The sequence below is a fragment of the Acinonyx jubatus genome, chromosome A2 (assembly GCF_027475565.1).
Source record: "Acinonyx jubatus isolate Ajub_Pintada_27869175 chromosome A2, VMU_Ajub_asm_v1.0, whole genome shotgun sequence".
Taxonomy (NCBI): domain Eukaryota; kingdom Metazoa; phylum Chordata; class Mammalia; order Carnivora; family Felidae; genus Acinonyx; species Acinonyx jubatus.
Window position 1 is genome coordinate 163,267,311 of NC_069383.1, and position 68,738 is coordinate 163,336,048.

General features: G+C 59.5%; 2 protein-coding genes and 1 long non-coding RNA gene across 5 annotated transcripts; 1 reads left to right on the forward strand and 2 right to left on the reverse strand.

Moving 5' to 3' along the window:
* Window positions 1-1,416: 1,416 nt before the first annotated feature.
* GNA15 (G protein subunit alpha 15) lies at window positions 1,417-23,112 on the reverse strand. 3 transcript variants are annotated; one of them, XM_027049151.2, is made up of 7 exons: window positions 22,555-23,087; window positions 15,845-16,029; window positions 11,143-11,297; window positions 8,938-9,066; window positions 6,522-6,651; window positions 5,279-5,432; window positions 1,417-2,324 (listed from the first exon to the last, which is right to left on the reverse strand). In XM_027049151.2, exons 1-7 carry the CDS (start codon window positions 23,072-23,074, stop codon window positions 2,098-2,100), a joined length of 1,500 nt encoding a protein of 499 aa, XP_026904952.2. In that variant the 5' UTR covers window positions 23,075-23,087; the 3' UTR covers window positions 1,417-2,097. The 3 variants fall into 3 exon arrangements, with proteins under 3 accessions (XP_026904952.2, XP_053076113.1, XP_053076112.1); XM_053220138.1 differs by lacking the exon at window positions 1,417-2,324 and adding an exon at window positions 2,357-3,350 and having other exon boundaries at window positions 22,555-23,099; XM_053220137.1 differs by lacking the exon at window positions 1,417-2,324 and adding an exon at window positions 3,414-3,979 and having other exon boundaries at window positions 22,555-23,112.
* A 4,748-nt stretch (window positions 23,113-27,860) lies between these two features.
* On the forward strand, window positions 27,861-30,357 carry LOC128314657 (uncharacterized). The gene is made up of 3 exons (XR_008296513.1): window positions 27,861-28,743; window positions 28,859-29,082; window positions 29,831-30,357. It is a non-coding gene; the product is annotated as an uncharacterized LOC128314657 (long non-coding RNA).
* Window positions 30,358-33,285: 2,928 nt separating this feature from the next.
* GNA11 (G protein subunit alpha 11) lies at window positions 33,286-53,072 on the reverse strand. Its single transcript, XM_027049105.2, has 7 exons — window positions 52,873-53,072; window positions 41,299-41,483; window positions 38,235-38,389; window positions 37,730-37,858; window positions 34,965-35,094; window positions 34,737-34,890; window positions 33,286-33,739 (listed from the first exon to the last, which is right to left on the reverse strand). Exons 1-7 carry the CDS (start codon window positions 53,006-53,008, stop codon window positions 33,549-33,551), a joined length of 1,080 nt encoding a protein of 359 aa, XP_026904906.1. The 5' UTR covers window positions 53,009-53,072; the 3' UTR covers window positions 33,286-33,548.
* Between the last annotated feature and the right edge of the window lie 15,666 nt (window positions 53,073-68,738).

Sequence of the window (68,738 nt, forward strand, 5' to 3'; positions counted from 1 at the left end):
AGCGGTGTCACACCAGTCTTCCTGCTACGATGAGGGGCAAGTGGCCCTTTGCCTCTGTGGTCCTGCCCCCTGAAGCCCGCCAGCTCAGCCTAATCTCGAGGAAAGCGCCAGGCAAACCTCCACCGAGGGACGATCCCCGAAATACCTGCAGGGAGATCTGGAGTCCTCGCCCCCGATAGCTGGGCACGTGACCTCATTGTGACCTCACGTGACCACACTTCCTCATCGGAAATAGGGTCTTTGCAGGTGTAATCAAGTTGAGGGGAGGTCATTAGGGTGGGCCCCCATTCAGTACGACCGCTGTCCCCTCTGAGGGGGGAAAACGTGGACACACACGGGAGAAGGGGCCACATGAAGAGAGGCGGAGATACAGGAGGGACTGAGCCAAGGCCAAGGGGCGCCTGGAGCCCCCAGAAGCTGGAAGATGCGGGAAGGGAAGGATCCAGCCCTGGGGTCTTTGGAGGGAGAGAGCCCTGCCACACCTTGACGTCTGCCCTCTAGCACTGAGAGTAAAAATCTGCCATGAAGTCACAAAGTGTGTGGCACTTTATTTTGTGGTCCCGGGAAACCAAGGCAATCCCTGCCCAGCGTGCTTGAAACCTGCCAAGCTCATCAAAATCAAGCCAGGGGCTTCTATCTGTCTGCCAGATGCGATGCTCCCCGATTCACGAATGTCTGAATAAAACCAAGTTCTTTAAAATTACCAAACAAACATGGGCAACTCAGTCGGTTGAGCGCCCGACCCTTGATTTCAGCTCAGCTCGGGATCTCACGGTCGTGAGATTGAGCCCCGCATCAGGCTTCACCGACAGTGTGGAGCCTGCGTAAGATTCTCTCTCCCTCTGCCCCTCTCCCCTCCCCCCTGTCTAAAATAAAATTAAAAATCAGAAAAATTTTAAAGTACCATCTTAACATAAGATGCGAACAGTAGGGGACACGGAGTGTGGTTTCGTAAGGCAACTCTGTACTCTCTTCACAATTTTTCTGTCAATGGGACTATCCCGAAACATGAAGTTTATATGTTTAAAAGGAAAAGAAAAAAAGTGTTGGATGAATCACTTTCTCGGCCCTGCCATCTCGCAGGCTGGAGCCTTCCTCAGATGATTCCGTGTCTCTGTGCCTCGGTTTCCTCATCGGAAAGCAGAGGTGGGCGGGCTTGTGACCCGCCCGGCCCTGAGGATGGTGGGAGACCGCGGTCCCGGGTAAGTGGAGCCCTCGACGTCTGAACCTTCACCTTCATCCGAGGTGGGTGGGGGCCCCTGGAATTTTGGGGTGACAACACAGGGTGGGCTTACACGTCCCACACGTCCACACGATCGCTTCCCTCCTGCTCCGTGGTGCCACCCCGCCTGGGACAGGCGCCCCGAGAAGGGGCCGCGCAGTGATAAACAGGACGACCCTAAGAAACCACAGGTGTCCAGAATGTCGTTTCTTTAATGTCCTGCGAGGGGCGCCACAGAAGGGGAGGGAATAAATACAGAAGGGATGTTGCGGTGCGCCCGGCCCCCAGCCTGGGAAGCGGGGGGATGCCTGTGGGCCTCAGGTTCCCTCGTCTGTAAACAGGGCAGGACACCCTGTGAGCCTCAGATCGTGAAAGGGACAGCGTTTTCCGGGGCGCTTTTCCAGCCGGGGACAGGAAGTCCCCGCGCTACCCAGGCCTCAGCGGGTCGGTGCCGCTTCCTGTCCGCCAGGGGGCGCCAGAGTCCGGTCCCTCGATGGAAGGCCCACTCCCCCATCACCGGGCTGGGGCAGCACCTCCGCGGAGGTCCCGGCCTCTGCCCAGGAGAGATCCTACATCCTCTGCTCGCCCCACTTTTCCCCCCACCCTGGCATCCCAAGTGGCCCTTGCCCTCCCATTCCGAGGAGGTAAACTGAGTCAAGGGGGGGGGGGGCAAACCCAGGGGCTGTCCTAGTGAGGGGCAGAGACAGGAGGGGGACGACGACCCGCCGCCGTCAACCTCTGACTCACTCACAGCCCTTCGGCCACCTGGACCTGGGGCCGAGCGACAAGCGGCATCTGGGCTCCCTGAGCACCGGTCCGCCCGCAGGTCCCGCCTGCCACGCGCGGGTCTGAGCCCGGGGGCAGCAGGGCCTGGCTCACAGCAGGTTGATCTCGTCCAGGTAGCGGGCCAGGACCGAGTCCCGCACGTCCTTGAAGACCTTGCGGATGTTCTGCGTGTCCGTGGCGCACGTGTAGTGGCTGAAGAGTCGCCGGGAGCGCGGACCCTTCCTGCTCCCGTCGGCGCTGTCCACGCAGCTGGAGTACATTCTAGTGTACATGTCCAGGATGAACTTCTTGGCTGCCTCCACGTCCTGCTTCGGGCCTGGGGGAGGGGAGGGGGGGGATGGGCAGTCAGGGCACGGGGCTCATGGGGCAGGAGGGAGAGTCTCCTGGGTCAAGGAGGGGATCTGGAGACCCTGCTCCATGCATGCACATCAACGGGGCTGCAGGCGCCCCAGGAACCAGGCGCCATGGTGCAGGCCGGCGCCATCTTTGGTTTTTCTAGAGGGTCACGTGACTATCAGGTCCAGCCAATGGGATCATCGAGGATGGACTCAGGTGAGTCACATGACCTGGAATGGACCAATAAGACTTGGCCCTGGGACTTTAGGCAGAACTGTGTTAAAGAAGGAAACCCTCTCACTTGGCTGGGCTTGCAGCTAAGGGGATAGGAGCCTAGAGCTGCAGACAAAGACATTCCTGAGAGGTGCAGAGGGGTAAACCGAGGCCAAGAGAAGGGGAGGGGTGGCCACCCTGGTGAGGCACCTGCCATGCTCAGTCTCTCTCTCTCTCTCTCTCTCTCTCCCAAGCACAATGTGGGCAAGGGCTTCTAGAACCCAAGCCCTCGTTCTCCTACTTACTCGTTGGGTTGCCTTATATGTTAGTCCATGTTAGCGCTGTGAGCCTCAGTTTCCCCGTTTGTAAAATGGGGATCCTAACAGTCCCAAGCCTCCCAGAGTTGTGAGGATTCAATGCAATCATGTGGAGGGCTCTGTGTTCCATAATCAGAAGGTTCTTCTGATTCTTCCAGACAGGCAGGGTACCCAGTGGTTAAGGCTGGTGGCGCCGGATCCAGACAGCCTGGGTTCGAATCCTGCCTCTGCCACTCGCTGGCCGTGTGACTTTTGGCAAGTGGTTGCCCCTCTCTGTACCTCAGTTTCCCCACCTCTAAAGCGGTGAGGAGGAAGAGCTCCACTGCACAGGACTTTTTAACGAGGATCAAATGAGTCCATACGTGAGGGCGCCTCCAGCAATGTTAGATACTTTAGCCGCTGTTATAATCACAAACGTTATTCAGTACAGAACAGGCAAGGACTGACACCCGGAAGTCGGCAGAGTACTGCAGCCCCTTTGGCTGGGAGAAAAAGGTGAGTCATGAGCGTTTCCTTTGACATGAAGGAAAACAGTCCCTCAAAACTATCCACTTTATCCCCCTCCCCCGACTCTCCAGACCACGTTCCCATTCCCAAGGCCGCCCAGCTGGGAAGAGAACAAGGGGCGTCCGCCATGCTGGGACAAGTTGCCATCTGTCTCTCGGGCCCCTAAGTCTTCTGGGGATGATTGGCTAAGATTGGCCTCGTGGGCTGCGAGACCTGACAAGGCCAAGCGTCACGCCCGTGGTGATGTCACCGGGCTTAAGACCTTCATCTGCCACGTTGCTTGCGTACTGGGGCGAACAGTGTTTCCCCAAATCCACGTCCCCCGAGAACCCCAGAATATGACCAAGTCACCTCATTTGGAAATAAGGTCTTTTCAGATGTAATTGGTTAGCTTGAAATGGGGTCACACTGGATTGGGGGGGGCCCTACAGCCAATGACTGGCGTCTTTATAAGAAGAGGAACGACACAGAGAGAGAGAGAGGCCATGTGACAACAGAGGCAGATTGGAGGGATGTATCCATATGTCCAGGGACACCGAGGATTGCAGGTAACGCCAGAAACTAAGAGACACCAGGGACAGATCGGACCTCAGAGCCTCTGGAAAAAACCCACCCCGGCTTCATTTCAGACTTCTGGTCGCCTTAACTGATGGGGATCCACGTCTGTTGTTTTCAGCCTCCTAGTTTGCGGTGCCAGGAGACGAAGCCAGCTCGTCCCCAGGACAGCTGCCATCACTCCCCCCTCCCCGCCTTTACGTGTGTGCCATTCGGCCACCAAGACGAGAGTCTGTTTGTCCCCTTTTGAGTGGGAGCTGGCCTGACTGATTGGCTTGAGCCATAGAATGAGGCGGCTGTGACCATCCGGGACCTCTGAGGCCACCACGTCGGGAGCAGAGGCTTCCCCCCACCCCCCAGCCCCCCCGGGCTGACGTCTGGCTACCCTGAGACAGCCATGCTGCGTCCTCGCAGTGGCCCTAGGCGGAAAGTGCTAGCCAATACACCCCTTCCCGGGACCCTCCGAAACCCCACCTCCCCTCTGCGGGATACACTGACCTGTGCCCGACTCCCCCGTAATCCTCTCTAGGTGGCCAGGCCCTCGCCCCTCCGTCTGCGCTGACGGCTCGCCCCTGAACCTGCTCAGCGAGGTCGTCCTGTCCCGATTCACGCGCAATTGCCGAGACGCTGCACAAACCTGTTAGCTACAAGCACCGCAGGAAAGAGGGCTGCTGTATCTGTGAAAACGTTGTGTCCTGGAAGGACTTGTTCAAAGGTCAGGCACCTATTTCCTTGGTGTTCTGCTAACCGAGGGGGCGCCTGTGTGGCTCAGTCGGTTGGGCGACCGACTTCAACTCAAGTCATGATTTTGCAGCTCGTAAGTTCGAGCCCCACCTCGGGCCCCCCACTTTCAGTGTGGAGCCCTCTTTGGATCCTCTGTCTCCCTCTCTCTCTGCCTCTCTCTGCTCTCTCTCTCTCTCTTAAAAGTAACAATTAAAAAAATTATTCTGCTATCTGATTAGACATAGATGCAGTGACTATGAAAGACTCAAAAAAAGAAGTCTCAAAAACCCAGGCAGAGTCTGGAAAAGGTTGGCACCTTCCAGGTGTGGCTCATGACGATGAACTTGACAGCAGACCATGTGCAGAGAATCTGTAACACCTGCGTCTTTAGAACCCCTGCTTGAAGCAGGTGCTTCGGGAATGATGGCTGCCATCCTCCCCCCCCCCCACACACACACAGAGGGGGAAACTGAGGTTCACGGCTTGGGTCTGGAAGTCAGGTCTGTCTGGTCCCGTTTGAACCTCCACTGACTCCAGCTGGGGCAGGGTCTGGACCAGCATCTCTCCTGGGAGCTGCTCGTTGGAGCTGAAGGGCTTAGAGAGTTCTAGAACCACTCACCCTGGAAACTGGGGAAGTAGGTAGCCAAGTGGGAGGTGGAGATCTTCTCTTCTAGGATGTCAGTTTTGTTGAGGAAGAGGATGACGGACGTGCTTTTGAACCAGGGCAGTTCCAGGATAGTGCCGAACAGGGCCAGGCTCTCCTTCATCCGGTTCTGTTCGGGGGGAACAGGCAGACCACGGCTCCAACACGATGGCCGCCTTGGTCCAGACACGAGCCCTCCCCCACGTGGAGAGGGGGCTGCCAGCCTACTGTCCGGGAGCTCAGGGCTCCCCGATTCCTGGCTGGGTCGGAGGGGGTGGCCCACGCTTTTGTGTGGCCCGTACTGCTCCGACTAGTGTCCCCAAGTTGATGCCCCTCTGGAGCCGCAGAATGGGACCATATTTGGGAATAGGGTCTTTGAAGATGCAATTAGTTAAGAAGAGGTCCTTCTAGATTGTCGCGTCTGGTGGCAGGTGTCCTTTTAAAGAGGGGACGTTTGGACCCAGATACGTGGGGAAAAGTCCATGGGACCACAGGAGGCGGAGATGGGCAACGGGTGCACAGAACAAGGGACACCAAGGATGGCCAGTGACCCCCAGAAGCGGAGAGCGCCTGGGACGGTCTCCCCCGCAGGCTCAGGAGGACCGAGCCTGGCCAACGTGCGGATCCGGGGTGTGTGGCCTCGGGCGCTGGGAGAAAAGTCTCCGTGGCTCCGGCCCCCTGGGTTGTGGTACTTTGTTAGGACAGCCCAGCAAACTAGGACACCTCGTGTGGCTGCCTTGGAGCAAACTCTGTGGCAGAACGACCTCAAATTCATACTGTTTGATTCGGTCTGAAAGTCAGGACGATAGCATCTGACCCCTGGATCCCCAAACTGTCCGTGTGGAACCGTAACCCCTAAAAGCCCCGAGGTCGGAAATGGGCCGGGTCTTAATTAGGAGGAGAGCTCACAAAAGAGTGTTGTCCAGCCTTTCGGAATAAAAGCAGGACACTGCCCCTGAGGCCATGACCCATTTTCCCAGGCCAGCTGCCTTGCGCTTCCTGGGGGGGCTGCGTCCAGGGGCTCCGGCGTCCCTTTGTGTGCGTGTGTGTATCTGTGTCTCGGGGCGCAGCGCTCTGACCACGGAAGAGTGGGGGGCGGGATTCAGAGCCACGCCAGACACACCCGGACCCCATCAAGCGCGGCCATGGGCTGTCCTGCTCGGCTGCACGCCTGGAGGCCAGCAGGAGGCGGTGCCCCCGCGCCCACGGTGGACCTCACCTCTTGGTTGTTCTCCTCCAGACACTGGTCATACTCGCTGAGCGAGGCCAGGTAGATGAGGGCAATCACGTTCTCAAAGCAGTGGATCCACTTCTTCCGTTCCGACCTCTGGCCCCCGACGTCCACGATCCTGCCAGGAGCCAGCCCGGGTCAGAACTCAGACCCAATCAGGGCCCCGTGACACGGCACCCCAGACAGCTGGGACACGTCAAGCCAGAATCGGGGCCAGCTCCTGGGCCAACGCCCCTTGTGCGTTAATTGCCTTTCACCCACCCCGCAAGGTGGGTGTTACTATTTTGCCCATTTACACACAAGGAAACTGAGGCACGGGAGGGGGACATTTTGCCGGGCTTCTGCCCTGGGCTGCCTGATTTCTGCCCCCGTGTTAGAGGACAGAGGGTCAGACACATCCAGAGTCTGCCCTGGTTCTGGCTGGCTGGGGGGGTGGGGGGGGTGGGTGGGGCGGGGGGGCAAAGCGCAGAAGAGCTCCAGAACTCAGTTTCCCCATCTGTGAAATGCAGCCACACGGTCCTGGCTAGACAACGCCATCCCCTCGGTGTGTGGCCCGGGGCAAAAGCCCAGCCTCCACCCCCCCACACACACCACAACAAAGCCTGAGCCCTCCCGCCTTCCTGTTCTCTCTCTAAGAAATGTGGGTCACTGATAACAAGCCCTGCATCATTTCCCCGGGGATGGGACTGTTACACAGGCAGCCAACAGGAAATGCCAGAAGTCTCAGAGCAAGAAGGGACTTGCCCCTTTGCATGGACGGGAAGCCAAGGCTAGCGCCTGTGGCTCCTGATCCGACAGACCAACCAACCCCTCTTGTGCCTCTTCAGACCCCCTCCAACTCCCGAGCGGGATAGGGGTGCAGTGGCTACAAGTGGGGCTTAGCGGACTGAGATATATGTGGGGTAGGTTACTTGCCAGCCTCCCATCTCCTAATCGGATCCCTCTGATCCTTTACCCCACTGATTAGCTCTCTCCTCACCTAGGAACACTCTAGGGTTCTCACTTAAAAGTCAGCACCTCAGCCCAGCCTTTCCTGTGACTTCCCCAACCTCTACCTTCATTCCTAAACTTTTACAATCTATCCACCCGTCTATCCATCCGTCCGTCCGTCCACCCATCCAACCATTGAACCAACCATCCATCCAACCACCCACATACTCTTCCGTCCATCCACCCACCTGTCCACCCACCCTCCACACACCTATACATACATACACTCACCCATCCATCCACTCATTTATCCTTCCATCTTTCCAACTCTCCTCCCACATTCACTAACTTCCACTCTGATCTTGAGCTGATCATCACTAGCAAAGCAGGGGAATCAAACTCAGCCCCTAGCCTTGTGGGGCTCTCCGTCAGGGGAGGAGACTGATGGCAAACAGATAAATTATGAGCCTTCCTGGTGAGGACTATTGCAAAGGCCAGAGGAGCACGTTTGGGGTATCAATTCAGGACAGTGTGAGACTCAGTATGGGTGAGGTGAGCACAACCCCTGTGTCCAGTCCTCACCCCGCACCCTCCACAGCTCCCTGCCATCAGCCCACAGACACGGAGCTTGTTAAGGTCACTGATGACCCTCTAAATGCCAATCCCAGAAGTCGCTTTTCCCGGCGTACTCTTCCCGACCTCACCTTTAGTCTTCGACGCTGGCCGTCACTCTGCCTGGACCCCTTGCTGCGCTGGCCACTCACACCTCTGCCTTCCAGCTCAGGCCTGTGTGTGTCTAGCCACCTCCCAGATGCCCCAGATCCCTCAGACTCAACGTGCCCCAAAGGACATCATTGTCTAGTCTAACACCCCCACGCTGCCACCACCACCGTGACCCGACATTTACCCCATCACCCAGATTCTCTGATCCTTGGGCTCATCTGGTCCTGCCCATTCTACGTCGGAAACAATTTTTGCTCCATCCCTCATTTCCATCCCCGCGACCACTGCCCTGGCCCTTACCAGCGCTTCCTGCCTGGATCATGGCTCCCACCCACTCCTGAGTCCCCTGACCTCCAGCCTCACCCCATCGGGGGGATCACCCTCTGAGCTTCCCCAGGCCCAAATCGATCCCTCTGGAAAACCGCTGACCACACAGTCTCTGTCTCCTCCTACCCAGCAGCCCTTCGAGTTATCCGACTGAACTCCTATTCAACCTTCAATGCCCCAATACCAATGTCCCCTCCTTCAGGAAGACCTGCCCTCCTGGACCTCTGGTGGCCTCATTCCGGGCTCTTCCAGGTCCCACACCTGACTGCATGGGGTCTCCAGGTGTCTAGATCCAGCTCAGCCTCCTTCAGCCTGGAAGCCGCTTGAGGACTGGTACTGGGAAACTCCTATTCATCCTTCAGGGCCCCAGTTCCTTTGCCCCCTCCTACAGGAAGCTTTCCCCAGCTCCGGGCCTTGGGCTCACCGCAGGTTGGTCTTCTGCACGGAGAAGCAGTACTCATTGATGCCGGTGGTGGGCATGCGGCTCCGGAGCACGTCCTGTGCCGTGGGGATGTAGTCCTCTTCAGTGATGCGCTCCAGGTGGGACAGGTAGCTGTGGAGTGAGGAGCCCTGAGGCCTAGTCTCTCAGCCTCCCTTTGTTTCTCAGACCCCCCTCCAAAGCCCAGAGACGACCCTGTGGGGGGAGGGGAGCTGCTGGGGAGGGGCCGGACCTCCGGGTCTGCAGGTGGCCCGGGAGCATCACCCTGAGGCTGAGGGAGCACGGGGCGAAGCAGCCTCACCCTCAGAACAGCAGGACTTCAAGGACAGCGTGAACTCAAGAACAGTGTCACCGGGGGAGGGGTGTCACCTTGGGAGAGCTGTCACCCCCAGGAGGGGCACTGTCCCAAGAAAAGTGATGGCCTGGGAACAGGCTGCAGGTGTCAAATCGCCCTCAATGCCCAGCATCGTGCCCAGGGGGTGTCACTGCGTGGTGATGAGCACTGTCCCCCCAGGAACGACGTCACCCCAGGAGCTGTGTCTCCCCAGGAACGACGTCACCCCAGGAGCTGTGTCTCCCCCGGAACGACGTCACCCTAGGAGCTGTGTCCCCCCAGGAACGTCACCCCAGGAGCTGTGTCTCCCCAGGAACGACGTCACCCCAGGAGCTGTGTCTCCCCCGGAACGACGTCACCCTAGGAGCTGTGTCCCCCCAGGAACGTCACCCCAGGAGCTGTGTCCCCCCAGGAACGACGTCACCCCAGGAGCTGTGTCTCCCCCGGAACGACGTCACCCTAGGAGCTGTGTCCCCCCAGGAACGTCACCCCAGGAGCTGTGTCTCCCCAGGAACGACGTCACCCCAGGAGCTGTGTCTCCCCCGGAACGACGTCACCCTAGGAGCTGTGTCCCCCCAGGAACGTCACCCCAGGAGCTGTGTCTCCCCAGGAACGATGTCACCCCAGGAGCTGTGTCCCCCCAGGAATGACGTCACCCCAGGAGCTGTGTCTCCCCAGGAACGACGTCACCCCAGGAGCTGTGTCCCCCCAGGAACGACGTCACCCCAGGAGCTGTGTCTCCCCAGGAACGACGTCACCCCAGGAGCTGTGTCTCCCCCGGAACGACGTCACCCTAGGAGCTGTGTCCCCCCAGGAACGTCACCCCAGGAGCTGTGTCCCCCCAGGAACGACATCACCCCAGGAGCTGTGTCTCCCCCGGAACGACGTCACCCTAGGAGCTGTGTCCCCCCAGGAACGTCACCCCAGGAGCTGTGTCTCCCCAGGAACAATGTCACCCCAGGAGCTGTGTCCCCCCAGGAACGATGTCACCCTAGGAGCTGTGTCCCCCCAGGAACGACGTCACCCCAGGAGCTGTGTCCCCCCAGGAACGACGTCACCCCAGGAGCTGTGTCTCCCCCGGAACGACGTCACCCTAGGAGCTGTGTCCCCCCAGGAACGTCACCCCAGGAGCTGTGTCTCCCCAGGAACAATGTCACCCCAGGAGCTGTGTCCCCCCAGGAACGACGTCACCCTAGGAGCTGTGTCCCCCCAGGAACGACGTCACCCCAGGAGCTGTGTCCCCCCAGGAATGACGTCACCCCAGGAGCTGTGTCTCCCCCGGAACGACGTCACCCTAGGAGCTGTGTCCCCCCAGGAACGTCACCCCAGGAGCTGTGTCCCCCCAGGAACGACGTCACCCCAGGAGCTGTGTCTCCCCCGGAACGACGTCACCCTAGGAGCTGTGTCCCCCCAGGAACGTCACCCCAGGAGCTGTGTCCCCCCAGGAACGACGTCACCCCAGGAGCTGTGTCTCCCCCGGAACGACGTCACCCTAGGAGCTGTGTCCCCCCAGGAACGTCACCCCAGGAGCTGTGTCTCCCCAGGAACGACGTCACCCTAGGAGCTGTGTCCCCCCAGGAGCGACGTCACCCTAGGAGCTGTGTCCCCCCAGGAACGACGTCACCCTAGGAGCTGTGTCCCCCCAGGAGCGACGTCACCCTAGGAGCTGTGTCCCCCCAGGAACGACGTCACCCCAGGAGCTGTGTCCCCCCAGGAACGACGTCACCCGGGAGCAAGACCATCCACAGCACCTCCCACAGTGGGAGCCAACCAGCCTGGGCCCCTTCTGTCCCGGGACGAGTTCGCCACCGGCTGCATGTGGGCCCCACACCTGCCGCCCCGAGCCCCGCACTCACTACACGGCCGAATCCAGCAGGTGAAACTCCCGGCGACGCTCATAACAGGCCCGGATGCCGGCGTCCCTCCACAGCCACTGCATGGCCACGGCACAGCGCTTCTCGAAAGTGGTCACTTTGTAGGGGTCCTGGCTCATGACCAGACTGGCGTGGTGCTGGGGAGGGAGGGACAGGGCGAGTCAGACATCCCCGCGAGCCACTGTGCCCCTCTGCGACGGAACCCCGCCCCCACACCGCAGTTCCTAGCCCCCTCCCCCCCCCCCCCCGCCTCGCCTCCGCTCCTTCCTTCGCGCCCACCTTTGTCCCCAGATGGAGGGCAGAGGGGCAGCAGAGAGGGCACGTGCAGGGACATCAGTTCTGCATCTTTGACGCTCATGAGGCAAGTCGCTACAGGTGCCCTCACGACAGACAGGTAGCGTGGTGAAACAATGCGTGCAGGTCCCGCGGGGAGGTTGAGGCACACGCAGCCGGAGCCGTGCGCCCGCCGGCCCCTCGTGCTGCCCCTTCCCTGCCTCCACCCGTCCTCCTTTCCTTCCAGCGGGGATGGCGGCTCAGACTTCTGCGTTGGCCTGTGCACGTGCGTGCGTGTGTCCATGTGGGCACATGCGTGTATGCTCGTGGGGGTGTGTGTGTGCCTCTGTGCCTGGGAGTGTGACAACGAGGGCCACCACTTCTACTGAGGTCCTCGCCAGGGCCACCCAAGAGGGAAAGGAAACGAAAGGCGTCAGGTTTGGAAAGGAGTATGTCACACGGTGGTTACTCGCCGAGAGCATGACTGCAGGTAGTCCAACACAGTCTAGCGATGAGCTGTCAGAATAAGCTAGTTACCTTGGCGAGATCAACAGACACACATCCGATGTGTGGCTATATATTAACCACTAACTGGTGGACGTTTTCAAGAATTTAAATCCCATTTACAGTAGCAAAAAAAAAAAAGATATCAAATAAATAGGAATAAATCTAACAACACACGTGAAATCTCTCCATGCTGAAATATACAAACATCACGAAGAAAAAAATTGTTTACTAAATGTTTATTTGTGCGAGCGGGCGCACGCGTGCGAGCGGAGGAGGGGTGGGGGGGGGGGGAGAGATGATCCAAAGTAGGCTCTGCGGGGCACCTGGGTGGCTCAGTCGGTTAAGCACCCAGCTCTTGATTTCACCTCAGGTCATGATCTCACGGTCTGTGAGTTCGATACCCGCATCGGGCTCTGTGCTGGCAGCATGGAGCCTGCTTGGGATTCTCTCTCTCCCTCTCTCTCTGTCTCTGCCCCTCCCCTGCTCATGCTCTCTAAATAAAGAAAGAAAAAAAGAAAACATTAAAAAACAACAACAACAAAGGGGGCTCTGCACTGTCAGCACAGAGCCCGACACAGGGCTCGAACTCATGAACCTTGAGATCGTGACCTGAGTCAAAGTCGCACGTTTAACCGACTGAGCCACCCAGACGTCCCGCTAAGGAAAAAATGTAAAGGATCTAAATAATTGGAAGGCTATGCTGTGTCCATGGATTGAAAGACTCAGCATTTTTAAGCTGCCAGTACTCTCCCCAAATTAATCTACAGATTCCATGCAATTCTACCAAAATCCCAGAAAGGCGTGTATGCGCGTAAACACTGACAAGATAATTCTAAACTTAATGTAGAAATGCAAAAGGGCCCGGAGCAGCCGACACCATTCTGGAGGACAAAGTGGAAGGATTTCCACTCACAGGCTCCGAGACTATGTATTAGGAAGCTACAATCACTAACATGAAATGATGTTCGCTCAAAGGCAGAGAAATTGACCAACAGAACAGAACAGCGCGCGTTAACAGATCCAGGCACATCTGAACGCCCGATTGATCACAAAGACGAGACTGTGGTATGGTGGGGAAAATGTTAAGGGGCACTGCCACCATTGAATATCTGCACCAGGAGGATAAAAAAAGGAAAGAAACGTGATCACACCCTACACAGAAATCAATTCCAGGTACAATGTAAATCTAAATCTGAAACAATAAAGCTCCACTTAAAAGACAGCAATAGAGGGGCACCTGGGGGGCTCAGTCGGTTGAGCATCCTACTCTTGGTTTCAGCTCAGGTCATGATCTCCCGGCTCGTGGGTTCGAGCCCCGCGTCCAGCTCCATGCTGACAGCACAGAGCCTGCTTGGGATTCTCTCTCTCTCTCCCTCTCTCTCTGCCCCTCCCCTGCTCCCATGAGCATGCTTTCTCTCTCCCGCTTTCTCAAGAATAAATAAATAAAGCTTTAAAAAACAAGTAAGTAAAAAAAGTTAAAGATAGCGATAGAGAATTTCATCATGACCTTGAGGGGGAAAAACATCTCTTAAGCTGGCTACCAAAAACAAACAAACAAACACAAAAAGCAAAAATCCAACAACACACCAGTAAGCAGAAGACTGACATACTGCACTTCATTAAAATTAAGAGCTATTCATTCGGACACTGTGAAAACAATGAAGATGCAAGGTATGGATGGGGAGAAAATATTTACAAAATACACAACAAAGTGCTCTCCTCCAGAACATACAAAGAATCTGCTATAAATCAGTAAGAAAAAAAAAAGGCAAAAACAAAGCCAAAAACAAAAATGGGCGAAAGATTTGAACAGTTGTTTCACAAAATGGAATATCCAAATGTCCGACAAACCTGTGAAGAGGTATGCAGCCTCCTTCTTAATCAGGGAAATGCAAATCAGAACCACAATGAAATACTTCCAAGAACCCATCAGGATGGCTAAAACGAGCCGACAACATCTAGTGTTGGCAAGGATGAGTGGCAACTGAACTCTTCATGTACTGCTGGCAGGAGTGTGAAATAGTCAAGTGCTTGGAGACGGTCTGGTGTCTCCTCCTAATCTAATCTACTTTATGATCCAAATCTACTTCTACATAGATAGCCAACAGAGACGTGTAGGTCTTCATGAAACACATATGATAGAAATGAACAAACCACAACTATGCCCCCAAAGATGGAAGAAGTACAGACATACTGAGCAGTGTCAGAAGCCAGACATGCGAGAACGTTCTGTATAATTCCATGTATGAGAAGTTCAAAACTAGGCAACCCCAATATAGCTGCTGGTTACTCCTGGGGGGTAGTGATTTGGGGAAGGAGCCTCTGGGGACACGTTCTGCTTCTCGTCCTGGGCAGCGATTACACACGTGCACTTACATTGTGATGGCTTCACTGAGCTTGTGAACTGGCTTCTTCAGCACGTGGGTTATATCTCAGTTAGAACCGCTATTCTAGGGGCACCTGGGTGGCTCAGTCAGTTAAGCATCCGACTTTGGCTCAGGTCATGATCTCACGGTTTGTGAGTTCGAGCCCCGTGTCAGGCTCTGTGCTGACAGTTCAGATTCTGTGTCTCCCGCTATCTGCTCCTCCCCTGCTTGTGCTCTGTCTGTCTGTCTGTCTCTCTCTCTCTCAAAAATAAATAAATATTTTTTAAAAACCCACAAGTGCTGGTGAGGCTGTGGAGAAATTGGAGCCCTCGTGTGCTGTTGGGGGGAATGCAAACAAGTGTGGAGGGTCCTGAAAAAAATTAAAATAGAACTACCCTATGATCCAGCAATTCGACTTCTGAGCGTTTACCCGAAAGAATTGAAATCAGGATCTTGAAAAGATACTAACATCCTGTGTTCACTGCAACACGAGTCACAATAGCCAAGGTGTAGACACAACCTAAATGTCCATCAAGAGAATGTGGTGCATGTGCACACACACACACACACACACACACACGGCTATTGCTGAGCCTTAAAAAAAGAAGGGGAATCCACAATAGGTAACGACATGAATGAATCTGGGGGACATCACGTTAAGTGAAATAAGCCAGGCACAGAAGGACGAATACTGCATGACCCCACTTGCGTGAGGCTTCTAGAAAAAGCAAACTCATGGACACGGACAGCGGCATGGGGCTGGGGCAGGGAGATCTGGGGGTCTGCCACTCGAGGCCATGACCTTCTAGTTCCTCAGGAGGACCACGTGCGAGAGGCCTGCTGGGAACCGTACTGCACTGTGCTCCCCACCATTTGTGACGAGGGTGGAGAGCGTGGGAAGTGTTCCTGTGACATGTGCACACGGAGCTGCCCGCCCCGAAGCCGGACTCTGTCGCTGGTCGATGGTATTAACATTGCTACAGCAAAGCGGGTGCTGGTTCGGGACCCCCCACCCAGGCCACCCCTGTCATCGCAGGGCCCAGAGGACAGCACGAGAGGGGAGCTGATGCCAAGTTGCCTGGAATGCACGGAAACTCCTGGGGTAGAGTTAACAAGACCTGGGGACCCAAGAAACACGGCCCTGTCCCAGGTGTCCAAAGGGACATGGACTTGAACGGAGGGTTCTATGAGACACGGCCCAGACCTGTGGTTCTGAGGGGACATAGTCTTGATCTGGAGGGTCCAAGGGGACATGGTCCCACCAGGGTGGGGGTGTCTGAGGGGACGCGGCCCTGACAGGGTGGCAGTTTCTGAGGGGACTCGGCCTGAGAGGGTGGGGGAGTCTGAGGGGACGCGGTCCTGCCCCGGAAGTTGTGAGGGGGAAGATGTGTTGGGCTTTGGGGTCAGAGGGCACGCATCCTGCCCCGGGGGTCCTAGTGGACACAGCCTGGGCCCGGGGGTCGGAAGGGACGGGCCCCACCCCCAGTGCCACAGGCCCACCAGCACGCGGCCCCGGCCCGAGCCCCCCGCTCTCTCACCCTGCTCTCGGGCCCGCTGAACGGAATCTGCAGCCAGTCCATGGCCTCGATCATGGCCTGCATGGACACGAAGATGTTCTGGTAGATGAGGGGCCGGAAGCCCTTGCGCTCCTCCTCCGAGTAGCCCGCCCCGTGGATGATGCGCATCTGCTTGATGAACGTGCTCTTCCCGCTCTCGCCGGGGCCTGTGGGGGGGGGGGGGAGGGGTCACCTCAGTCCCCGGGGCTCCCGCCACCCACCACCCCGGCCTCCGGGGCTCCAACCCCGCTCTGGAACCCTGGGCGAGCGCCTTCCCCTTGCGTGCCTCAGTTTCCCCTGCTGTCAGAGCCTGCCTGCGAGGGTAAACGAGCGCCCCGTAAGAGGCCCCTGGTGGGGGGGGGGGGGTCAGCCAACCAGGGCGCGAGGGGCCAGCCGGCCGGCAGCCTGTGTCCGCGTGCCCAGCAGGTTTTCAGTTTGTACGACAGCTTCCACGGCTCAAATAATTTCTGTCCTTGTGGTTTTGACATTTTTAAACGATTGAAAGGAATTAAAAAAAAAAAAAAACACGAGTATTTCATCACATGTGGAGCTGGTATGGAATTCCTGTTTCGGCGTCCCTAAATAAAGTTTTATTGGCACACAGTCACGGCCATTTGTGTCCCCACGGCCTCTGGCTGTTTGCTCGCTCGGGCAGCAGAAGCGGGCAGTCCGAGAGGGTCTGGCCCGCGGGGCTGAAAATACTGAGGAACAGCAAAAAGGCTGTTTGGCTGGAGCAGAGTGGGGGGGGGGGGAGGCCAGGTGGTGCGGGGGGCTGGGGGACACACGGAGGACTCGGGCTTTCACCCCAGGGAGGTGGGAGCCCTGGAAGGCTATGGGGAGTGGGGCACCCGACCCAGGTCCTCGAAGTGTTCTGCGGTGGCCGCTGCAGGGAGGACAGACTGCGGGGGCGAAGGCAGGGGCAGAGCGTCCAGGGTGGAGGTCTAGGTGAGTGACGACGGGGGCTGGACCCGGTGGAAAGAAGACATTCGAGAGATATTTGGGAGACGGACTGAGAAGGCTTCGCTGATGGACCAGAGCGGGGAGAGGGGTCCTTGCAGGGCCATCTACACGATTCATGGGGCCAAGTGGACGCCGGGGCCCTTCTGAGCCCAGGGCACTGCGGGACTGCCCGGGTCCCACGCCCAGAAAAGCCAGCCCTGGGCTTGCGACGATAACACTTAGATCTTCGGTAGTCCCGGTCTGGAAGCTCAGAGAGGAAGGCTCGACTCCCTGCTGCCTGAGCCCTGGCGTGTGTGTGTGTGTGTGTATGTGTGTGCGCCTCCGTTTTCCCATCTGTAAAATGGTGTGATAGCCAGGCAGGAGGGGTGGGACCGGGAGGCTCCTCCCACAGCTCCCTGCCCCGCCCAGCTCCTGGGGGACCCTGGCATGGGGTCCTTCCCAGCACAGGAGGGGGGACTGGAAGGAGGAACAGGAAGCAGCAGGAAAGGAAGGGGTGGAGCCCAGAAAGAGGAAACAGTCGGAGGGAGCAGAGTGGGGGTGGAGGAGGCGGAGAGAGGGTGCCCCCCCAGGAGCTCGGTGTCCCCACATATCTGTGGGCAACAAAGGGCAGGCCTGGGGTGACACCAGGTGTGGTTAAGGCCACTGGACTCGAGGTCCAAGAACATGAGTTGCTCTGCGGCACCTGGTGGCTCAGTCGGTTAAGCGTCCGAGTCTCGGTTTCAGCTCAGGTCACGATCTCGTGGTTCGTGGGTTCGAGCCCCGCGTCAGGCTCTGCGCTGACATCGCGGAGCCTGCTTGGGACTCTCTCCCTTCCCCGCCCCCTCTCTGCCCCTCCCCTGCTCCCACACTCTCTCTCTCAAAATCAATAAGTCAACTTACAAAAAAAAAAAAAAAAAAAAGGAGCGAGAGGGAGGGAGATGGAGAAGAGAGGAAATATGGTAAAACACCAATGTTTGCAGAAGAACCGGGCCCAACTTTTCAGTGGGTCTGAAAGCATTTCAAACTGAAAAGTTAACCGAGGGGAAGAGCCTGACATGTGATGCGAGATGCTGAATGGGAAACTGGAACAGAAAAAGGGCCCCCCCGCAGAGAACCGGCCACATCCCAGGCCCGGAGCGCCGCTCACGGAACGCAGTCGTGAGGTTCCGAGGGAGCTCTCCCACGGTGACAGGTGCACCGGGGTCATACGAGGTGTTAACACAGGGGAGGCCGTTTAGTAGACGGGAACTGTCTGTTCTGTCTTTGCCACTTTTCCGTACATCTAAAATTATTCCGAAATAAAAAGTTTCCCCCCCAAAAACACCCAAAACACCCCCACGCCCCGGGTCCACAGCCTGAAAGTCTCCAACACGGAGCCATATGTGTCTGAGATCACCTGACAGAAGGACGGCTCTTGGCCCACTCTTCATATGGGGAAACTGAGTCCCAGATCGGCTGATGGGCTTGCCTTGGGCCAACGCAGCCGGTTAAGGGGCCAAGCTGGGACTCACACCTCGTTCTGTCCAAGTGCAGAGCTCATGGGTTAGCGGTATTAAACCAGAAAGTTCCCCATATCCATAGTCACCGCGAGCTTGATTTAACTCTTGGTGTCTGGGCCAAAATACCCCGTGCCTGTCCTCAGCCAACACCCCCCGCCCCCAAAGAGTCCCACCGGTTTGCTATTTGCAAAAGACACCTGGGAATCAGAGAGGTGGGGTGATTTTCCCGGGGTCCCACAGCGAGCAGAGAAGCAGGGGAGTAAACTCGAGCCCTGGTGGGTCCTTCACTGACAAAATGGGCTCCGGCCAGCCTGCCGGGTCAGGCGCCATCAGAGTATCGGACAATGAACGTCATGTCAACGTCACGCGTCCACAGACACTCGGGAGCCGGACAGGTCCTGCGGGGGCTGCGGGAAGGGGGACTGAGACGAGCGCAGGGGACCACACCCTCTGACCTCCTTCCCGGTAGCCTTTCAACTCTCAGACCTCGGGTCTCCCCCAGACATGTGGGGACCCATCAAAGGTCACACAGAGCAACGGCTGACTTGCGAGGCACTGATTTTCTTCTCCCCTGTGTCGTTAAAGGAAAAACAAAAAAATCCTGGTCGCCACCACAGCATGGATTTTGTGACTCATGACTGGGTCACAACCTAAAGTCTGAAAACTCCACTGGGTGGAACCCTCTCTTTGCAGCCCGTGACTGTCCTGAAGCCACGGAGGATTCTGGAACCTCTCCAGCCCCAGGTTCCTGGTCTGCTGCGGGAAAGTCCGCAAATGGGGCTGGGGGCTGCAGGGACAGCTCTTCCCACCTGGTGGGCCAGAGGGGTAGGGCCTGCTTCCTCCTGGGGGTGGAGAGGAAGGGGAACCTGGCGGCTGCTTCCACGGCGGAAGGCCACCCCAGACCTCTGATGCTCCAGGAGACGGGGCCACGGGGACATGCTGGAGGGCAAGAAGCTCAGCTTCTAGGTCCAGCTCTGGCTCAGACTGGCTGCCAACCCCAGACCAATCCCATCACCTCCCTGGGCCTCAGTTTCCCCATCTGTCACGGGGGTGCTGTGGCTTTTCTCTCCAGAGGCACATTCACAGGGAGGTCAAATGCATGGGCTCCGGAACCAGAATTCTAGGTTCCGATCCTGGCTGTGTGACCTTGGTCAAATCGCTTCGCCTCTCTGGGCCTCAGTTTCCCACCTGGGGACAGGAGCGGTATCCACCTCAAGCTCTGTGGACAGAGCTGGCTCCTTTAATGGCTTCATTCTGACGTTCCCCCCCCCCCCCCCCCACCATTCTCCAACACGCCAATCGCTTCCTGTCAGGGACAGACTCCCGGCCCCTCAGCCTGCTTCCTCAAAAAGACCAGCCACCTCCAGGAAAAAATAACTTTTGGTTTCAATTCCTGTTTTCAAGAAGGGAGAGAGGTGTGGAAGCAGCCCTTGGGGCTGGGGGGTAGGGGGGCGGTCAAAACCACAGTCCACAGCGCGGTCCACAGGGCCACCATCAGCGCTTGGGAACATGAACAACCTCTCTGCCCCCACCGCACGCCAGCAGAAGGGGCTTCCTGGTGTGGGGAGGGCTGGGCAGTGGTCAGCGTGGCGTGGCACCGGGGACCTTCCCAGCTCTGGAAGATGCGGTGCAGCTCCAGGGAAGTCGCCCCAGAGACAGGATTCCTTCATTCGCTTATTCATTCATAAAGTATGCTCTGGGCATCTGTTCTCTGTCAGGTTCACTATGCCCCCTGGGCCGGATGCTGGGGACAGAGGCACGAACAAGAAAGACACGGTCCCCACCTCCGTGTAACTGGAGAGACAGACAGGAAAGAACAAGTTAAACAAATCTACAGACGGTCAGCACGTGCCCTGAAGAAAGGAGGAAGGAGAAGGATGGGCCGCCTTTGTGGTCAGGGAATCCAGGAAGACTTCTCTGCGGAGGTGACACACGAGTTGTGTTGCCTTGAGTGACAGCACCGGCCGCACGGAGGCGTGGGTGATGCCGAGAGCCACCGGCAGAGAGAACAGCAAGTGGAAAGGCCCTGAGGTTCGGATACACAAACTCGAGGTGTGCAAGGAAAGGTCGCCAGCATCGGTAAACCTCCGTGCCGGGTGGATCGAGAGGAAGCGAGCAGACAAACAGAATGAAAGATGGACGCTTCACGTGTCCGTCGGGACGAGGGAGTGGGGCACACGATTGATTCCCATACCTTCGACAGCTTCGAAGAAAGGGACAAGTTCTTTGACAGACATCGATAACCAAAACTGACGCAAGAAGAAACAGATAGCCTAAGTAGCCCTAATAATAATATTATTAAAAGGGGATCAATACCACATCATATATCATACACCCTCTTCCTGTAATAGCCTACCTAGTCTGAAGATGTCAAATAGAGATAGCAATTACAGTAATTAAATTCTTTAATTAAAAAAAAATATTTTATTTATTTTTGAGAGACAGCATGCAAGCAGGGGAGGGGCAGAGAGAGAGGGGGACAGAGGATCCAAAGCAGGCTCTACACTGACAGCCGAGAGCCCGATGTGGGGCTTGAACTCATGAACCACGAGATCGTGACCTGAGCTGAAGTCAGACGCTCAACTGACTGAGCCACCCAGGCGCCCCAAGTAATTTAATTCTTTTTTTTTTTTAATTTTTTAATGTTTCTTATTTTTTTTAAATTTTTTTTTCAACGTTTTTTTATTTATTTTTGGGACAGAGAGAGACAGAGCATGAATGGGGGAGGGGCAGAGAGAGAGGGAGACACAGAATCGGAAACAGGCTCCAGGCTCCGAGCCATCAGCCCAGAGCCTGATGCGGGGCTTGAACTCACAGACTGCGAGATCGTGACCTGGCTGAAGTCGGACGCTTAACCGACTGCGCCACCCAGGTGCCCCAATGTTTACTTATTTTTTGAGAGACAGGGAGAGACAGAGCATGAGCAGGGGAGGGGCAGAGAGAGAGGGAGACACAGAATCCAAAGCAGGCTCCGGGCTCCGAGCGGTCAGCACGGGGCCTGACGCCGAAGTTGGACGCTTAACCGACTGAGCCACCCAGGCGTCCCAAGTAATTAAATTTTTAATTAAAACCTTCCAGGCTCAGACAGCCTCACTGACGATTTTACCGAAGCTTCAGGAAAATGAAATAATTGAAAAAAGCAAAGAAGGCAAGGGCCTGTGCCAAAGGATCGCAGGAGGAAGTTGCAGGAGTTGGGGTCTGAGGGGCCAGCCACGGGGCCATCGGCTGGACTTGAGACCGTCCCCATGCCAGGTTCCTTGGAAAACTAAATGGGGGGGGGGGATGTCTTTTCCATAAAAGACTAGAGTCAGGAGGGCCCTAATTAAGGTGCAATCTTGGGGGCCCCAGGCTTCTACACCCTCCTCTCCACTCCCCAGGGCCCCCCTACCTCGGAGCCAGGGAAGAGTGAGGCCGCCATACGGATGGCCGGCCTCCTGGCCCAGGGCAGGCAGATGTGACTTCCGGACACCTGAGACCTTCCCTGGTGTCCCCCCCCCCCCCCCCCAGGGTTCAGGATGTCCCGGGAGCCCCTCTGAGGCTGGCCTCCGGAGGGGAGGCCCGCAGGGCCCCAGGGGTGGAGGGAGTGGACACGCGTTGGGGACAAGACTCTGCGCTTTGGGAGGCCACAATCTTGGAGCCTTACAACCCGCCGCCCCCGTCACTCTTCCCTTCCACCCTAGTTTATTTTCCTCCTCACTCTTCTTGCCGCCGGAAATTCTCTCTCTGCTTATTGGCTTCTGGGCCGTCTGTCTCCCTGTCGGCAAGATGAGGTCCCCGGAGGCAGGGACATCGCCCATCTCCCTGGCCGCGGCGCCCGCCCGGAGAGTTACTCCATACTTCTCGAATGAATGAATCCGTGAGCCAGTGGGTCACAGCCCGCGGGCAATGCCCGGGCCCAGGGACTCCGCGGCGAGCCCGCCAGAGCAGGCGGGGGCCAGGCCCTCCCCGGCCGGCGTGGGGCAGACAGACAGGGGGCAGGGCCCTCGGCGGACGACCGGGAGGCCCCGGGGCGGGCTGCACGCCTGGGCTCATCGCCCCCTTCCCCTGAGCCAGGGCAGAGGCCGGCAGGGCACGCGGGGCCTGCCCCCCCCACCCCCCCCTGCACAGGCCCCTCCCGACCGCCTGCTGCCCACACCTCGGGGCGAGGACCTGGTCTCTCTGGGCCTTAGACTTCTCGCCCCCAAGTGGGTCAGGCTCTCCCGGCCCCGTGGGGTCCCCGGCGGCGTCCCGTGCGCACCCCACCCGCCCGCTCACCCAGAAGTAGCAGCTTCAGCTCCCCGCGGTCCCTCTTCTTCTGCTCCAGCAGGATCCTGTTGATGTCCTGGTCGATCCGGGCCGCCGCCTTCTCATCCTCGGTCAGGCAGCAGGGGCAGCAGCACCAGGTCAGCGAGCGGGCCATGGTGGGGGCCTCAGCGGGCACCAGGCGGCATGGCCCCGCCCCGGGGAGGGCTCCCCGCCCGGACGGCCGTCGGGCGTACCGGGGCCGCGCACCCTTCTTGGGGGGTCTCCCCTGGGGACGCCGACTCCCGGGCCTCGAGCGCCCGGCACCCGGCTCGGCGAGGCCTGGGTGTCCGGCGGGCGGCTGGGGGCGGGAGGAGGCGCCCAGGAAGGCGCGGAGGCTCAGGGCTCCCCGCCCATCTCCAGACCCGGCCTGCCCTGCCAAACTGGTTGAGGGCGGGTGCCCCCCGGGGAGGGCGGGGTGCTGGGAGGAAAGGCCCAACCACAGGGTGCAGTGAGCGTCCCCGCAGCGCCCCACCGGGCCCTCCTTCCTCATTCTGGAGAACGGGCGGACTCCATCCTCCCGGGGCCTCTGACGCCGCCTCCAGGCGGGCCCCAGGCGCACCCCTTCTTCCCCTCCGCGGAGCCGGTGAGGGGAGGTCGAGAGGTCGTCGCAAGGCCAATAAGGATCTTTTCCAAAAACGGGCGGAAGCCAGGGGGCTCCCGTGGAGGGGCCGTCTCAGGTGCACGTCGCCCCGACTCCCCGTGATCCCCAATGGGCAGATGCAAACCTGAGGCACAGGGCCAGGAAGTGAGTTGCCCGGGCGCCGGGCGGAAGAACAAGACAGGGCCTGGAGTCTGCTGTCGCCCACAGGGCCCCAGGCTCTCAACGCTGACCAGGCGGCTTCCTTCTTCCTGCGGACGAGGACTGAGTGCCCACTGTGTGCCAGGGACAGTGCCGAGCACAGCAGGGGGCAAAGTGACAATACTAAGCCTAACATTCTAGATGGAGACGCAGATAAGGAAATACCTGGTTAACATTCAAGGCTGTTGGATGACGGTACATTCCGAGCAAAAAAGAGAGCAGAGCAGGGGGTAGGGCACGCTGGGTGCTTGGGTTGGGGCTTTAAATAGGGGTCAAGGAAGGTCACCAGGAGGGGGAGTCGGACAGGCACCCTAGGCACAGGGGGACCTTGAGGGTCGAACATGCCATTCAGGGACTTTCCCGACAAGGCCATGGGGCCACCTGCCCCTGCCCCCTGGGCCCCCGGGACCCTAGAAATAGGACGGTGACACATGGCTGCTTTCTGGATGGGCACTCACAGCCAAAGGGGACGTCTTGGGTTGTCTCCAACCCAGCAGATCTTTGCCCTGTTTGACGGTCCCGCTTTGAGAGGTTCTAGAAGGCTCTAGAAAGTTCTGGAAAACCCCTCCCGCTGGAGATACACATAATTCGGGACACCTCTCGGATGGCACCAGCAAGGCTCAGAGAGGGTGAGTGATGTGCCTGGGGTCACACAGCAGCAACCGTCAGCCCTCCCCCACGGCAAGACTGGCAAGACCCGCAAGACCCGTGTGGTTTTCTTTGCTGTTGATTCATAACGAACAGCAGATGGGAAGTTGGATAAGGGCCCCCGTTGGGTCACTGGGGCTGGCAGGCGCTGCCCTGCTCACCACCCCACCCCCACCCACAACCGGATGGCTGTGAGGAGAGGTGCTCCCCAAAGCCGGAGGCCTGAGCGACTGTCCACCCTCCGGGCAGATGAAAAGCAGAAATAGGTCTGAGCCACGCAGAGCCGGGGGACAGCAGAACAGAAATAACCAGCTTGGCAAAAACCCGGAGGCCAGGCTGAGTCACAGACCCGGGTCCAGATGCGGGCACCAGGCCCAGGACCCTGAGGGTCACCAGGCCCCCAGCATGCCACGACGGGACCCAGGCGTCATGGGGTCTAGCTTAACGTCTTCTGTGGCTCCCGCTCACTGGCCTCGGAACAAACGGCCGGGGTCCTCGATCCCCCCCAGGGGCCCGGCCTCCGTGAGTTTCTCCGGCTTCAAAATAAATCTCCTTTTCAGTTCCCTTAACTTCTCCCCTCCCCCCACCCCGTGCCAGGCGCCAGCGGGAATCTGTCACGTTTTAGTTCATTCGGGAATAGCAGGGCGAGCTCTTGCATATTTTTAAGACACACACACACACATACACACACCGCGTAAAGCATGAATATATAACCCAATAAATTCTTGTGAAACTTGCATCCACTTGGTCTGAACCCAGGTGAAGACTGAAGATGTCACCAGCCCCAGGAGGTGCCAACGGTCCCCAGTGCTCTCACTCCTACGGTGTCTCTATGTTTGGGGAGTAATTTTTGGTAATAAGATTTATCTTGTCTTTCTTTCTTTCTTTCTTTCTTTCTTTCTTTCTTTCTTTCTCTCTCTTTTGAAGAGAGAAAGGGCACAAGTGAGCGAGGGGCAGAGAGAGAGAGGGAGAGAGAGAGAGAGAGAGAAATTCCACACAGGCTCTGCATTGTCAATGCAGAGCCCAAAGCGGGGCTTGAACTCCTGAACAGTGAGATCATGACCTGAGCCAAAGTCGGATGCTTAACTGCACTGAGCCACCCAGGCGCCCCCAGACTTATCTTGGTTTTCATTCTGAAATGTACCTGGCGTCGTGTTCACTTTCTTTGGTGTGCGGTTCTGGGATTTTGACAAAGGCACACAGCCATGTAAATTATCACCCGAACAGAGGACGGAATGTGCTCCCACCACCTAGAAATACTCCCTCCAGGGACTCCTTCGTCGTCAGACCCTCGCCTCGTCCCCAGTCCCCGGAAACCACTGATCTTTGTTGGTATGATTTCTAAAGTACTTTTCTGGAGGTCGCACAAATGAATGCTGTATTAGGTAGCTTTTCAGACTGGCTTCTTTCACGGAGCATTTGAGATCTGTCCTCTGCAAGCTGGGGGTGCACCGGGGACCTGTTCCTTCCGGCTGCTGAGCGGTTGTGGGGCCCCACACGGCAGTGCTCATCCACAGAACACACGGGGGTTGTTTCTAGGGTGCAGTGATCATGAACAGTGCTGCCGCACACGCACGTGTTCGGGGTTCGGACGAACATCCGTGTTCATTTCTCGGGGAGAAATTTCTAGCAGGGGGATCTCCGGGCCAGGGTAACTGTTTGGCTTTGTGAGGAACTGCGATCGGTTTCCCAAGTGGCCACCCCAGTCTGCATCCCCCCCCCCCACGCCACCCCCCACCCACCGATGAATGAGGTCCAATTGCTCCGTATCGTCTCCAGCACTTAGCATTGTCTGTATTTTTAGTATTAGCCATTTTCAGACGTGTGTGTCTCCTTATGGATTTCATCTGTGTCTCCCTGAGGGACCAGTGGCATTGAACACTCTCGTGTGTGTCCACGCGACATCGGTGCGTGCTTCTTGGTGAAGCGGCCGTCCTTTCAGTGCCTTGTTTTCTTATGACCGTGTTTTGAAAATTCGTTGGGCAGGCTGGGCGCAAGTCCTTTATTGCGCGGGTGGTTTGCAAATGCTTTTCCCCCAGCCCGTAGGTCGGGTTTCCGTCCCCTTAATTGTGTCTTCCCTGGAGCAGAAGTTTTAAATTTCGATGATGGTTCAATGAATCAAAAATTTTTTTAACTTTATGGATTATGTCTTCGGTGTTTTATCTGAGAACTGTTTGGCAAACCCGAGGAGGTGGAGATGTTCTCTGATCTTCTCTTCTGGGAGTTTTATTGTTTTACATGTTACATTTAGAGCTACGACCACGCGGAGTTCTTTCTTGTATGAAAGTAGATGTTCTTCCCCTCCTCCCCCTCCTCCTCCTTCTCCTCCCCCTCCCCTTCTTCCCCCACCCTCTCTTTCTCCCTCCTCCTCTTCCTCCTTCTTCTCCTCCCCCCTCCTCCTCCTTTCTCCCTCCTCCTCCCCTTCCCTTCCTCCTCTCTCTCCTCTTCCCCTCCCCCTCCTGCTTTTCCTCCTCCTTCTCCTTCTTCCTCTATATGTGAATGTCCAGTTGTCCCAGCATCATTTGTTAAAAAGACTGTCATCTCTCGGGGAGCCTGGGTGGCTGGGTCGGTTAAGCGTCCGACTCTTGATGTCGGCTCAGGTCGTGATCTCAAGGTCCATGAGTTCGAGCCCCATGCCAGGCCCTGTGCTGACAGCTCGGAGCCTGGAGCCTGCTTCGGATTCTGTGTCTCCCTCTCTCTCTGTCCCTCCCTCACTCATGCTCTGTCTCTCTCACCCTCAAAAATGAGTAAATGTTAAAAAAAAACACTTTTTTTAAGAAAAACAAAAGAACGGATGTGCGATATTCACCCAAAGGAATGCTGCGGCCACAGCTGGCGGTGAGGATTGACGACCCACAAGGACACGCAGCACTCTGTGTCCCACAGATGTGACACTGAGTGATAGATAGAAATGACTCACCACAGTTCATCTTGCACAGCTCTCCTCAGATAAAGTTCACAAATGGAGAAAAGGAAACACAAATTTTAGGGTAGCTTAATTGAGCTGTACATTTGTAAAGAAAAGCAAGGAAGCTGAATTTAAATAAGTAAATTTAAAAAAACTAACTTGAATTTAAATAAATTTAAAAACCTGACTTGAATTTAAAGACATAACTTTAGGGGCGGCTGGGTGGCTCAATGGGTTAAGCATTGACTTCAGCTCAGGTCACGATCTCATGGTTGGGGGGTTTGAGCCCCACATCGATGTCTCTGCTGTCAGCACAGAGCCTGGGGTCCCCCTCTCTCTGCCCCTCCCCTGCTCACTCGCTCGCTCTCTCAAAAACAAACAGGAAAAAATTAAAGTGTTAGTTTCTTTAAAAAAAAATAAATACATTTTTAGAAACTGTTATGTAAATAAGTAAATTTTAAAGACCTAGCTTAAATTTAAATATAATAAAAAAAAAAAAAAAGCAAGGAAGCAAAGAGGGACATTACATAAGAGAATCAATTCACAGAGGACATGGCCACCGGAGCGTGTATGCACGAGGCACAGAAAAGCAAAATATGAAAGGCCTGAAAGGAAAAATCCGCAGATCCACAAATCTGCTCCCAAACGTTGACACCCCTCTCTCCGTAATCAGTAGAATAAGCGGGCAGAGTCTTAGCAAGAATATAGAAGATCTAAACACCACCATCGACCGCATAGACTCGGATCAATATGGTGATGTGATTTTTGATAAATACAATGACAATTCAGTCGAGAGATGGCAGTCTTTTCATTTATTTATTTTATTATATATATATATATACATTTTTTTTTTTTTTTGAGAGAGAGAGAGAGAGAGAGAGAGATCACGAGCGGGGGGATGGGCAGAAAGGGAGAGACGACGCCCGGATCATGACCTGAGCAGAGATCAAGAGTCAGCCGTTCAACGGACTGAGCCACCCAGGCGCCCCAACGCTTATCTAGTTTAAGCAGGCATATAATTTTGCGTTCGTTTCAGATGTACAACGTGACGATCGGATATTTGTGCCCATCGTGAAACCATCACACGAGGGGTCTCGTTAGGGGACATTTTGTTTTCCCGGGATGAAGGCTTCTAAGATCCCCTCTCATCCACGTTCACCTGTGCGGTACAGTGTCACTAACCACGGTCCCCAGGCCGCGCTAGCCACCCTGGACCGCTGACGGGCGCCCGGTTAAATTTCAGCCTGGGGCTGCAGCGAGCGGGGCAGCGGTGGACATGTGGCCCAGGCCGCTGGTGACCGTAGGGGCGACCTTGCGCGGAGAGAAACCTAACTGGGGAACGGTGGCTTAGAAGGGGTTTCCCAGGGACTGGCTTTGGCCACGGCGCATGCGCCACGGAGCTGCGTCCGTTCCTTCCCGTCTCCTATTTCCTGAACGGCACGCGCCTTGCCGCGTCTCTGGTTTTACAAGCGTCCTTTGTGCCTAACAAGAATACGATCTGTACATCGTTCCCAAGTACCTCCCAGTCCTCGGCTGCCGGGAGTACTGGCCGCTGAGGGCCACGGCTGTCCCCGCCGGCCCTTGGCCACACCTCAGGTCCTGCCCAGCCCCCGGCAAAGGCCCGAAGTCAGTGCTGGGATAACCAAGTTTTTAACTGATCATTTCTTTGGAGAAGACGAGAAAGTTCTTCCTGCCGCGGTTTCACTGCTAGTTTTATATCCAGGCGAATGGCAAGCACGATCCAGGCACTTGCGTACCTGTGTTCACAGCGGCATCATTCACAGCCCCAGGTTGCCGTCGACAGGTCAGTGGGGCAGGCTTCGTGGGCGTAGCAACCCGGTTCTGCAGGTTTTCCGTCTTGAAATTCCCCTATTTTTTTTTTTTTTTTTTTTAAACAAAGATCGTGTGTTTTCATTTAGTTCGTGTCCGCGCCTCGCTGGACCGGCCGCGGCTGGCGCCCATGGCTGGCGAGCGCTGGCCTACCGTCAGGGCAAGGAACTGGCCACTCCGTGCCTTGGTTTCCCCATGAGAGGAGGAGGAGAGGCCCTCGCGCGGAAAAACGCGCGTCGGAGCCTGCCGGTGTGCGGGAAGGCCGGAGAGCTCGAGAGCGGCACCTGCTGGACGCGGCGGGCATGACGTCCAGGTGCGCCGGCTGCGTCGCGGGGCCTTCTCCTCCCCGCCTCACTTCCTGGATCCTGCCCCCTCCTCTGCCCCCACCTGGTGCAGCCCCCATCACGCCCGCGGGGACCAGAGCAGTCCCCTCCGCCGTGGATCCCCGGCTCGGGCCTTCATCCCTCCAAGTCCGTCCTCCCCATGGCGGCCATCGGAGGGCGCCCGTGAGCACCCGAGTCAGGTCTGGCCCTCCTCAGCCCGCAGCCCTCCGGGACTCCCACCTCTCTGGCGGGAAAGCCCTAGTCCTCCTGAGGCTCTCAAGGCCCTGCAGACCTGCCCCTGCCCCTTCCTGCCCTCCCCTCGTCCTCCCTCTCTCCCCCTCACCCACTCTGCTGCAGCCACGCGGGCCTTCTCACTGTTCCTCCGACATGTGAGCCCAGTGCTGCCCCAGGACGTTTGCACGGGCTGTGCCCCGTGCCTGGGGTGCCCTCCTCTCACGTCATCATTGTTCCCATCCGGCTTCCCTGCTGTGTCTGGTGCCACAGCCTCCAAAGCCTATCCCACTGATGAGCAAGTGCGGAAAGCTGGAGGAGGCCGTGCAGAGACTGAACGCCTTGGACGCGGCCGGTGGGAGTGTGAAACGGGGCGGCCGCTGTGGAAACGGGTTGGTGGTTCTTCAAAAAGCTAAATGTAGAACTACCGTGATCTGGCGATTGCTGGTGCGGTCTGTAGTCACTAGAACGGAAAGCAGGCTCTCAGCCTGATGTTTGCACACACAGGTCCCCTTCAGCATGATTCCCAGTCACTGAGACGTGGAAATAACCCGAGTGTCCACCGAAGAAAGTGGCTCATCCATAAAATGATCGTCCAGCCTCAGCGAGGAAGGACGTCCTGCCGCCTGCCACCACGTGGATGGACCCGGAGGACACTGCACAGTGACAGGAGCCAGACACAGAAGGACACGTCCTGCGTGATCCCACTCACAGGGCGTCCCCATAAGAGTCCCGTCCACAGAGGCAGAGAGTGGATGGTGGGAGCCAGGGGTGGGGAGTCCGTGCTTCATGGGGACAGGGTCTCAGTCTGGGGAGATGGAAAGTTCTGGAGACGGATGGAGGGTGGGTGCACGACAGTGTGTGTTTGATGCCACTGGACAGCTCAGCGGTTAAGCGTCCAACTTCGGCTCAGATCTTGATCTTGTGGTCCGTGAGCTCGAGCCCCAAGTCCGGCTCTGTGCAGACAGCTCAGAGCCTCGATCAAGCCTGCTTCGGATTCTGTGTCGCGCTCTCTGCCCCTCCCCACTCATGCTCTCTCAAAAAATGAATAAACATCAAAAAAAAAAAATTTTTTTTTAAATAGTTACGTTTAAGTAGGCTCTATGCCCAGTGCAGAGCCCAGTGCCAGGCTTGAACTCATGATCCGCAGACCCAGACCTGAGCTGAGATTAAGAGTCAGATGCTTAACTGACTGAGCCAGCCAGGCGCCCACAAATGGTACATTTATGTGCACTTACCACTTTTTAAAAAGGAAAAAATCCAAAGAGTGGTTGCGGAGACTGGCCTAATACAGGTGGGCGAGGAGAACGTGTTCCACAAGAGCATCCCCCACGGCCCCCACGGCCCCCACGGCGAGTAGCAAGCCCGGCCCAGAACCGGGCTCCCCGGTCCCCTGCCCCCAGTGAGGAGGCGCTACTCTTGCACGATGCTGTAGTCCCGCAGCACAAATGGACTTGAAGCCAGGGTCCAGAAAGAGGCCCTCAGAGCAGGGGCCCCGATGCCACAGTCGCTGACCGGGGCCGGAGGCACAGGCATATCCCGGGGCAGCTGTGGCCACGGGTCCCAGGAGCTCAGACACCTGGCCAAAGGTGCTGGGGTCCCAGCCAGATGCGCAGACACCAGGCAGCCCCCTGCAGACCCTCGGCACCAACGCACTGCCCAGCACCCACCACGGCCAGCGACAGGAAATAAGCCAGAGGGGGCCACGGCATTTAGGAACAGAATTTATTCCAATTTAAAACAGAATTCATTTCAGGAGAAAGATATGAAAAGTCAATTTCCATCAGGTATCTCTGGATTAAGGGGTCAGGGCCCCGACACGATGAGCAAAGCCTGCCGTCCAGCCCGCCCGACCTCGGCAGCCTTGGCCCCAGGACGTTGGCATTGAGCTAACATGCCCATCCCCCAGCGCTCACAATACATGCATTTCAAATGACAAAAGGTTTAAAAACAGTATTTTTATATAATATTCTTCTTTAAAATAGGTTAAGGTTTAAATCGTCTGAAATCAGGCCTGTGTAATATACAAGTATAACCAGAGAACGTCTGCCGGCGGCCTGCCGGAGCATCCCCGCACGATCCCCACACGGCCGCGGGGGGGGGGGGGGGGGGCGTTGGCACTGGGAGCAGGCGCGGCTTCCCCTCTGCTGGGGATCTGACGACGCGGGGAGGCCCGCACTCTCGAGAAAGTCCACCAGGGTGTAAAACAACACAAACAAACCTCACAAGATGGGCGAGGGAGGGGCCCAGACCACGTGGTCCCCCCGCTGACATTGGCACAGAACTGGTCTCGCACCCCCCGCGGCGCACAGCACCCGCCCCCCCCTCCCAGGGTTCCGGGAGCACCAGGCTCTGGCTTTGGGGTGCTTGGCATACTGCTCCCTCTGGGAAAAGTGAATACTTTGGGTGCCTCAGGCCCGCGGCGCACGTCACCCTGAGAGCCCAATCCGGTTCCCTGGCGATCCGGGCCCCAGAGAGGCGCTAAGACATGGAGGTGCCCACCCAGCCAGGACCCTGCGTTCCCCGCTGCCGGCCCACAGCACACACCTCGCATACACACACGGCACAAGGGCCCTTTCGGTAGAGGCACCGAGGGACGACTGGCACAGAAAGCGGGGGCCCTGCCCCCCCTGCCAATTCTGCCCCCAGAGAGGGCCGATCACCAGGAACACAGCCACCCCGCCCTCAAGGGACTCTGTGCGGGAGCCACAAGACTCGTCCTTCCTCCTCCGGAGCACAGAGGAAGCGGGCCAGGCACACAGGACCGGCGTCTGGGCTGGTGGTTGAGCTGTTTCTGCCGTGTTCGAAGACGGCCCCAATAAGCAGCTGCCACACAGACCGCTAACGCGCCGCGGCCAGATGTCCTGGGCGGGTCCAAGGCATCACCGGCGGTTCATCCCTGTTACTTTGTGCAAATCAAAACAACCAACCCACAGAAAAACACTGTAGTGCTTGCTCAGTCTACATCAGATGAAACAGCCACCTCATCCCACCCCCCCCACCCCCCAAAACAGCCCCCTGCTTGCTCCCACCCTCTGAGCCCCTCGGAAGAAGGGGGCTCAGGCAAGGCGGCCCCGGCTCTGGCTCAGTGCGTGGCCGTGGCCATGGCCAGGCCTGGAAACCACCAGGGGGCCGAGGCGCCAGCTACCGGCCTCCACGCGGCCTGGCCACCGCGGGCCCTCGATGGCTCTGGGCAAAGTGCGTGTGCTGCGTGCTCGCTTCCCGGGGTGGGGCTCGGGGCGGACCTGCAAGACGTGGGGGCAAGTGCTTGCTGCCGGAAGCCTCCGAGAACCCCGCCAGGGGCGACTCCTCCGCTCCTGCCTCCAGGGGACAGACCTGAGAAGATTCTGAAAAAGTCCCCACCCCACTCGCACTGTTTCCAAACTGCTTTCAAAACAGAACACATCAAAAGTGACTCCCAGTCCAAAGGGGCCTCCTTCTGGCCTCCTGGATGCAGCGGGGTGCCCTCGGCCAGGGCCGGAGGGTATGCGACCCTCGGGGGTGTGCGGATGGCAGCCTGCAGGGCCCTGGGAGGGCCCCCAGAGGTCTGCGGGGGCGGGGAGGGCTGAGAGCCAGGCCGTCTCCTTGACCAAAGAGTGGGCACACTGCGTTTTCCTTCCTCACCAAAAAAAAAAAAAAAAAAAAAAAAAAAAAAAGGTTAGGCACTTCCCAGGGCGGGCAGCGGGGGGCGCCACCCACCCCCACTTCTTGGAGTCCAGGGTGTCAATAACTTAGGAAGAGAAAGAGAAAGAAGTCACAGTCCCCAGGCCTCCGCCGCCGCCGCCGCCGCCGCCGCGCCTGTGAGGGAAACGACCAAGAAACGAGGGGAGGGCAAGCCGGGGAGTCCGAGGCCGGCGGCTGGCTCTGTCCCCGCGTGACCGCCGGGAGGCCGCCGGCCCGGGGCCGCTCGTCTCCACTTGTCTCCATCCGTTCTTGTTTCCTTTTTTTTTCTTTTTTTCTTGTTTTATTTTTTTAGAAAAAAGCGAGCCCCGAGTCAAGGCCAAGAAAAGGCGGCCTTGCCGCTGACACAGGTGAGAAGGTGCACGAGGTGTAAGAAAGAAAGACGTACGTCCCCTGATAACTGTGAAATAAAAACCATTTGTTAAAAATATGAAAACGAAATCAACCGGTCTGCGGGCGGAGCCGGGACAGCCGGCCGGGCGCGGCGCCCCAAGGAGGGGCCCGCCTGGGGCTCCCCCTCTTCCCTCGGGCGGCCGCGGCGAGGTCACACGAGGTTGTACTCCTTCAGGTTGAGCTGCAGGATGGTGTCCTTGACGGCCGCGAACACGAAGCGGATGTTCTCCGTGTCGGTGGCGCATGTGAAATGGGAGTAGATGATCTTGTCGCTGTCGGGGTTCAGGTCCACGAACATCTTCAGGATGAACTCCCGGGCGGCCTGGGCGTCCCGCTGTGGCCCTGGGGGAGGTGGAGGCGGGTGAGGCCCCGCCCCCGCCGCGCACGCGCACGCGCAGAGGCACCGCCTCCTCCCTGCTCCCATGAGGGCCCCGCGTGGAGGCCACAGGCCCCGAGCTGCGGTCTCCCGAGGCGGCAGCTCCACCAGCGCCTACCGGCCTCCACGCAGGTCACCGCCCCCCCCGCCCCCCCCCCCACGCCTCTCGGTCGGCTGTTACGTCGGACAGCCCACCACCTCCAAACCGCACCCACCTTCCTCCCCACCGCGTCCCCGACACACCCCCGTCCCAACACGGACGGGCACGTGGCCACACGCATGCACACACGGCCCCATGCGCCCCTGCACACGCGTGCACACTTGCACGGCCCCGTCCCAGCTGTCGGCCCACAGCCACGCGACAATAGTCCACCAGCCGGACAAGGCCAATGGGGAGGGAGTGGCCAGACCCCGACCGCCCCGGCCTGTGTCATCTCCCTGTCCTGTGTCCTGGGAGGCAGCTGCGGGGATGCCGAAGGGCAAGGTGGGGGCCGTCTCTGCTCAGTTTTGCCTTCTGCTGGACCCTGGGCACTCTCTGGGCCACCCCTTCGCTGCCAGTGCCTCGCTCCCTCCCACTGCAGGGGTGGGAGGCGGGGCGTACTGCCGGCTGGGTGGTGGCCTGGGAGCACAGCGTCCGGGTGGGTCCCTCTGCCACCCGCCCCTCTGCCGCTGTGCACCAGCCGGGTCCCTCTGCCGCTGTGCACCAGGCGCAGCGCACGCCCTCCCCAAGAGGACGCCCCCGCTGGGGACACAGAAGCTCGGGAAGGAGCACCGAGGCAGGGGGCCCGTGAAGCCACCAGAGCTCCAGGAAGCTCCCGGGCTCGCACTAACTGAGCCACCAGCCTCTGCCAGGGCCCGCGCGAAACACCGTCCTCACCCGCGTCCCCGCATCGCAGGCACTGAGGCCCCGAGAGCACGCGGGACGAGCGCCCGGCGGCAGAGGGGCGGAGGAGGCCGGCTCACCGTCGAACTCCGGGAAGTAGTCCACCAGGTGGGAGTGCAGGATCTTGTCCTCCAGCAGGTCCTTCTTGTTGAGGAACAGGATGACCGAGGAGTTCTGGAACCAGGGGTAGGTGATGATGGTCCGGAACAGGGCTTTGCTCTCCTCCATGCGGTTCTGCGGGAAGGAGGGGGTGAGCGTGGGCGGGGCCCCGCCGCAGGGAGGGGAGGAAGCGGAGGAAGGTGCCTCACCTCGTTGTCCGACTCCACCAGCACTTGGTCGTACTCACTCAGGGCCACGAGGAACATGATGGACGTCACGTTCTCAAAGCAGTGGATCCACTTCCTCCGCTCGGACCGCTGCCCCCCCACGTCCACCATCCTGCGGGGGACAGGAGCCCGGCGGGGCTCAGCACCCACGACCGCAGACAGACATCTGCGAGGCCTTGGGGGGTCCCCGCACCTGTCGGGGCCGGCAGAGCCCCTGCGGGACACGCTGCCCTGGCCGGGGGCACTGCATTCAGGCACCTGCCCCTGAAGGAGTCCCAGGACTGGGGAGCCCAGGCGCTCGGGGGGGGGGGGCAACCCCTGGAGACCCATCCCCTCGTCTGCGCGCCGTGCACAGATGTCTGTGACACACGGGGAACGGTCTCGATCTCCACAAGAGGACGGAGATAAACCCTTGCGCCATGAGCCTCGGCGTCACAAGGGGGCGGCTCAGAGAGCAAACTGTCTCCGCCAGCAGGTCTCCTGCCCAGCAGGACCAACACACGGAAAGTAACAGTACTAACAACACCCTCACAAGCAGAAGGAGCAGCAGGGGGAGGAAGCACCAGGGACACCCCATCACGCAGGCCTGCCTGCAGGGGTTGGCCGCTGGCTACCCGGGAGTTGCCTGGCCCCAGCCCCGGCCCCGAGAAGGCAGGGGTTCTGGCCGCGGCTGCAGCGGGGGCTGCAGGGAGGGGCTGACACTCAGGGCTGTCGCCGGCCTGGCCCACGGGAGCAGGGCTTCCTGGCAGAGCGCTCCCCCCCGGGAGACTCCAGAGAGCACAGGTGGATGGTGGATGTGCCAGGGTGATGCTGAACGGACGGGACAGTGGTGACAGGAGGGTGGGGACTGGCCGAGGGCCCTGTGTGAGGGCCAGTCCGGGGAGTGCCATCAGGGCTGACGGCATCTGGGGCCACGGCCTTACTGGAAAGCGAGGCCTCCCCAGTGTGCAGCAAGGTCTCCACGCAAGGCCCCTGTTTGGGACCAGGCCCATCTCCTCACACACCGGGGCCGTCAGGCCATTACTCAGTGCCGTCCCAACTCCGCTGAGGGGCCAGACCCAAGCTCAGTGCCAGGGCCCGGAGGCGGTCTCCACGAGTGCACGGCTGGAGGGGAGGGGCGCGGCTGGAGCGGAAGAATGCAGCTAACGAAGGGTGGGGAACAGCAGTGGCAGAGGGTGGGGGCCCACGACAGAGAGGGGGCGACAGAGAGGGGCACCAGGGAAATGGTGCCAAGAAGAGGGGACACACCCAGCTCAGGCTCGGGCAGGGGAGGGGGAGGACACAGCAGGCACAGGACACGCAGAGGTCAGGGTGAGGCCGCGAGGAGTCCCTGAAATGGGGGCTCGGGGGAACCCTCGTCAAGCCGCAGCCTGTGCTCTGGAGACCTCAGGTCTGAACTCTGAGGTCACAACCCCGCCGAGGATCTAATTAAAACAGAAAGCTGTCACCAGGAAAACGGGCTGTCGGACACACACAGGGCGGGTGCCCACAGCTTCTGAAGGTTCCAGGGACCCCAGAGGGCTTCCGACAGAGGCCCGGCAGGTAAGAGAGGGTGCGGACGGCAGGGAGGGGTGAAGGCCAAAGGGCCCCTCGGAACACAGCCAACAGAGCTGGCGCTTTGAGGCCACGGAGCGGGGGCGCCATGGCCGGGGACAGGGGCCACGGCTGACCGCCTCTTTGGGACCCCCGCCCAGGAGGCACTGGCCCCTTCCCCAGGGTGAGCCTGCACACAAGGAGCAGAGGGCGCCGTGCCGGGGGCGCTGGGCTGAACGTCCTCCAAACCAGCGCACCCAGAACCGGGCATGGGACCCGCCGTGGGAGCAGAGCCACTGCAGAGGTCACTGGTTAGGAGGAGATCACACTAGACAGGGTGGCCCTACTGCGATCACCACTGTCTTGTCTTTACAGGAAGAGGGACAGCTGGTCGCAGACGCATGGGGAGAGGCTGCGTGGCCACAGAGGCAGAGACGGGGTGGTGCGCCTACAAGCCAGGGGGTGCCAAGGATGGCCGGCGACCCCTGGGAGCCGGGAGACGCAAGGAACAGACCGTTCTGGCCTCGGAAGGAACCAGCTGTGCCCTCGCCTCCACCAGCTCTGCCTCCAGGGCCAGGACAGAAACGACCGCCCACCTGTGCACCTTTGTTACGGTGGCCCAGCAGACATGCGCCTGCCCTCTGCCACTTAGCGACTCTCCACCAGCTGGGACCCCACTGAGAGGCCGGCCCAGGTCCTCAAGGACCTCAAGGCACCAAGTCTACTCTGGCCACACGACTCTGGCCCCAAGCAAGAACCGCCACACCCCTTCTGCCAACGTGCCACGAGCCACAGTGGGCCCGAGAGCCGGGGTCCAGGACCCTCCTGTCACCCAGCTCTGTGTGGGTCCCCAGGGCCGTCAGGAAGCCCGCACTGCCCTGAAGCGTATCCAGGTCTGGCAGGAACTCCAGATCACCCTCCCTCGTCTGCGGCCCCGTCACAGAGGGCCCCCCGGAAGACCCTCCCCTCCAGGCCGCCTCTGGCCAGCTCCGCCACGACCCGCACCACTACTGGGACACGGCTCACGTGGAAACTCGGTGGCAGCCGTATGAGCCTTCTCTCCCATCGGGGCAGGACGCTCCCTGGGAGCAGAGGCCGGGACCCAGTGAATTGCACTGTCTCCACAGCAGGTGCTTGGGCCCCTCCCTCCTGCAGTTCACAGAGCCCCAGGCAGCCCCAAGGCCACCACCCCCAGGGAACCAGGGTGCAGGTACCTGAAGATGATGTTCTCCAGGTCGAAAGGGTACTCGATGATGCCGGTGGTGGGCACTCGGACCCGCAGCACGTCCTGCTGGGTGGGCAGGTAGCCCGAGGTGGCAATGCGGTCCACGTCGGCCAGGTAGCTGTAACGCGGCAGGGACGAGGCTGTTCGGGCCAGCGCGTGTGGGGTGGGGGGACGGCCTGGCCACCACGGTCCCCCCAGCAGCCCTCACTAGCAGGGGTGAAGCAGCCCTGCCCTGGGTCCCGTGGCCAGGGGAGCCGCACGACTCGAGCCGGCTCTGAGGGACTCTCTCCCAGGGGACTTTCCAAAACGAACCTTCTCGTTCTAGCACAATAGCAGAGGCTCACAGAAAAGTGGCCACAGCAGACGCTCGGGCACAGCCAGGCTGCCTACAGTGACCATGTCTCGCCAGCGTGGCCCACGTGTCACGAGCAGCAGGCGCCCGACAACCCCGTCGTGGCCCTGGCTGGGACCCGCGGGGCGGGCGCCCTACTCACTACTTGGCGGAGTCCGAGAGCTGATACTCGCGCCTCCGGTCGTAGCACTCCTGGATGCCAGGGTCGTCCCACAGGGTCTTGATGGCGTGGACATACCGATGCTCGAACGTCGTCACCTTCTCCACATCGACCTCGCGGATCAGGAGCGCGTTGGCCTGCGAGCGTGGGTAGGGAGAGACGTGGGCTCGCCGGGGGCCCGGCCACACGGGGCGCCCGACCGAGGCGGGCCGTCACCCGGTCAGGCGGGGGCAAGGGTGGGTGGCAGCGGCTGTGCCCCTGTGAGCAGGGCCCGGGAACGAGGCGGTGCCCACGGGGGGTGCCCGGCTGGGTCAGGGCCCTGCTCCGCGGGGCAGCAGGCGGGACCGGAGGAGACCGCGCACACGCACAAGCAGATCCTGTAAAAGGCACCGAGGGCAAACGGGACGACGGAACGAACACCACCGCCAGCCAGCGCAGGAACCCAGTCGGGGAGCCGCTGTCTGGCCTGCACCCCCCCGCCCCCCCCGCGCGGCACACAGGAGGCTGGGGGTGAAGCTTGGGCCGAGGAACCTGCCAGCGGAGGGGGAGGGGTTAGAGCTGAGCTAATCACCGCGGCCAGCGGCTTCTTCACTCACAACTACGACAGGAACCGCACAGCGCCCCCGAACCCGCAGGGCGAGGGGAGCCGCTCCTGGGGAACCAGGCCCCGAGGGATGCCCCAGACACGCACGCGCACACACACACACACACACGTATACACACGTGTGCACACACACAACAGCGAGGCAGGTGGCTCAGGAGACTCTCCATTCCTCCTCCAGCCCACCCCACGTGCCTGTCCTCAGGGTGGTCAGGCCCACACAGCCGGCCACCAGCTGAGGGACCAGGGAGGACACACCCGGACAGAACTCAAAATGGGGAACGAGGGAGCCCCAGCCAGGGCGCCGAAGGCCAGCAGGCTCCTCCTGGACTTGAGGGCTGCCCCCACTTGTCCCCCCTCCAAATGATGCTCTCTGGTCCCCCGGCCGTGGCCTCCAGCCCTCACCTGCCTCTCAGTCAGGGGCCTGGAGAAGCAGGCACCGCCCCCGAAAACCCACTGACTGTGCACAGGTGGAGATCGGGGACCGGTGATCTGCTTCTGTCAAAGCCCAGAGAGGAGTGTTGTCAGCTTTGTGGCCACACTGTGTCTGCCAATGCAGCGAAAGCCACTGGGGACTCTACGTAAACGAGTAAGCGTGGTGAGAACCAATAAAACTGTTTACAGAAACAGGCCACAGCCGGTGGCCCCTGTTCTGGACGCTGACGGACACCTACGGTCCAAACACGGGACCCGCGGGACACCCGGTCGGGACGCTGGAGGGGGCCTCGGCGGTGCAGGTCACACTGACCCAGACCCAGAGGACAAGAGATTCCAGCAGGCCCCGTACGCGCGGCTCACGGCCAGGACGGTAGGGACCCCCCAACAAGCCCAACATCAGGCCCTGCTGGGGGGGTCCCCGATCATCTGTGAATCAGGCGTAAAGGGAGGAAGGTGCCAATCGGAGATACATCAGCAATCTAGTTGATTGACCTTCTTAAGCCTCGAAGCAAACGTATTAATTTAAACCACCTCATGTTAGCCCAGGGCAGACTTCTGGGGCTGAACGAAACACTCCAAAAACAGATCTACAAAAGCAAAGCCGAGGGAGGCCGGCAGCGCGAGCCCACTGGTGCGGGGCCGGCGGGGACGCTGCGGCGAGAGTGGGCTGGTAGCTCCGCCCAAGGGCAGACCCCGAGCTGCCCTGGGACCGCCCCCCCCCCCCCCCCCCGGTCTCCACTCCTGAGAACAGGCCCCCGAGAGAGCGGAGAACAGGTGTGCCAACGAAAACCTGCACGTGAGCGTCTCAACAGCAGGATTCACAGGAGCCAAAACGTGGAAACGACCCAAGAGTCCATCAGGCAAGTGAGTGGATTCACACAGTGTGTCCTCCACGCACGGGCACGCCCACAGATGAACGTGTCCACCGCGCACGCGCACGTCCCTCGGCCGCGAGCGGGAGCGACGCGCCCGCCCCCGCCGCCCCGCGGACGGACCCCGAACACGCGACGCTCAGGGAGGGAACCGGCCACGAGAGGCCACGCGGCGTGTGAGTCCGCGTGTGTGAAACGTCCGGAACAGGCTTATGCGCGGACAGGAAGGGGGCTCGTGGGGGCCGGGGGAGGAAGGGGTAGGGGAGGTCACGGCTGAGGGGGACAGGGCTTCTTTCTGGGGAGAGGGAATGTTCCCCCATGGATGTGGTAGTGGCTTCGCAGCTCTGTGCGTCAGAAACCCGTGCACTGCACACCTTAAGTGGAGGCCTGCACGGTGGCTGAATTCTGTCCCAACAGCTGTTAGTGAAAAAAAAAAGGAACGGGGGTGGGCGGCACCTGGGTGGCTCCGTCAGTTAAGCGTCTGACCGGCTCAGGTCATGATCTCCAGGTTCATGAGCTCAAGCCCCGCCTCGGGCTCGGCGCTGACAGCTCGGGGACTGGAGCCCGCTTCGGATTCTGTGTCTCCCTCTCTCTCTGCCCCCCCACCCCCCATCACGCTCTGTCTCTCTCTCTCTCTCTCTCAAAATAAATAAACATTAAAAAAAAAAAGAAACAAAAGAAGAAGGAAGGAGGGGCGTCTGGGTGGCTGTCGGTTAGGCGTCCAACTCTTGATTTCGGCTCAGGTCATGATCTCACGGTTTGTGGGACAGAACGCCATGTCGGGCTCCGTGCTGACAGCGTGGAGCCTGCTTGAGATTCTCTCCCTCCCTCTCTGCCCGTCCCCCCACTCACAGGTGCGCTCCCTCGCTCGCTCTCCCTTTTAAAATAAATAAACTTTAAAAAAAAGGAAGGGGAATGCCCCCTCCCTTGGGATCACCCAGAGCATCACACAGGGTGCTGAGGGGCCCGTCCCCCGGCCGGCTTCCCTGCCATAGGACGGGAGCGCTAAGGCCCGGCCAGGACGGGTCCGCACAGGCGCTGCGAGCAGGCAGGCCCTGGCAGGGACCGGGGACAGGGGACAGGGGCCGGGCCCCACGCCGCGTCCAGCCCGCCCACTCCTGCCCGAGAGCCTCACCTTATTCTGCTCGTACTTGTACAGGATCTTCAGGGTCTCCATGGCGCGGATCATGGCCTGCATGGCGGTGAAGATGTTCTGATACACGAGCTTGGTGAAGCCCCGCTTGTCCTCCTCCGAGTAGCCCGCCCCGTGGATGATGCGCATCTGCTTGATGAACGTGCTCTTCCCGCTCTCGCCCGTGCCTGCAGAGCAGGGTGCGTGAGGACAGGCCGGAGCCAAGGCCGGGGGCCCACCCGGCAGAGGAGGGCCCACGGGGGAGTCAGAGCCCAAGGGCCCAAGGGCCCAAGAGCTCGGCGCTCGGGGCGGGCGTGGGATACGCGTGGCCGGCACACAGCTGATCTGGGAGGCGCGTCCCCTGTCTTACCTCCCTCGTGTCCCCAAGCATACGACCCTGCCACACGATGGGAAACTGGGGCTGGGGGGCTGGCGCCTGCGGTGCGTCCGGCACCAAGGTACGACACGGGCAGGTACCCCAAGCGTCCGGCCCAGCCACCTGGCAGGGGTGACTGGCCTCCGTGAGCGCTTGCCGGGTACGCTGGGTCTGGTGCCCCAGGGAGGCACGGGGCCATGTCTCCGCCACATGCCACCGCCCCTGGACTCTCAGGTGACAAGCTACTCCTCCTCCAGGGCCCCCACGGCCGGCCGGCCCCCCAGACCTTCCCACGCCCACCGTGGACACCAAGCGTCACGTGGCAACATCTCCGCGGGCCCCCGACCAGGGGCCCCACCGAAGCCGGCCTTCCTTTGGGTCAAGAGTCAGGTATCCGCATAGAAGTCTGGACGCTCTAAGGACCGAATATGTCCCCACAAAGGTCCCCGAAAGCTCCTTCCCCCTTAGCCCTGAAATCACAAACCCACCCAGCATCACGCCGCCTGCTGAGCGCTCCACGCTCACCCGGAGCAACCGCGGCACCAGGAGTCCAAGCCCCGTGTCCCACGCCCACCCAGAAGCCACGCCAAACCCGGCGTCCGCTCCCTTCTCCGGCCCGCTGAGCTGGCACGCACAACATCAGCCCCAGGGTCTCCCTTCTCCCCCGTAAGCACAAGCGGCCGCGGGGCTCACCGGGCTGCTCCAGGGCAGCACGCTGGCCCCCGCCTCAGCCTCCAGGATCAAAAGGATCGGAGGAGAGCCAGCTGGAAAGGGGCTACGTGGCCACCGCACCCTCATCCCGGCCCCACAGAGCCCCGGACCGGCACGCTCTGATCTCGCCGCGGCACAACGCAGCCCGGGCTCCCCTCCTGCGTCGGCCTCGCACCCCCAGGTGGAGGGGGCACCCCACACTCAGGGCCAGCCACTGCAGAGGCTGTTAATGCCCACGGACCTTCACGACGCCCCCTTCCCGAGGGGGAGACCGAGGCCCCGGCAGCGAGCGCGGGCCGGACTCCGTGACTCACCTGCAGCCGACAGAGGACAGATGACGGCGCGTCACTTCCGAGACTAGGTCCGCACCGCCCGGCACCACTGGCCGAGGGGAAGGGGGGGCGCCACACCGAGCACGCTCGAGCGGCGCTGGGCAGAGAGGCCACGGGGGGGACCGCAGCCGGACATGGCCGACACGTGCTCTGCAACCCCATGAGGGACCCCAAACCAGGGCCACCCAGACCCCGGACCCCCAGAGATTAAGTCCCGGAGTGACGTGATCACACAGCAGAGACAACCTGTAACTCCTGAGAGTGCGACGCCTGAAACTGCTGTCTGACGACCCTCCACGGGACCCACTCGCAGACCGAGGCCCCAGACCCGCCCCACCCGCTGCTCAGGCTTATTTTCACCGCTCTGGGTCGGTCCACGCACCTGCCGCGCCGTGGCCCGTGAAGCGATCCGCGCTCCACAAAGCCCCGTGCCCTGGGGGTGGACAGCCCTCCCTGCACGCAGAGCCGTGGCCGCTGCCCGAGTCGGGGGCTCTCTCTGCAGGTGTCTGCGGCCGGCACCCTCCGCAGCCCAGGAGCTTCCGCAGGAGACCGGTCCTGCGGGCCCCGCGTGTCCACACTGTCCTGTGGCCGGGAGGCCCTGAGCCACTATCTGAGTGACTGACCGCACTCGGGGAGACCCGAGCCCCTAACGAGACAGCACGAAGCGGGGCCTTGGCTGCCTCTCTGGTTCCTTCATCAACTGCCTCGGATCTGCCGCAGAGTAAGTGAAACGACCTCGGGTCCCCTTGGGTCCGTCATCAGGTAACGTGGTTACCCGCCCGCCCTCCTCCATCCACCCCCCTTCAAACAATTCGCCTCTGCTGTGAAAGTGACAGGAGGCCACCTGCGTGCCCTGACCGGCCCCCCGCCCCTCGGCGAGGGTCCCACACTGCTCCCCCTCACCACACACCGCGGGGAGGGGCGTGCGTGCTAGGAACGCAGTTTCTCCCGTGCCTTCCTCCTGGCCAGCGCCTGTCCCCTGGGCGCTGCTGACCCCAGGCCGACTCACTCTCTGGGGGGCGACCCGGGCACTGTGGGGGTCGGGCAGCATCCCCGGCCCCACCCGCTTGATGGCAGGAGCCCCCCAGTGTGACAACCACAGATCCCCAGACACGGCCCAGTGACCTCCAGGGGGCAGGACTGCCCCGAGAAGCCCTACTTTTGACAAAAACGCTGCTGCAGGAAAACTGCCCGGCTGGTCTGTTCTGGTCTGTTCGGGAGGCTCGCTCCCAGGAAGCAGCTAACCAGGTACCCGCGTTGCAGCCGCAGCCCCCGACGCAGCCCCGCAGGTCAGCCCGACGTGCAGACACGGCAGGTCGCACGCCGAGGCCACAAGGCACCGCCCCGAGGGCAGCACACGAGGGAACCTCGGGACGGGAGAGGCCAAGGCCACGGCTCCCACAAGAGGCGGGGGGTGGGGGGGGAGACCACGGGAGGGGCCTGTAGACCGCACCGTGTTCAGTCGAGGACCGACCTCACACCGGCTCCTTAAAAATGAAGGCAAGGGGCGTCTGGGGGCCCCGTCGGTTAAGCTTCCAAGCCTTCATTTCGGTTCAGGTCATAATCCCACAGTTCGTGAGCTCAGGCCCCGAGCTGGGCTCCACGATGCTGACAGTGGGGGGCCTGCTGGGGATTCTCTCTCTCCCCCTCTCTCTCTCTGCCCCTCCCCCACCTGTGCGGGCGCTTACACACATGCACACGTGCTCTCTCGCTCTCAAAATATATAAATAAGCTTATTTAAAACATTAAAAAATTGGGGCACGCCTGGGTGGCTCAACTGGTTAAGCGTCCGACTCTTGATTTCGGCTCAGGTCATGATCTCATGGCCGGGAGTTCAAGCCCCACATCAGGCTCTGCATTGACAACACGGAGTCCGCTTAGGATTCTCTCTCTAACGCTCTCTCTGCCCCTACACTGCTTGGGCGCTCTCTCAAAATAAGTAAACTCGGAAAAAAAATAAATTAAAAACAAAATTTGTAAAAAAAACAAAAAAATCAAAAAATTTTGTAATTAAAATTACAGAACAAAAATAAAAATGAAGGCAAAAGAGGGAAGCAGCCCCCCATGGAGGCTCCGGGGGCCGTCCACACACACGTGTGCACACCCGCACATGTACACAAGGGCACACGAGTGCGCACACCCACACCCACCCACACCCACGCCCACGGCTGTGTCAATCAGCACAACATACTGCTGTGAGCCCCGGGGGGGGGGGGGTGGGACAGGAGGTGAGGCAGGTGTGCCCGTGAAGGGGCCCTCGATGCCGAGCCAGAGCAGCCTCACATCTGGTACGAAGCCGGGCTGAGGGAGGACAGGGGGTGGCAGGGACACTCTCCGTAAAACCGAGATATAAGCAGGATGTCAAGGAAGCCTGAAACACACAATCAGCTCCCGGAGAGGTCGGGGGCACCGGACAAGCTGCGTGGCCGAGGTCACACGGTCCCTACCTAGCCCTGCTGTCTAGTCTGGAAACGCCCCCCACACGGCAGAGTAGCCACAGCAAAGACCGAGGTTGTGGTCAAACTCCAGCAGAAGCGAAGTGCACAAAGACAACGTGAGACGATGTGCCAACTACCCTAATGTGAGATAATGCGTTAACTGACCTGATTGCAGCAATCATTTTGTGGTACGTGAGCGCATCGAATCATCAAGCTACATACCTTAAACCTGCTCAGCATCGACATCGCTCGTGTGTCAATAAAGCCGAGGGGAAGAAAGACGCAAAAGGGACTGGCATGGCCAACAGTCCCCATCTGCCTGGGAAACGGGGTAATCAGTGACCCTGCCCACGGCAGCCACAGAAAAAGGAGGGAACGGAGAGAAAGGCAGGTGTGGACAGGTGAGGACCTCAGAGAAAAATGCCACGTATCGCGTGTGGCGTACACTCTGGGCCTGCGTCAACGGAGCAGGAAGCCTCCCAGGCCCGGTGCCGCAGCACAGCAGGCGGGAGCCAGCAGGGCCCTCTGCCCTGGCACAGGCCAGGCCCACTGCCCAGGAGGCGCTGGGCCACCGCGGCGTCCGGGAGGGAGGGGCGGGAGGGCTGGACGCAGGGGACCAGGCTCCGTGCAAGACTGAGCTGGCCGAAGCAACCCAGGCTCGTTTTCCAGATGCCCCGTTTCCGGGGCCAACTGAGCCCCTGCCATATCTGTCGTCACGTAGCGCCTGGAAGCTGGGACTGGGGACTGTGACAGAATCCCTGGCCCCAGGAACTGCCACACACCTGACCCGATGTGCACCTGCCCACAAGCGTCTCGGAGGCCAGGCCTGCCTGGACCTCACGGCTGAGCCCATCTGGAACCAGCCGCTCACCCAGCCCCGCGCCATGGTCGACGCCCCGGGTTCCACTCAGCCCTGCCCCCTCACCTCCCACGGGGCTCTCCCCTGCCCGACCCGCCGCCCCGCTCAGTCTCCAGCCTCCGGTGCAACCTGGCTGGCCCACGCTCACACTCCCCCTGAAAGACATCTGGTTGCACGTGCCCTCCTGGCTCAAAACCTTCTGGCTGCCCACCAGGGAGGGAAGGCCCCCCCTCGTGCCCAAGCGTGTGACACACCCAAGACCGGGCCCCACTCCCCCATGCAGACTCGCTTACCGCGCCCCTCCTCGCCCCCAGCCACGCAGGCACAGCTGCCCTGGACCCAGGAGCTCCAAAGTCGCTCGCTCCGACAAAGACCGGTGTCTTCACTCCAGCACCCACGTGTGACTTCCTGGAACTTTCCTACAGCTGCCGAGAAGCGGCATCGGCCCGGAGGCCCCCCAAGGCCCCCACGGCCCCCACGCCCAGGCAGGTGGTTACAGCGGCCCAGCCGTGCTGTGGCGCGCACTCAGAGCCTAGTGGGAGCCCCCGTGGACGCAGGGTGAGATGGGTGGCGGGGGTCCCTGCGGTGGGGCACCCTGGGCCGAGTGATGAAATCACACCGCCTCCCTGGAAGGAACCGTGCCGGCGCCAGGTCCTAGCTTGGGGCAGACCCCAAGTCCACGACCGTGGGCCCCTGGCCTGCCTGCTGCTCATTATTTCAAGGAGATGTCCGTGGGCACTTGTGCCCCCGGGGGACATAAGCCGTCCCCAGTGCGACTGGAGCCTCCTTCGCAGAAACGCAGCCTCAGGTCTTCCTAGAAGTGCCCTCGGCCCCCTGACACTCCACCCCTTCTCGCTCCAGACGATGCCACCCCAGTTATTCATGCGGCGGGGGGGGGGGGGGGGTCTGCCCAAAGCCGCCTGCCCCCAGCCCCTGCCCCCCAGGCCAGCTCACGGAAGATGCTACACAAGCTTTTTGTGAATGAACAGAATGAACTTGGCCCCCATCCAACGGGCTGGCTCCGCCAAGCATCCCCCGCGGGTCCTCCTCATCCCGGTGCCGGGCGGGGGACTCGACTGGTTGTTAACTCAGGGACAGGGAGCCCCTGGGGGGCAGCCCAGCCTGGCGCCTGCCCCACAGGATCAGATGGGACGCAGCAGGACCGGGAGCCCGTGGACACCCCCCGGGTGCGCTCTGACGCATCCCTGGCAGGAGGGCCACATCTGACCCACGCCCAGCTGAGACAAGCTAAAGAAGAGGGAAGAAAGTGGAAGCCAGATTTGGAGGAGATGCCGCTGTCCGCCCTCACTAGGGACCGAGCTCTGGGGGATGGGCAGGGGGTGGGGGGCAAGGAGGAAGGACGTGTGAGCCCTAGCCCCAGACGGGCGGGAAAGGGACCCAAGGCCGTCGGGTCCAAGGCCTAACAGGCAGGAAGCATGGGACCGCTGAACCCTGGACCCCGGGGGCAGGCCGCCACGGTTCCGGCTTGTGGGCAGCGAAGCCGGGAGCTCCTGGGCCTGCGGGGAGACCACGCGAGAGCACCCCTGCGACCTGGGACTCCCGGATACCCCTGGGACCTCAAGCTGTGCCAGCAAGTCTGATATCAGAGACGGGACGCTGACCTTACCCGGGAGGACAGAGACACTGTAAAGTCCTTGAGCAGCTGAGGATGGCAAGCCAAGCCCGCTCATTCCTTCAGTGACACCACTGTCCCCACATCCCCTCTGGCGAGGCGCAGAGGGATACACTCTGGAGGGTCACACAGCCAGGGACCGTCGGACCTCCACAGACTGGGGCCATCTGGCCTCGGCATTGGGGCGGAGCGCTTGTCGCTCGGGTGTGGGGCCCAGAGAGCGAGAAGACACCAGTGTGCACCTCGATGACAAGGGAGAGGAGGGAGGACACCCCGGGGATGGGGCCGCGGGGCGCACATGCTGGGCCGTGACGTCGGTTGTTCCTCCCAGCCCAGCGGTGGGACAGCTGTCCCTGCTGATGTTGGTGGGCGTCCTTCACCCCACACGTGTCACTGCGCCCCCGCTTTTGCCCCCGTGTGCCAAGTCCTACTGTAGCCCTTCCTGGGGCACCGAGGTACCCAGGACCCTGTGAGCCCCCAGTCCTGCCCAGCCCCCCATCCAGCCCAGCTGGGGAAGAGGGACGGGGCCCGCACAGCTCACCGACACCTCCACAGAGGCTCGGAGGACAAGCCAGCTGGGCAGAGATGGCGAGAGCCTCCCGTTTACGCTCCTGCCCCAAGGGACTCTGGGAGTGCTCTAACCTGACACCTCCTGTCCCTCTCAACATGATGCCCCGGGGCCAACACGAGGCCAGTTCCCAGGGGACCGGCCGGAGCTGCCCCTTCCGAGGAGTCTGCGAGTGCCCGGGGCACAGAGCGCCATCCAGCTGCCAGGGCTCAGGAAAGGTAAGGAGAAAAGGCAGTGAGACGGTGAGTCCCCGTGCTGCAGGACAGGGTGGCCCTGCTCAGGGGCAGAGGGAACTGCCAGCCAGGTGGACGGTGTGGTCGAACAGACAGGAGATGGCGGCCCCCGTCTGTCCCTCCCCGCCACCCTTACTTCCGATTTCCAGAAGACAACGCCGAGACCGGGAGTCACGCAGAACAGAAACCCCACCCCACACCTGCCGGCCGGGTGCTGAGGGGTGGGGACAGGTGCCTCCCAGGGCCGTCGCAGCTGCTTTCATAGGGGACGTGGTGCAAAGTGCCCAGGAGGACGGGCAGCGACAGGATCAAAGGGCTCCCTCTGCCTGCCGAGCACCTGCTGTGTGCCAGGGGCCTCAGTGGCACCATCACACTTAATCCTGGGACAGTCATTCCCATCAGACGGAGGAGGAAACCGAGGGCGGGAGCCGTGGTCCCGCCCCAGAGCCAGCGCCCCCCGACTGCTCCGAGCCGGCTGCACAGGGAGCCCTCAAAGCAAGCCCCCCACACCCACCAGCAGGAGCCCCCGAGGAGGGTAACCGTGAGCTGTCCGCTGGGGTCCCCATCTGTTCACATCAGAGCAGAGGGCCACAGGTGAGATGGCATGGGGCCCACCTGAGCAGGGAGGCTCGGGTCCCCAAGGGCTGTGGTGGCAGCACCAAGTCACTCCCGTCCCACTTCCCTGGGGGATGTGAATTCCATTAGCAAATGGAAGTCACCGGCCACCATTCCTGAGACTGCAGGCTCTGCACCGGGGGCCGGGGTGGCGGAGACCCGAAGGTGGGGAGCAGCAGCGGGAGCAAGGACGACACCGCACGGCGACTGAGTGGACGTGAGATGGGACCCAGACGCGGGCCGGATGCCCCACGGGGGACAGATACGGTGGCTGCCCCCGAAGACAGGCACCGGGACCGTGGGCACAGGAGCTACAAACACCTGCGAGAGGCTGCACACCTGAGGGCTGGGATGGCGCTTCTGTGAGCAGCCCGAGCCCACGGACCCCAGAGGCTGGCTGTCCTCGGCTCCCGGGCCGCCCTGCCCGCCGGGACAGCCGTACCCGCAGATGGGGCCCCTCCTCCCGAGGGCAGTGGGTCCGGCTCAGTCCACCCACTCAGTCCAGCCGGCGTGGCCCGGAGCCCCAGACCAGACCCGCCCGCCCCGGCTGAACTTTGCACCGGGCACCATCTGGGACCGAGGGGGACAAACACACCTCCCCTCCCCCTCCCCGGAGTTCTGTAAGCGCCAAACGCCGGGCACCGCGAGCGGCGATGCCCGTGGCCGCGCTCCTGGGGCTGCACCGGGGAGGGCTCCACCACAAAAACATGAAAGTGAAACCTCTTGCGGTTAAATATCTGAAGCAGAACACTTCCTCATGTCCCACCGCAGCCCGGCTGGGCACGGCGCACGCGGGGAAGGAGCAGAGCCTGGAAAGGCCTCGATCTTCCATCAGTGCATCTGTGCAATGGGAGCTCAGCGCCCGGGGTACACCTGGCGGCCCCGCGGGAAGGAGAGAGAGCCGCGTCCAGGCGCTGGCGTCCTCCCGCACGTGCAGGGAAACTGAGGGAGGGGGAGCTCTGAGGGCAGCGCGGGGCTCCCGCAGCACTAACACGGACTGCGCCCCGAGAAAGCACACCCTCTGGGCAGGAGAAACGAAATCTGAATTTAAGGGGCGTCAGGCACATCCTGGGGTGGGTCACGGGCCCGCCGCAGCCCAGGGGCTCCCCGAGGTGCCTCCCGCTCTCCGGGGTCGCAGGGCGCGCAGCATGACCGCCCTGCCAGGAGCCGGTGGCCACGCTCCACACGCTCCGCTCGGCGCCTCAAAGCCCCAGGAGGCGCGCCCTTCCCACCAGGGCCACCACACCCCATGCCAGATTCCGGGCCTTTCCACTGCCCTTTGGGGGCCGGCGCAGCCGACAGGAAGCCTGTGGAACTGACCGCCCTGCTTTATTTAGAAGTCCCAGAGTCGCGGAGGCTCAGCCGGGCCGTTCGCTGCCACCTCCAGTGACCGGGGTTCCCGTGAAGATCTCAATTTTCAAATAAACCCGCCCTAAGGAACAGACGAGGGGCACCCCCAAGTGACAGAAACACAACAGCAAAGGACCTGGCCAGAAGAGGTCACGGAAGGCAGAAGCCAGCCAGGCCTGCCCGGGACCCCTGTCCCTAGAGCTCCTAACGGGGTTTCAGCCCGCAGGCCACGGGGTCCTCCCGCGCACAATTCTGAGTCCTCAGGACCCAGATCCCGGGAGCTGGCCCCGCTCAGCCGCGCCCTCTACTCCCGCTCCGGACAGGACAAAACGGTAACCAGAGCACGGCCTGACCAGCAGCACCCAGAGAGCTGAATGCGCGCATCGCACACGTTCACACACACATGGCCTACCAAACACGCACGTGTGTATGCAGCTTTCTGGTGGACAAATGGAGAACTCGCTTCGAAAGCCCTCCCCAAACACCTGACGAGCCTACACCCCAGCTCCACAGCCCGCACTGGACCCCGTGTGCTGGCACGGAGCATAGCCTGGGGCGGGGGGGGGGTTCCCAACGGGGGCGACCCTGCCTCCAGGGCACCCCAGGCATTTGCTGCTGTGCTCTATGCCACAGATCTTCACCTCGGACCTGCAAGCCCACCCCTTCGTTTTCCCATCTGCCCCCCATGCCTAGCACGTCATGGCCTCGGGGACGGGTGCATGACCCCCCACAGTGCAGGCTGGCAGGGGACGGCTGGGTGCCTCTCCAGGGTCACGGGGCGGCAGAGGTGTGGGGCTGTAAACAGGCACCACCCCCGCCCACAGGCAGGCACCAACACTTTCAGCAGGTGGCCCCGCTGGGTCCCCCAATCCAGGGACACTGGAGACGCACACCAAGGCTGCAGAAGCGTGAGCTGCTGACCTGCCCCCTCGAACCCCACTCAGCCCAAAGCCTGCGTGCTCAGGACAGGTGGCGGGAGCACCTGGAGGCTCACACAGCCCCCAGGCAAAGGCCAACTGGTGGTACCCTTACGAGGCCGAGAACTTCCGAAGCCCCCTCCCATGATAAAGTCTGTGTCACACTGGGAAAGCCAGCCAGAGCCATGCTGTCCCCCTAAAGACCCCTCGGCCCCACTGCAAGTCTCCCCCAAACGTGAAGATTACTCTCTGCCTGTCTTTTCTGCAAGGATGGCCTATTTTGCAGTCTTCGAGTAAATCGGGACGTATGTTTGGAAAAAAAACAACAGGAAAGGTACTTCATCAAATGGGGGGCCCACGTGGGTTACCACAAGCAGGAAACGCAATGCACCCCCCTCAAGACCTGCCACCTCCCAAAGGGCCACCCACCACTCATTCACCTGCAGGCTCGGTTCCTCTAAACCCCCCGCCACTCTCTGGGCTCACCCGCCTGGGCCAGCCGCCCGCTCCCACTCTGGGCCCGTCCAGGCTACCCCTGAGGGCGAGTGAGCATTTCCAGCCTTCCCCGTGGTGCAGGGCGCAGGGCTGGGGAGAGCAGGGCAGGGCCAGGGTTTCTGTTTTGTAAACGACCTTCCTGCCTTTGGCGGTGGTGCCCTGCGACAGCCCTCACTAGGGTGACAGCACTTTGCCAACAGCCGGGCCCACTCGTCCCTACAACAGGTGTGCCTTGGGGCGATGGGACAGGAATCTTCTGCAGGAGGAGGCCGACCTGGGAGAGCCCGCTCTCACCAAGACAGAAGGAAGGGGTTTGCGGAAGGGTGGTGAGCTGGCCGCTTCTAAGAATCTGGGATAGTTCCTGCAGTGCCCGCACCCTGGCCTCGGCCTGAAACAGAAACCCCGAGGGAACGGAAGGCTGTCTTCTCCCGGAAGGGATGTAAAACCGTTCAAGGAGGTTCTCCCCGCAGCGGGAATGGGGTGCTAGACGGGGGACAGACCCCCCCGCACACAGGAACAGGGCTCCACCTGCTGGGAAGAACCGAGACAAGATCCCGGGAGGTGAGGGGCACAGCTAGCGGGTGACAGCCCAGAGGTCCGCTGCTGAGCAGACGCTGGGGCAGCGACCGGCTAGACTCGGTAAAGCAGGGACAGACGGCCAGCCCTGCGTGGGCAAGGGGCTTATGAGGTGAGAAGTGGCACAGGGCTGACCCTCGAGGGTTCTGGGTCCCTTCCCAGGCAGTAGAGGCAGGGGCTGACCCCACAAGGGCCTGGACATCTGATGTGGACGGCAGAAGTAGGGGAGGATTCCCGAGGCCCGACGCGGACAGCACAGGCACGGCTGACCCCACAGGGGCTGGGACTTGCCGTGGACAGCACCGGGCAGGGCCGGCCCCGGAGGAGGCTGGGCCGTGCTGCGGACAGCACGGGCAGGGACGGGGGCCCGCCGCGGACGGCACGGGCCGCGGGCAGCACGGCGGGGGCGGCCCCACCCGGCCGGCGCGGACGCCCGCTGGCCAGCGGGACCCCGGCAGGCCCGGCCCCACTCACCGAGCAGCAGCAGCTTGAGCTCGCGCCGGGCGTCGCGCTTGTCCCGCCGCAGCTGCTTCTCGATCTCGGCGTTGATCCGCTTGGACTCCTTCACCTCATCGCTCAGGCAACACGCCATCATGGACTCCAGAGTCATCGTCCCGGCCCCGGCCGCCCGCCGGCCGCCCCCGCCGCCGCCGCCGCCGCCGCCGCCGCCGCAGCCCCCCGGCCCGGCCCTGGCCCTGGCCCGGAGCCGCCCCGGCCGCGCCCGCCTGGCCCTAGGCGTTCGGCCCCCGGGGCCGGCCGGTCCGCCTCGGCCGCCTACGAGCGCCGGTCCCCGCTCGGCCGCGCACTCCCGCCCAGCTGCCCCGCGCCCGCGCCCGCGCCGCCGCCGCCGCCGCCGCCGCCAACCGCAGCCGCCGCGACCGAGCGACAAGCGGTGCACAACCTAACCCGCGCCTGGACAACGCCGACGGGCGGGCAGTGCGGCCAATGGGAGGGGGCGGTGGCCCGCGCGCCCGCCGCGGGGGCGGGACTAGCGGCTGCGCTGGGCGGGGCGACGCGCGGGCGGGGCGGGGCGCGGCGCGGCGGGCGCGCCCGCGGGTTAGGTTGCGCCGACGTGGGAAGGGGGACGCGCAGCCGGGAGCCGGGCGGGGCCGCCCGGGATTGTGGGAATGTGGCGGACTCGGCCGGCCGGCTCGTCTGTGCTCGGCTCCGCGCGGCCCCGCTCGGGCGGGCCGCTGGGCCCCGGAGCGAGCGGCGTGGACCCCGTAGCTGCCGTCGCGGCACCTGGGGACCTCGGCCCGCCGCGAGACGCTGGGGTACCAGCGCTCACGGTCTCCCGGGAGAAGCCTTGGCATTGCCTGGCCGGAAACGAACCTTCCTCTCATCCGCTAAGCTTTAAAGGAACGCCTCCTGTATATGGGGCCCGAGCCCAGCACTAAAGCAGCGCCTGCTATATGCCCAGCAGGAAACAAGCATTAATGGTACACTGACTATAAACCAGGCACCGAAGCAGGCATTACTCCAGCACCTACTGTATACCAGCCACTTACAAAGCGTTAACGCAGTGCCTGCTATTTGCGGGGTATTATGTTCCATATGCATATGAAGCAAGCGTTAATGGAGAGCCTGCTGTAAACCAGGCAGGGACCAGGCATTCACGTAGCACCTGCTGTATACCAGATGTGGCCTATGCATTGGAGCAGCATCTGCTTTCCAATTAGGCATGGGCCGAGCACTAATGTTAATACCTGCTATGTACCGGACAGGGCAAAAGCGTTCTGGAGTGCCTACTGTAAACCAGGCACGGACCAGTGCAGCGCCTGCTGTGTTCAGGCAGGAGACAAGCATTAATGAGATGCCTATTGTATACCCAGCACGCTTTAAGCCCTTTGAACCAGCCCTACTGCCCAGTTGATTTTATTGGAACGTAGCCAGGCCCTCTCACGTAAGTATGGACCTGGGCCACTTTCACCCTGAACCCATGGAGTTGTATAGTTCCGACAGCCCTAAAATGCTTACCATCTGGCCTCTCACCAAAAGAGACCTAGAACAAGGTTCCAACACAGAGAGAGGGTGCTCCATCAACGTGTTTTGAATGACAGAAAGAGAATAAAAGGGCCTGAAGTGTTCCTAGTGCAGGCAGACAAGGAAACGGAGGCTCCACGAGGCACGGGTCCCTGCAATGGCATCTCTCCCAGCCCTGACCCAGAAGGACGCCCACCTCCTCTCCCCGCCTGGCCATGCCCAGATCCACAGCAGGCTGCACCTTGACTTGCTGTTCTAGCCTATCTTGAGATATGAGGTGAGGGGAGGGTCAAAGGCTCCATTTATTAGTTGACTGGGTGTGTGGGAAGATGGGCTCCTTGAAACTCTCCTCTCTGGGACTTCCATCCGCACCTGAGTGGGACACACAGCCAGGGCAAGGGGCCTGGGGCTCCCCCCCCCCCCGCGAACAGACAAAAGTTCCGGGTGTTGTTTGCCATCCACAGTGACCACCAGACCGTGAGCTCCAGGAAGGCAATGACCGCATGTGTCTTGGTCCCCGTGGGGTCGCCAAGTCCAGCAGCGTCTTGGGCTTCCTTCCTGCGCCAGCGACACTCCTGTGCGCCAGGTGCTGGCTGGACGGTGACGAGTGAAATCACTTACTCATGGTGTGAGCGCCACGTGTGCAGGGAACTTTGTCCGTCTCATTCCCTGTGGTGTCCCCAGCACGAAAACAGCACCGGCATACAGTGGGTGCTCGATAAATGTTTATGAAAACAGCAAAGGAGCCCAGCTCCCTTGCCTGCTTCTTCTCTGTCTCTGGAGCAAAAAGCAATCGGTATAATCTCTTGCCTCCTGTGTTCCTGTTTCTTGCTGCTGTCGTCCTCCTCCGTATGCAGGGCTTAAGCCTCAGGATGGAATCTTCCTTTGGCGGCTCACTCTTGGGTGGACTGGAGGTGGGCGACTTCACTTCTCTGGGCATGTTTCCCCCTCCGTCAAGTGGGCATAATACTCGTTCTTTGTCAGAGAGCTGTTGTAAATAGCCAGGGAGAGGATTCTCGAGAAGCACACAGTAGAAGCTTAACGTTTGCTTAAACGTTTAAATACTCATGGACGGTGGCAGATTACCCCTACAATGGCCCCCAGAGAGCCCTGCTTCCTGGTATTCACGGCCTTATGTAATTCACCCGCCAGCTAGGATGTGGCTCGAATTTGGCGATTGTGATTTACTTCTGATACACAGACTACGGAAGTTGCGGGTTCCAGGATTTGGTGACACGGTGTTTCTGGATTCCATCTTGGGCTCCCTCTTGAGTTCGTAGTGTCTGCTGGAGAAGCTGGGTCGGGTGGGGTGGAGGCTCCCGCCAGCGCCCAGTGAGGCCCCAGTTGCAGGGGGCGGGGGGGGGGGACCCTCAGATGAAGCCACCCTGGCTGACAGTGTGACTGCCATTTCATGACAGATCCGAGCCACGACCATCCATCTAGGTGCTCTCCAAGCTCTGACCCTCAGCCGCTGTGTGAGGCGATGAATGTTTCTTGTTCTAAAGCATCAGGCTTCGGGGTGATTTGTTACACAGAAGTTGGTAACTAACGCGCGCACCCAAGAGAAATGAAAACAGAAAACCTCGCTGGCCAAGACCTGCCCTCAGGGGCGCCTGGGCGGCTCAGTCCCTTGAGCATTCAGCTTTGGCTCAGGTCATGGTCACGTGGCTCGTGAGTTCGAGCCCCCCATCGGGCTGTCTGCTCTCGCACAGAGCCCCCTTCGGATCCTCTGTCCCACCCCTCTTTCTCTGCCCCTCCCCCGCTCATGCTCGCTCTCTCAAAGATGAAAAATAAAATAAAATAACTTCAGAGCGGCTTGCTCATAACACCCCTAAAGTGGGGGTGACCCAAAGGTCCACCGGCAGGTGAGTGGACAAAGTGTGGTCCACCCATACATTGAAATATTACTCAGCCATAAAAAGGGGAAAGACACACAACAGCCTGAGCGAACCTTCGCTGCCTTCTGCTGAACGCAAGAAGCCAGACACAAAAGAGGATGTGCTGTTCGGCTCCACTTATGTATAATTCTGGGAAATGCCAAGTTCAGAGATCTGGAGTGACTACAAGGAGGTTTCTGGTTGTCTGGGGGGGGGGGGGGGTGGGGACAGGCCGGGGCACAGGGGGACTTTCTGGGGTGATGGGCGTGGGTTTTCGCCATTTTGATTATGCTGGTGGTTTCACAGAGGTAGACACGTGACAAAAGTCCTCTGTCTACTTTAAACCTGACATTAGGGGCTCCCGGGTGGCTGAGTCGGTTGAGCGTCCGACTCTTGGTTTTGGCTCAGGTCACGTTCTCAGGGCTGTGGGCTCAAGCCCCAGGTCAGGGTCCAGGCTGAGCACAGAGGCCCCTCCTACCACAGCCCTGCTGGGGAGGGGGGGAGGGGGGCCTGGGAGGAGGAAGTAGGGGGAGGTGCAGGGAGCAGATCCACAGGGGGCGCCTCCTCCTTCTCATCCATTCTCCCAGTGCCTGCTATGGGCAGGGAGCTGGGCGTATACCAGGAAGGGCCCCGGTGGGTAAATAGGGAAACTGAGGTCCACAGAGAGACAGTGAACTGGCTCCAAGGCCCAGGCAGTTGCTAAACGCTGACTTGGGTTTCCCCACCCAGAGAGACAAAGTCCGTGGCTGCCACACCTTGATGGCTGGGAGGCCCTGCCTTCCTGGCTCCTGGTGGCCTCCTGGCCTCCGCTGTCCTTGGAAGTTGGCCTCCCGTGCCTTGAGGAGTTCAGTTTTATGAGGGGTCCGGAGGCTGGGGGAGAGGCCGCTTCCTGGCACAGAGCAAAGGTGAGGGGGCCCAGGCTGGGGCAGGCAGGTCGGAGGGGCACCCAGGGTCAGAGCGCCAGCCCCGGAATTGGGTGACAGATGTCTCGGCACTCAAGTCCCTGACCTTCTCCAGACCTCGGTGCCGATTTTCTAGAAAAGAGATCACTAGGGGCGCCTGGGTGGCTCAGTCAGTTGAGCGTCCCACTCTTGATGTTAGCTCAGGTCGTGATCTCACAGTTCATGAGTTCGAGCCCCCCGTCGGGCTCCACGTTGAACAGCGCGGAGCCTGCTTGGGATTCTCTCTCTCTCTCTCTCTCTCTCTCTCTCTGCCCCTCCCCCGCTTGCACTTTAAAAGAAAAACAAGAAAGAAAGAAGGAACTCACCAGCATCACGTGGACACTTAGCGCCCCAGGAGCCTGAGGGAGGCTTGAGTCTTTGTCCTGCCGTGTGTCCCCAGCGCTGTCCCCAACCCGCAATCGCAGAGGCTCTTGGCGTGCGCATTTTTTCGCTTTCTCAAAGTCGGCGCAGTCCAAGGCGACCGAGGGGCTCTGGGTCCGTGAGGGTTACGGTTTTGTTCCCAGCGCCCAACACCCGGCCTGGTGGGTACCAGGCACTCAGGCATATGCCTATTGCACACCTCTGTACGTATTAGGTTTTGCTCTCTACCCAAAAAGACATACGGAGGGCCCACGAGCACTTAGGAAAAAGCAAATTAGCCAGAATGGCTAAGACGAAAGAGTCTGACCATACTAAGTGCTGGCAAGAACAGGGGCAACGGGAGCTCTCATCCACAGCGGGCGGGAACACAAAGTGGGGGCGCCCCAGGGGAAAACAGTGCGCTGGGGTCTAAAAAGTTTAAACCTGGGGCGCCTGAGTGGCTCAGTCGGTTGAGCATCTGACTTCGGCTCAGGTCACGATCTCACAGTTCGTGGGTTCGAGCCCCGCGTCGGGCTCTGTGCTGACAGCTCGGAGCCTGGAGCCTGCTTCAGATTCTGTGTCTCCCTCTCTCTCTGCCCCTCCCCAGCTTGTGCTCTGTATCTCTGTCTCTCAAAAATGAATAAATGTTAAAAAAAATTTTTTTTAAATAATAATAAAAAAATTAAAAGTTTAAACCTTTACCTACCACGGGATCACCTACCAAAAAGCACATGAAAAGAGGCTCCGAAAAATTCTGGTTTGTGTGATTGAAAAGAAAAAAAAAAAAAAAGATCCCCAACATCATTAGTTACCAGGGAAATGCAAAGCTCAACTAGGGAGAGATGCCACGCCACGAGGAGAAAGGACAGACAATAGGACAGACAGTAGGACAAGCTGGCCAGGGTGTGGAGGAACCGCGAGCCTCGACCACCTGCTGGCGGGGATGGGACGTGGAAAAAGATTCGGTGGCTCTTCACAGAGGTACCCCATACGGTTCCACCAGCAGCTGCCCTCCTAGGTACCTACCCACCAGCCCTGAAAACAGCCGTGCCCACAAAAATGTGCCCGTGAACGTTCACGGCACCATGATTCACAACAGCCAAAAAGTGGGAGCAGCCCAGACGTCCATCAAAGGATGGGTGTGTAAATACTAGGAGCCCACCGCGCACGCGCAGGTCCCCCGCCGCGAGCAGGAGCGAGGCGCCCACCCCCGCCGCCCCGGGGACGGACCCCGAACACGCGACGCTCAGAGAGGGAGCCGGACGCGAGAGGCCCCACGGGGTGTGAGTCCCAGTGTGTGAAACGTCCAGAACAGGCTCATCCACGGACGGGAAGGGGGCTCTCGTGGGGGCTGGGGGAGGGGGAGGGATGGGAGGTGACTCCTGATGGGGACGGGTTTCTTTTTTGGGTGATAGAATGTTCTGGAATTAGTGGTAATGGTTGCACACCATAGTAAACATACCAAAACCCACTGAATCATACTATTTAAAATGGTGAATTTTCGGGTGTGTAAACCACAGCTTTAGATAGACCGATAGATCAATGATTAAAATCCTCCTACATAGGCTTGAACGCAGAAAGCACTCAATAAATAGGATCATCATTACAATGGGCTGAATGAACATAATAGAGCCAGTTTCTTATCCCACAACCATTTATTGAGCACCTACTGTGATCTAGGCACAGTTCTGGGTGCTGGGGACGCAGCAATGAAGAAAAACAGATAAAAATCCCTGCCGTCAGGGAGCTCCCATTGTAAGTGGAGGCACACAGACAATAAACAGATATAAGTAGTTAAAATAAACTGGCCCCGGGCGCCTGGGGGACTCAGTCGATTAGGCATCCGGCTCTTGATTTCCACGCAGGTCAATGGTCTCTCACTGCTTCGTCGGATGGAGCCCCGCGCTGCTTGGGATTCTCTCTCTCCTCGCTCGCGCTCCCTCCCTCTCTCTCTCAAAAAGAAATAAACTTAAAAAAAAATTACAATAAAATAAAATACAGCAGACCCTTGAACAACACCCCTCTGAACTGCACGGATCCACTTTCACACAACTTTGTTTGATAAATACAGCGCTATAAATGTATTTTCTATCCTCCTTATGATTTTCTTAATAACATTGTCTTTCGCTGACTTATTTGTAAGGATACAGTAAATAATACAGGTAACATACAAAATATGTGTCGGTCGGTTTATGTTATCGGTAAGGCTTTGGATCAACGGTAGGCTATTGATAGTTAAGTCTTGGGGGAGGCAAAAGTTATGCATACATTTTTGACCTTGTGGGGTGTTGCCACCCTTAACCCCCCAGTCGTTCAAGAGGCAACTGTATATTGACATTAGTAGTACACGCTAGAGAGAAAAACATAAGCAGAGTACGGGGCTTAGGAAGGGAGTGGATACATGGATGCAAGGATTAGGGCAGCATTCTCTGAGGAAGTGAGTAAGGCACAAGTCTATCTACAAGAAGAGCATTCCAGGTAGCAGAGAGAGCCAGTGCAAAGGTCCTGGGGCAGGACAGGGCCCGCAAAGTTGGAGGAACAGCCAGGGAACCCGTGTGGCTGGAGCAGAGTGAACGAGGGAGAGAGGGAGGAGGGGAAGGCAGGGAGGGGACAGGAGTAGGTCCTACAGGGCTTTGGCGGCCTCAGAGAGGACTTGGGCTTTTACCCCAGGGAGGCGGGAGCCCTGGAGGGCTGTGAGCCGAGGCGGAGAAGGAACGGACTCAGGTGCTCACGGGCGCCCTCTGGTGGCTGCTCTGGGGAGGACAGACACCGTGGGGGAGGGGGCCGGGGGAGGGGGGGGGACTGTGCGGGTCCAGGCTGGTGATGATGATGGGGCGGCACCACCTGGAGGCTTGGGAATGGCGAGAAGCGGCCTGGTCGGTAGCGGCCCAGATTCTGCCCCTTCGGTTTCTAGGTTCACATCCCAGCTCGGAGACCTTGAGCCGTGACCTTGAGGCAGTGACTCAATCTTTCTCCATTTCCTTTTTATAAAGCAAATAGAACAGTCACCTATCTCAGAAGATTGAATGTACTCACAATGCTGAAAACAAGGCCTACTACCCAGTAAACGGTCTGCGAGTGTCGTCTTCTGTCGCAATAATGATAGAACCACAACGACAACAATAATAGTAATAATTGCTACTGTGCATTATCCCAGTGGTACAACGGTCAACCCAGGATCCTTTTCATCCTGACCCCTCCTCCCTCGGTTTGCCTCCTGGGGAACCTTCAAGGCCCGCTCCCAGTGGATTCCTGGAGGCAAAGACTGGACTTTTGTCACCTTCCGGTCCCCAGTCTTCAGCTCCAGGCCAAGGTGTCAGGAAGGAGGCACTGAAGGAATGAGTGAGTCTCCTGACCCTTCTGAGCAGAGCCCTGCCCCCCTCCCCTGCCTTGCTGGCTCCCCATCCGGGTCCCTTTCTCTGTCCTGGTTCCTTCCGTGCAAACTTCCTCCCTAGTTCAGGGGCTGCTGAAGGGTCAGGGCTAGCAAACTCCTACTCATCCTTCAAATCCTCAGCTCAAATGTTTGGCAGAAATTTCATCTCCTCCCCGCAGACTCCCTAAGCCTCACACCCTCTCTCCACCTCAGCCCTGCACGACCAGGCTCCTGAGAACATTACTGTCCTAGAGTCCCCCAGAAACTCCCCGCCTAGACTCAGTCCTCTCGGTTAGGCTGAACTTGCCGCAATCCTACAAACCCTCCAGGCAGGCTCACGCCTTGAGCTCTGCCTGTGCTGTAATCTGCCTGGAACATTCTTCTCCCCTTCTCTGCTTTGCCGATTTCCAAAGCTGCACCCCAACGTCTTCTCCTCCATGCAGCCTTCCCTGCCTACTCCCTCCACACAGAACCCAATTTCCCACTCCTGAGGACCTCAGCCCCAAGTCCCACAGGGACTCCAGCCCCTGCCCCACACGGTTCGGAGCATCTGTGATTGACATTGTCTCTCCCAGACTTGGGGTTTTTCAATAGCCGGGAGTGGTGAACTTCTACTTATCCTTTAAAGCCCCAGCTTAAATGCCCCCACCTCCGCATAATCTCTGTCAGCCTCCTTCTGACAAATGCTTCTTTCCTTCCCTGGGGTTTCCCCAGCCTCAAGTCCCCTCTTCTGCCCCTTGGAGCTAAAGGCATCTGTGTACAGTGCTGTCTTCTCCAAATTGGAGATTTTTCAATGGCCAGGTCTCAGGATCTGCCCACGATGCGGCTGCTCACACACACACGGGGCATCAAGGAAGATACTAAATAGGAAGGAAAGAAGGAAGGAAGGAAGGAAGGAAGGAAGGAAGGAAGGAAGGAAGGGGAGAATGCCTGATTAAGGTCTTATATTTTACAAATTTCAGCTTGTACCGAGACCTCAGGCAAATAACTGAGTCAAGATTTTCTTTAAAAAAAAAAAAAAAATTATATGGGCGCCTGGGTAGCTCAGTCGGTTGAGCATCGGGCTCCTGATTTCAGCTCAGGTCACCATCTCGCAGTTCATGAGTTCAAGCCCCGCACTGGCCTCACTGCTGTCACCAGAGAGCCTGCTTCAGATCCTCTGTCCCTCTGCTCTCTCTGCCCATCTCCCATTCACACTCTGTCTCTCTCAAACATAAATAAACATTAAAAAAAAAAAAAACTTGGGTTAAAAAAAGTTATAAACCATTTCTTCCCGTGTGCAGGTTAAGTTTCTCATTCCCAAACTAGGGCAAAATGGTCTGCAGTCCCCCAGCTACACTGGTAACACGAGAGGTCTACGCAGCTTCTCTGGGCGGGCAGAAACTCCCAGAATGTGGTTCATGGTGGAGACGGCCCTCACGCCACTGGATTGGCTTCTGCACAAAGCCAGGCCCAGGAAGCCGCATTTAAACAAGCTCATTCTGAGCCCGGGGTAGGAGGTGGCTTCTGAGATGCCACCATGCATGGCCAGGGACAGTCCCTGCTCCATTTCCAGGGGATAGAGATCAAGTGGAGAAGCCTCTTTCCTGTTGAAGCTATCATTGAATTTAAATCAGGGGTTCCTGGGGAGCTCAGTCAGTTAAGAATCGGACTTTGACTCGGATCTTGCGGGTTCGTGAGTTTGAGCCCCACATCGGGCTCTGTGCTGACCGCTCAGAGCCTGGAGCCTGTTTCAGATTCTGTGTCTCCTTCTCTCTCTGACCCTCCCCCACTCACACTCCATCTCTGTGTCTCAAAAATAAACAAACTTTGAAAAAAAATTTTTTTTTAATTTTTTAATCTGATTAAGGTCCTGTCCCTCCTCTGTCCACAGTCCTCCAGGGCTCCCACCTCCTTGGGGTAAAAGCCCAAATCTTCCCTGGGGCCTGACACATGCCCTGCACAACGTGCTTCTGTCCTCTCCCTGCCCTCCCCTCCTCATTCTCTCTGCCTCTCCCACTCTACCCCAGCCACACGAGCTTCCTGTCTGTTCCTCCAACACACCAGGCCTGGACCTGCCCCAGGACCTTTGCATGGGCTGTGCCCTCTGTCTGGGATGCTGTTTCTCCAGTGTGAGAACCCTCCTTCCTCAATCTGGCTCTTCCCTATCTCTCTGTTACCCTTCTTCCTTCCTTCCTTCCTTCCTTCCTTCCTTCCTTCCTTCCTTCCTTCCTCCCTCTCTCTTTCTTTCATAAACTCATGGATTCTCACTTTTTAAAAAAATTGTTTAGGATTCACTATTGCCTTTACCTGTTTTGGTGCTCCAATGATCCCAGACTTGCCCAGTGAGGTCCCTTCAGGGTGGTTCCTATGTCCTATTGACAGGTCCTGGCTCTTCTGTGAATATTTCCCTACTTCCTGGTATAAAAAGATGCTTCGAGCTTAGCCTCTATTTTCCATCCCCCAGCCCAGAATTGGCCATTTCTCCCATGAGCCCTGGGCCTGTTTTAAAATGCACCCAGGAGAGGGGCACCTGGGTGGTTCAGTCGGTTAGGCGTCTGACTTCAGCTTGGGCCATGATCTCACGGTTCGTGGGTTCAAGCCCCACATCAAACTCTGTGCTGACAGCTCGGAGCCTGGAGCCTGTTGCGGATTCTGTGTCTCCCTCTGTCTCTGTCCATCCCCCACTCATGCTCTGACTCTCTCTCTCTCTCTCTCAAAAATAAATTAACATTAAAAATATTTTTTTTAATGCACCCAGGACTTATTTTCTTCAGTACGGCAAGACATGCAGACACGAGAATGCCTGTCACGTAGGAAGAAACTTGTCCTCTGGGATCCCTGGAAACGGGAGGCAGAGCCACACGGGGAAGCACCAGGGTCAGTCAGGAGGTGGGTGGGGGCCAGGAAACATGGGCAAGAGCCTTTATTATGATCTCCAGGCGACGGCCGGGTGAGGCAGGGTAAGCAAGCTGGCAAATTTAGGATTGACTGCTGTGAATAATTGCAGAAGAGTCTAGGACACAAGGGACCAACCCCCCCCCCCCCCCCAGCTACCTGGCACCAGGCTCTGGGGTGATGAGGATGGAGAGCAGTGGTCCTGAGCGTGAGAGCCCCCCAGGAGGCTCGAGTTGGGGTGTGGGCTCTGGACTGGCTGGCTTGCAGGTAAAAGATACACTATGGGCAGTTTGTTTGCTATCTCTGGAACTCCCTAGCTTTGGTGTCTCCAAGGTCAGCAAGCCCCCAAGACATCAAAGCATCAGAAAATAAAGGGGGAAGAAAAAGACACGATTAATACGGGATCCTTCTACAGGAGGGTGGTATTTAGAAGCCAACATGTGGGCCCTGAGTGCGCTCATTACCCCCGGGGTGTCCGTCTCAAGCACCCTTGGTGAACGGAGCTGGGGAATATAGAAACGGAAATAAATAAACGTATACACGGCCAACCCTCATGGTTCATACAGTCCGTGTTGGCAAACTCACTGACTCGCGTTTATCTGCACCCCTGAAATCACCACTCGAGGCACTTTTCAGTCCTTTGCGGATGAGCACCGGGGGGCAAACGGCGGGAGCCGCCCCACGTGCCCATTCCCAGCTGAGGGCGAGAAAGGGGACACTCCGCCCTCTTGTCCCAGCTCCGACGGTAAACCAGCGTCCCTTCCGTGGGCTGTCGAGTGCCACATTTCGTTTGCTTTTTTGCGCTTCTTGTGGGCGATTTTGCTGTTTGCGCTGGCCCCCCGAGCCTCCTGGGCTGGCTGGTGTTCCTAAGCTCCAGAGGCTGTGACTTGTCTTATGGAGAAAGTACTGACTCACGTCGAGTTCCGTTCCTCCCATCCTGGTGAGCTGGGTTATGAAGCAACAACATACATTATAGAGGGTGTCTTTGGGGGGGCGCCCGGGGGGGCGCAGTCAGTTAAGCATCCGACTCTCAATTTCCACTCGGGGGAGTGATCTCGCAGTTCGTGAGTTTGAGCCCGGAATCGGGCTGACAGTGCGGAGCCTGCTTGGGAGTCTCTCTTTCTCTCTCTGCCCCTCCCCTGCTCGCTTGCTCTCTTAAAATAAACAAACTTATAATTTTTTTTAAAGAGGGTGTCTTTATTTTTTTTTTAATTTTTTTTCAACGTTTATTTATTTTTGGGACAGAGAGAGACAGAGCATGAACGGGGGAGGCGCAGAGAGAGGGAGACACAGAATCGGAAGCAGGCTCCAGGCTCTGAGCTGTCAGCCCAGAGCCCGACGCGGGGCTCGAACTCACGAACCGTGAGATCGTGACCTGGCTGAAGTCGGACGCCTAACCGACTGTGCCACCCAGGCGCCCCAAAGAGGGTGTCTTTAAACAGAAACACATGGGGCGCCCGGGGGCTCAGCGGGTTGAGCACCGACTCTTGGTTTCAGCTCAGGTCACGATCTCACAGTTCGTGGATTCGAGCCCCACGTTTGGCTCTGCGCCGGCAGCTCGGAATCAGCTTGGGATATTGTCTCTCTCTCTCTCTGCCCCTCCCCTGCTCGCGCTGTCTCGGCCTCTCTCAAAAGAAAGGAATAAAACTTCAAAGAAAAACATTTTAAACAGAAACACATGACGCAAGGTTACCTATGGACGGGTTGACGAAAGCGTTGTGAACAGAGACTCACGGGACCCTCACCCCAGATTTCCTCCGGAGCCCTTCTTGGGCTCCCACTCACTCCGCGTCCGCGGCGACTCGACTTTGTCGTGAGTCACAAGAACGGACTGTGCACACATCCGGCCTCACTCGACAGGACCCTCCCCCCCCCCCCAAAGAATCGTCAAAAAATCCCCCTCCCCCCTCCCCATGCACCTTAGAATCAACACCGCCCTTTGGGAATAACCATCACTCCTCACGGGGCAAGCAAGGCCATGTTGCACGCCTTTAGGAAATACTCCGCTCCCTCTGCCCCCGACTTCAGAGAGGGAAACTGAGGCCCCCCAGGGGTGGAGCTGGGTCTAGCCCAGCATCCTTCCCCAGCACTCCCCTCCCTCTGCACCGAGGCTCCTGAGGGTGTGCCTGTAAAAGCTTTCGGTTCTAAGCTTTCTCTGAAAACTCTTCGCTTACTTCTCCTTATCTGGGTCCAGCAATAAAAGTCCCCAAAGTTCACGGGGCGGGCGGGCAGATAAGAGCAGACACGTGAGCAGCGGGACCGCCCCTCCCACCCCCTCCCCCGCCCTGGGACGCAGGCGCAGTCAGGGTCCTTGGGAGCCCCCTCCCTGCCAGCCTCCGTGCCCACAGCCACGTGGCCGGGCGCAGCGCCTCCTGCCGGCCACCGCAGGAAGCGGCCAGGCTCCCATTCTTGCCCGGGAACGAGGCCCCGGAGGGGGCAGGCAGGGTGGGCATAGCTGGGCTTGGCAAATAAAGTCTCGTGGCGCCCAGTTAAGTGGCAATTTCAGATAAACAACAAATAATGTTTCCGTGTAAGAGTGTCCCTTGCTCATTTAACCGGGGGGCCCGGAGTCCGTCTGGAGGCCCTAGGCCCAGGCGAAGTCCCTGCTACTCCCACGCCCCGCCCCGACCCCACCCGGGCAGGGGTCCTGCGATCCCAGCCCCCGGCCCTTCCCTCCAACCCAGCTCCCTGAGCCTTGCGCGGCTCTGTTTTCCCTACCCAAGCAGGTTTGGGTTTTTTGCTTGTATGTTTGTTTTCTTAATACTTTTTAGCCACAGCAGAAGTACATGACATCAAACTTGCCGCTTTAACCCTTTCTAAGTGCACAGCTCAGCGGCGTCAAGCACGTGCACCTCGCTGTGAACGTCGCGTGCCACCCCCGCCATCCGTCTCCAGAACTTTCCACCTCCCCAGACTGAGGCCCTGCCCCTAGGAAGCACAGATTCCCCGCCCCCTGCCCCACCCCTGGCTCCCGCCATCCACTCTCTGTCCCTGTGGACGGACGGGGACTCCTCTAGGGGCCCCCCTGTGAGTGGGGTCGCGCAGGACGTGTCCTTCTGTGTCCGGCTCCTGTCACCGCGCACGGTGACCTCCGGGTCCGTCCACGTGGTGGCAGGACGTCCTTTTTAAGGCTGGATCATATTCCGGTTGTGTGTATCCATTCACCTGCTGGCTGTTCCCATCTCTTGGCTGGTGTGAGTCACGCTGGCGTGAACACGGGTGAACAAGTACGTCTTCAAGTCCCTGATTCCGGTTCTCGTGGGCAGAAACCTGGGGTGACTCACTGGGTCTGACGGTCACTCTGTGTTTAATCTGTTGAGGAGCCGCCAGACCGTCTTGCACAGCGTTGCACGCTTTTCTGTCCCCACCAGCCGTGCACCAGGGCCCCGCTTTTGCTACATCCTCACCAACACGTCTGACTTTCCAGGGTTTGGGTTTTTTTAATCATTATTTATTATTATCATTATTATTACTCTAGCTGTCCCGGCGAGTAGGAAGTGGAAACTCACTGTGGTTTTGATCTGCATTTCCCTGACGACTGATGATGGTGAGCATCTTTTCGCGTGCTCCTTGGATCTTTGTAGGTCTCTTTGGAGAACAACCGTTGGCCCGTGTTTTAAGTGGGGCAGTCTAGCTGGCTCCTGAACCGCATGGGGCTGCTGGCGTTCCTTGGTGTCTGCCTTCCCTCTGCTCCGCGTCACACGTGCAAGACCCGTCACGCTGTGGCAGGAGCCGCTGAGCCGTCTCCATGCTGTGACCCCGTCACTGTGGCTCCTCTCCTAGTCGAAGGGGCCTCAGGGACCGGGTTCCCAGTTCGGATCCCAGCCAGTACGCTGAGCCATCGTTTTTGTCCATCTGTTCGTCAAGGAATCAATTTCATAAGTCATGGCCCAGAGGCCCCGGGTGGCTCAGTCGGTTAAGCGTCCAACTTTGGCTCAGGTCATGATCTGACGTCTCGGGAGTTCGAGCCCCGCGTCGGGCCCTGTGCGGACAGCTCGGAGCCCAGAGCCTGCTTCGGATTCTGTGTCTCCCTCTCTCTCTGCCCCTCCCCTGCTCACGTTCTGTCTCCCAAAAATAAATCAACGTTAACGAAGAAGTTTTTAAGTTAGAAACTAGCACAGTGCACCATGCTTTGCAAAGGCAAGGGGCAGCTTGTATCACTTTCCCTGGGGTCATGTTCGCACTGAAATGCACGCCCCGAGCGAGCGAGTGTATGTATATGGGCGTGTGTAGAGACTTTGAACTGGATGGGGATGTCACGGACGAAAAAGGTTTGAAGGCTCTCCGCTGCTTCCTGTTTTAATAATTTAATCCTTGTGCGTGTGATGAGTGGATTCACTGCAACGGCGACTCTCAGCTGAGCGTGATTTTGCCAAGAGACAGCAACGTTGGTGACATTTCTGGTTCTCACGACTCGGGGAGATCCTGCCCGCGGGGGACACTGGGCCGTGTCTGGGGACATCTGTGGTTGTCCCGACTGGGGTGCTCCTGGCATGGAGGGGGCGGGGGATGAGGCTCAGCCCACACAGTGCGACCCCAAAGAACGACCGGCCCCGATGTCCAAGTGCAGAGGGCAGGACCCTGGACCAGACTGCGCGGTGGCACAGAGCCCAGACCGTGTGACACGCTGCCCCCGTGTGGACGCCCCTGGAACACGCTGCACGCACTGCGTGACCTTGGGGAGGGTCTCCACAGGCCCCGCCCACCGTCTCTTTCTTCCAAGGTGACACTATTCTAGCTCCTGGCTGCCCGACAGGCTAGCTTCTCAAGGCCGTGGGGCCCTTGAGATGTGGCCGGGACAACTGAGGGAGTGAGTTTTCAATTTCCTGTCGTTGCAATTCATTTACCTTTAAATGCAAATAGCCCCATGTGCCCGCGGGGACCCAAGTAGAGAGCCTGGTTTGTACAGAAAGCACTCTTCCTGGGGCA

What these genes read in the sequence shown, in the direction of transcription:
- GNA15 (XM_027049151.2), bottom strand. Translation starts at nt 23,074, where the DNA reads ATGAGGAAGGAGGGCCCGGTGGGGCGCTGCGGGGACGCTCACTGCACC. An exon ending in GCTGAAGCTGCTACTTCTGG is followed by an intron (nt 16,030 to 22,554) that starts GTGAGCGGGCGG and finishes CCCCCCCCACAG; the next exon opens with GCCCCGGCGAGAGCGGGAAG. An exon ending in CTACTTCCCCAGTTTCCAGG is followed by an intron (nt 2,325 to 5,278) that starts GTGAGTGGTTCT and finishes CCCCTCCCCCAG; the next exon opens with GCCCGAAGCAGGACGTGGAG.
- GNA11 (XM_027049105.2), bottom strand. Translation starts at nt 53,008, where the DNA reads ATGACTCTGGAGTCCATGATGGCGTGTTGCCTGAGCGATGAGGTGAAG. An exon ending in GCTCAAGCTGCTGCTGCTCG is followed by an intron (nt 41,484 to 52,872) that starts GTGAGTGGGGCC and finishes CCTGCTCTGCAG; the next exon opens with GCACGGGCGAGAGCGGGAAG. An exon ending in CTGGAGAACATCATCTTCAG is followed by an intron (nt 35,095 to 37,729) that starts GTACCTGCACCC and finishes TGTCCCCCGCAG; the next exon opens with GATGGTGGACGTGGGGGGGC.